The following is a 72,089-nucleotide window of genomic DNA, read 5'->3' as shown; positions in this document are numbered from 1 at the left end:
ATACATTAGAAGTTAGAGGTGGAAAAGACTTATTAGACCAGGGTTTCTCAAACGGGGGTCGCCACTTGTGTAGGGAAAACCCCTGGTGGGCCAGGCCGGTGTGTTTACCTGCCCCGTCCGCAGGTCCGTCCGATCGCAGCTCTCACTGGCCTCGGATTGCTGCTCCAGGCCAATGGGAGTTGCTGGAGGCTGCGGCCAGCACATTCCTCAGCCCGCGCCGCTTCCAGCAGCTCCCATTGGCCTGGAGCAGTGATCCATGGCCAGTGAGAGCCGCGATTGGCCTGACCTGAGGGGCAGGTAAACACACCAGCCCGGCCCGCCATGGGCTTTCCCTACGCAAGCGGCAACCCCTGGTTGAGAACCCTGTATTAGATCATCCAATCAGTTCCTTTCCAGGGCAGGACTTTTCTGTATAATGCAGCGTTTCTCATCCTTTATTCAGTACTTTCTAGTGCTTTGTGTGGCTGACATATCTTGTACCTTATTACATTTGGGGGAAATAGTGTATATTGGAACTACTCCTGCTGAACTTTTCTCTTGTCACATTTGGTTTCCAGGACCACTGTCTTTTAAACCTGGGATACAGGGCAGCTTCTGTTCCTGACTTATTAGTAGAGGACAGTATATTTTTCAAAAGGAAGAATTGAAATAAAAGCCCTAGTGAAAGGTAGCTAAGGGGGATCATAGAATTACACATTACAAGGATTAAAAGGGATTATGATAAAAATAGTCTAAGTAAATAAATTCATCACTTTTGACTTGCCGGTAGATAACTTCATTTTAAGGTCTCTAATAACATAATTCTAGTTAAATCTTACAGGACACATCTCTATCCTCATTATTCTTGTTCTACTTTTGATGCAATTCACCTTTCTCTCTCCCCTCCCATTTCTCTTCTCTTGGCTTCCATGACTACCCAGAAGGTCTCTTCCAGCCCTATAGCTTTGTGATCTCCTGGTTCTCCTGCTGCTTTGTTGACTATATCCCTTCAGTACCTCTCTCCTTTAATGCCACCTCACTCTTCCCTGAGCCCCTATTTGTTGGTGTTCCACATGATTAACTTTTGGTGAGGGAAAGCAAACAGAAACTCTATTTCCTCCCATGTTTTCATCTGCCTTTTCTATGATGATGATTCTTAAACCTATTTCTCTGTTCCCAACTATTCTACCACTCCCCTCCTTGTCTAGTCTTTTTTCTCTTTTTGTTTCTCTTAGTACAACTGCACAGCAAACAAAACCCAAACAAAACACCTACAGCAGCTAGTCTCCAAGCTCAGGATCCAAGAAGGAATGTCTTCACTGCTATTTTTAGCACTGTAGCACAAGCCTGAGTCAGCTGACTCTGAGCCTGAGCTCAGAGACTCAGAGTTCTGTGGATTTTTTTGCCAGGGTAGATGCACCCTCTCATATCACCTTTTACACCTAAATGGAGTTTCTTATTGCGCCTTACTCAGTCTCTCCTACCTTCCTGCTTCATTACCAATGACAAATCCACCGTCCTTGTTTCCAGATAAGCCCATGGCCCAGTCATCTCTCACTACTTTGACAACAGTAGTATTCTACTTTCTTTTTCCCTGGTCTTCCTGCCTCTCACCTCTTTCCCTTCCAGTCTATACACTGTGCCACTGCTAAAGGCATTTTCCTCTCCTCCCTTCCAACCACAAAGACCTCTTCCTCAAAGACATCCATTGATGTTCTGTGCCTTGTAGCTGCAAATTCAACCCCCTTGTCCTTATTCTCAAGGCTCTACATAAACTTTCTTGACCTACATCTCTGCTCTCCTTTCCCCCTCCTTTCCCCTTCCATTTGTAAGGGGACTGTTGCCCCCTTGCTAACATTCAGTGTGGATGTTTTGGTTGGCTACTTCCAACACTAAAAGATTAGGGAGAGGCCAATGCTCCAGGTCAGCCTCAGCCTCTGAGCCTGATTGACAGGGCAGGCAGGCTAATCAGGGAGTCAGGAGGCCAGGGAGGTCCTGTCCTCTGTGTGAGCTGGAATTGCCTGGGTCAGACAGAGTAGGGCTGAGCTAAGGAGAGAGCAGGGGCCCAAGATGAGCTGGGGAGCAGAGCTGTGCCAGATCCAGAGGAGCCAGGAAAGCAGCCACAGAGCCAGAGGCACAGCCCAGGGAGAGCAGATCCTTGTACTGGGAGCAGAGCTGCAGCCACAGAGCTAGGTGTGGTGAGCAACTGGGGCCAGCCAAGGGGGTGACCTTGGGCAAAGGGCCCAGTGCAGAAAGATACCCCTAGCCAAGGGTCCTTGCAAGCCAGGTCCCAGGAGGGGGATCTTAACCTGATGGTGGACTGGCACTGGGAAGAAGGGTCCCACTGCCTGAAGCCCGAGGTATGTGGCCACCACCATTGCAAGTGTCCAATCCGCAGCATCCCTGCAGCACTGCCAGGGCCTGAAAAGGAGACCTGGGACCTACAAGGAACAGACTGTGAAGTGCCCTGATATCCAGAGACGCTGTTTGTAATGTTCCCTGCCACGGAGCAGGCTGATGTTTTCCTTTAACCTTTCCCATTTTTCCTTATTCTTTTTTAAAATTAATTGTTAATTAAACAATTTGTATTTGCTTTAAATTGTATGAAATGATCAGTGGGTCAGGGAGGTGCCCAGTGCAGAGTACCCTTTGGGTCATAACTTCTTTGGCCCTTATGTGATGTGCAGAAGTGAGGAGGGCACAAGAAGCCTTCTCCTTCAGTTATACCTATGGTCTCCAACCTTTTTGTGACCAGTAGCACATTCATGTTTTCAGAAGAGTGTGGCGGGCGCCAACAATTTTTCAAGGCTTATTTTGTATTTATACATTAAATAATACAAAAAAAATCGTATTTAATATTTCATAATATATGTGTCATAAACAGATAGTTAAGGGTTAATAGAAGAGGAGTACTTCATGTCTCTTTTAACTGTAAAGGGTTAACAAGTTCAGTGAGCCTGGCTGTCACCTGACCAGAGGACCAATCAGGGGACAGGATACCTTCAAATCTTGAGGGAGGGAAGTTTTTGTGTGTGCTGTTAGTTTTTGGTTGTTGTTCACTCTGGGGGCTCAAAGGGACCAAACGTGCAACCAGGTTTCTCTCCAATCTCTCTGATACAGCCTCTTATATGTCCAGAATAGTAAGTACTAGGTAGATAAAGCGAGTTAGGCTTATGTTTGTTTTCTTTATTTGCAAATGTGTATTTGGCTGGAAGGAGTTCCAAATTTGTATTTTGCTAAAAGGATTTTAATTTGTACTTGTATACTTAGACTGGGAGGGTATTCCCAGTGTCTATAGCTGAAAGACCCTGTTACATATTCCATCTTAAATTTACAAAGATAATTTTTACTGTTTTTCCTTCTTTAATTAAAAGCTTTTCTTGTTTAAGAACCTGATTGTTTTTTTTATTCTGGTGAGACCCCAGGGGACTGGGTCTGGATCCACCAGGGAATTGGTGGGGAGAAAGGAGGGAAGGGGGAGAGAGAGGTTATTTTCTCTCTGTGTTAGGATTACTTTCTCTCTCAGGGAGAGTCTGGGAGGGGGAGGGAGAAGGAGGGAGGAAGGTGAATTTTCCTCTGTTTTAAGATTCAAGGAGTTTGAATCACAGTGATCTTCCAGGGTAACCCAGGGAGGGGAAGTCTGGGAGAGGCAACGATGAGGGAAACGGTTTACTTTTCTGGTGTTAAGATCCAGAGGGACTGGGTCTTGGGTGTCCCCGGACAAGGTTTTGGGGGTGACCGGAGTGTACCAGGCACTAGAGTTCCTGGTTGGTGGCAGCGCTACAAGTACTAAGCTGGTAATTGAGCTTAGAGGAATTCATGCTGGTACCCCATCTTTTGGACGCTAAGGTTCAGAGTGGGGAATTATACCATGACAATATGAATCCAGAGAGAAGAAAGAAGCCGGAGAGAAGCCGCGAGGACAGAGAATACCGCTGCCTGCGGCCCCAGAGTACTCTGTCCCCAACAACTGCAGGGGCCCGGATTCTCTCCCCTGCTGGGAACTAGGCGGGTCCCACGCCTGCCGGGGACTGAGAACACCAGCTCCCACAGCCTGCAGCCCTGGAGTTCTCTGTCTCTGGCAGGCGCAGGGCCTCAGCTTCTCTCCCCTGCAGGGCACTAGGCAGGCCCTGCACCTGCCGGGAACAAAGAACACTGCGCCCGCAGCCTGAGTTCTCTGTCCCCGGCAGGCGCAGGGCTGTGGCTTCTCTCTCCTGCTGGCACTAGGCGGGCACACATAAATGCCCCGGCGGGCGCCATGGTGCCAACGGGCACCACGTTGGGGACCACTGAGTTATGCACATTACCAAAAGTGTCTGTATTCAAACCATGCAAGGGAATAGTTCATCTGTGCTTCCCTCAGGGCACACCGCAAAGAGGGCAGGGAGGAGGCAGAACTGTAGCCTATCCCCTGAACATTGGCCTGCTGGGCTGACCAGGGAGCATGAGAGAACATTCCCGAGGCTCCCCAGAACATGCTATAAAAACTTCAGGGCCCAGTGGGGACTCAGGGCTCTGGGCCACGGGGAGTGAGGGGGGATTCAGGGCTCTGAGCCAGGGTGGGGGCTCAGGCATAGGTGCAGTTTGACTTCTATTTTGAGTGGGCAGGGGCCAGTGGGGCTCGAGCCAGCTCTGCATGGCAGGGCCTGGTGAGGGAGTGCCACCTCCACCCCCTGACTCACCTCAGCAGGCCACTCTCCTGTCTGGGGGCTCAACCATATATTATAACTCAAAGGTTGGGGGCTCAGCTCAAAAAGTTTGAAAACAGCTCAGGGTGCAGGGAGTGGGGTACTTAAGGGCTCTGTGTGGACAGGTGGTAGCTCAGGGTGCAGGGAGGGGGGTAGCTAGGGGCTGTGTGCAGGCAGAGGGTAGCTCAAGGTGCAGGCAGGGGTGTAGCTAGGGGCTGTGTGCAAACTGGGGTAGGTAAGGGTGTAGGGAGTGGGGTAGCTAGGGGCTGTGTGTAGACAGGGGGTTGCTAGGGGCTGTGTGCAGACGGGGTAGCTAGAGGCTGTGTGCATACAGGGGGTAGCTAAGGGTGTAGGGAGGGGGTAGTTAGGGGCTGTGTGCAAGCAGGAGATAGCTCGGGGTGTAGGCAGAGGTTAGCTAGGGGCTATATGCAGGCACGATGGTAGCTCAGGGTTCAGTGAGGGGGGTAGCTAGGAGCTGTGTACAGGCAGGGGGTAGCTCAGGGTTTAGGCAAGGTGTAGCTAGGGGCTGTGTGCAGGCAGGGGGGTAGCTCAGGGTGCAGGAAGGGGGTAGCTAGGGGCTGTGTGCAGGCAGGGGGGTAGCTCAGGGTGCAGGAAGGGGGTAGCTAGGGGCTGTGTGCAGGCAGGGGGTCGCTCAGGGTGCAGGGAGAAAGGTACTAGGGGCTGTGTGCTGGGAGGGCTCTCCTGCAGTCCCTGTTTCCAAAGGGCTCTGCCAGCATGGAGCTGGGTCCCCCTGCCCAAGCAGCTCTTACCGGCTATGTGAGCAAAGTGGGCTGGGCACTGAAGAGCGGCTTCAACACCCTGCACCAGCAGCAGCAGGAGAGGAGGGAACACTGTGTCTGCCTGCTTCATGGCACCAGCCAGAGCAGCAGCTGTCCCGCACTGCCCAGTTCTGGCTTTCAGCCTCCGACCTGGGCAAGGGGCGGGGAGAGAAGGAGGTGGATGCTGGGGGTGGAATGCCCCAGGACTGCTCCGCTCTTGCCCTGTAGTTTCGGAGGGGCGACACCTCTATGTCCTCCAGCTCTGTCCATAAGCTCAGCGCTTCTGCACTGTGGGGTGCACCAGGTCTTGGGGCTCTGGAATTCAGCCCTGCTGCTCCTGGCTTCAACAGCAGGGGACATCGGGGATCTGGGCTTCAATCTGGCAGGGGGTGCCTGGGACGGGGGCTTCAACCCCACGGTTCCTGGCTCATAGGAGGTGCTGGGATATGCATGCCATCTATTGCACCCCTGCAGTTAGGGAATCCCATTGCCAGTAATCCAGCCACTATTTCCCACACATTGCCCAGAGTCACGGTCTGTAGCAGGAGGCGATTAATGGCCCTGCACACTTGCATCACTGCAAACCCCACAGTAGAATTCCCAACTCCAAACTGATTTGCGATTGATCAGTAATAGTCTGGAGTTGCCAGCTTCCATACAGCGATCACAACTGAGTTCTCCACTGTGAGGGCGACTCTCATTTTGGTGTCTTTGCAGTGCAGGACAGGGACGAGTTCCGCACACAGTTCCAGGAAGGTGGCTTTGTGCATCTGAAAGTTCTGCTGTCACTGCTCATCATCCCACACCTGCATCATGATGTGATCTCACCACTCAGTACTTGTTTCCTGAGCCCAGTAACTGTCCATCATATGCAGCTACTCTGTGAATGCCAATATCAATCTTGAATTGTTTCTTTATACGGCACAGAGCAGGGAAGACACTAGGATGTCCTTATCAGATTCGCAGCTCATGAAATACAGTACTGCCAGATCAGCTGCATTGTGTTCGTAACACTTAGCACAAGACTGGAGAGGAGTGCAGGATCCACACTTTCAGAAAGAGATGGCAGGCTCACAGTTTACAGAAATTGTTGAAAAGCAGCATGAAATATAGTCGGAAGCCCATAGAATTATGGGATGGAGAAAACTGCATCATGGGACGGTGACCCCCTGGACTCCAAGCAGGAGCAGATGGTGAGTTGCACAGTCGGATAGCCAGCCATGGTGCATTGCTCTCTCTGCCAATGTAAGAGCACCAACTGTGGATGCACTCCACCCACACAAGGAGCATTGTGTGGATATGCACAAGTGATTTAATTTGAGTGATTTATGACCATCGACGGAACTTAAGTTGACATAACTCTGTAGTACAGACATAGCCTTAGACTGACCAGATGCTAGAAGTTACAGTACATTTCCACTCCCTATCACACTCCATTTGGGGAACTATTTATCTTGGGGCATGGCTACACTTGCAGATGTAGAGCGCTTTGAGTCAAACCAGTCTTTGTGGAGCTCAGTAGGGAAAACGATGCAGTATGTCCACACTGACAGCTGCAAGCGCACTGGTGTAGCCACATTAGCAGCTCTTGCAATGGCCACAGAGAGCAGTGCATTATGGTAGCTATCCCAGCATGTAAGTGGCTGCAATGTGCTTTTCAAATGGGAAGGGGGGGTGGAGTGTGTTGTGTGTATGTGGGGGAGAGATGGTGGGTTTTGGGGGGGCTGAGAGTATGTCAGCTTGCTGTCTTGTAAGTTCAGACAGCAGCAGAGTCCCCTCATCCCCCCACCTCTCTCTTACACACAGCATTCCACAGTAATAGCTTGCTTTGTTTTGGAGCAGATAAGCATGCTGACTGTCAGAAACGGAGCTTTCAAAGGGCATATCCACATTCCTGCAGTGATTCCAAAACAGTGACAAGAGTGGCCACTTGACTTAAGGGGATCATGGGACATTTCCGGAGGCTGATCAGATGCAGTAATGCAACATCTCATTCACATTGATGCAGAGGCATTTCAGCCGAGGTGCAGCAAGTGTTAATCTTCCCATGGAGGTAAATTACCAGGAGTGCTCCAGCTGCAGAGTCCAGAGTGCTCTAAGTGGCTTGCCAGTGTGGACGGGTGATGAGTTAGGGCACCTGGGGTTTCTTTAATGCACTATAGCTTGCAAGTGTAACCATGCCCTTAGTATGCTCAAGCAGATTGCTTCTGACAACTTCCTTTTTGAACATATAGCCTTGCTAAAGTGTTGTCACTTCTAAAGCATTATACTATTAAGTTTTAGGTCTTGTCTACATTTAAAATGCTGCAATGCTGTGCCACTGTAGCACTTCAGTGAAGACACTACCGATGCCGACGGGAATTTCTCCTGATAGCATAGGTACTTCACGTCCCCAAGCAGCCGCAGCTATGTTGAGGGAGAAGCCCTCCTGTTGACATGGTGCTGTCTACATATGGGGGGTGAGGGTGGTAGGTCACTATAACTACATCGCTCAGGGGTGTGGATTGTAGTTATATTGACATAAGTTCCTAGTTTAGACCAAGCATGAGCCCAAGTAAGACATACGGTACAAATTTTCCCTAGTGTGGCCAAAATAACAGCTAAATACAATTCCAGCTGCTGTATTCAGGGGAATTGAGGGGCTGCTTATTCTCCCGTTACTCTTACAAATGGATTTTGGGATGGTGGTATAATAACCTGCCAATTTCCTCCTTAGTTTGTTCTTCCCGAGGTAAAAGTTTCCAAGGTTGTTAGTGAAACACTAAAAGACACAGATGTAACTTTCCAATAAAGTAATTGACAGAGGCAGTATTCTTTCCAAAACAAAGTATATTTGATTAAATCCCTAATAATATATAAATCCCTAATAATCTCTAATACAATATAATCTAAAAATCCTAAGCAAGGCACAAAATCCCTGACACAATCCCTTATTGCAAGTTAAAGTGCATTCAAACTACAATAGCAAATAGGTCAGATGATTCTAAGGGAAGCGATTTGTTACAGGTGGCCAGTTTGCAACAGACCGCCGATTATACTACATTAAAAATTGTATTAAGAACTGGCAAATTTACTTGTTAAATCCGTTGGTATCCCTTTAAACCATTTCTGCTGCTCAGCTTCTCTGTGCTGGTCACAGTTGTTACAGTTGCAGATTACTCCCTGTAGCTTCTTTTTGCTCTATCCTTTCATCCTGTAGTTGTTTTGTTTCAGTGTTGCCAATGCTGTGGCCGCTGCTGATTTTTACTGCTGCTTTCAGTATTTTCTTCAGAATTCTAAACTGTCTTGTCAGCAGTTCTTTTCTTCTTTTGGTCAGTCCCCTCCGATCTCTTGCTCCCATCCTGCAGAGTCCTAGAGCCCAGGCTCCAGCCCAAGCCCAGAAGTCTGCACAGCAATGAAACAGCCCCATAGCCTGAGCCCCACGAGCCTGAGCTGGCTGGCATGGACCAGCCACAGCTTTTTCTTTGCTGTGTAAATGTGCCTTTAGTGACTCAACCCTCCAGCTAGGTCACATTTTCAGCATGACCCCTTTCAGGGTATAAAAAGAGTCCAACAATAGGGAAGTCTTCAGGAGAAAGCAAGGGATTCAGGGCTTCCCCCTTGGGTCAGGGTCTCATGGTCAAGGCCCTGGGGTTTTCAGGATCTTTCCGCATCTAGGCTCTCCATTGAGGGACAGACGTCCATTGCTGTCCCTCTTCAGGGCGTGGTAAGGGAGCTCAGGCCCACACGCTCCAGTGGGCTCCAATCCAGGGGCCTAATGGTAGGCAGTTAAGTCCTGCCCCCTCAGGTGCTATGTGGTTGCTTCCCTGGAACACTTCCTACCCATCCCCTTGCTTCCCACTGAGTAAAACAAAGAGCTGAACACACAGATAACGTGTCTAACTTTCAGAGAGTCACAGGTCCCTTCTTTGTAGGCTTGGTCAGGTCACTGTAGCTGGGCCTCAAGCAGCAAGAGTTCAGTGTTCAGGTCAGCTCATCTTTGCTTTCTGCCAGCAAGCTTGCTACTCTGCTCTCCTTCTCTCTGCCTGCATTGCAGGAGTGAAGGAGCGGATCTGCCTTGTCCCAGAGCAACTCCTCGCTGTCGCAGCCCTAAAGCCTGTGCTCAAATATGATGTCTGTTTGGCCAATTGTCAGTCAAAAGGTCACATTGGTACCGTGTGCAACACCACAGTGCCATGTGCCTAGTCCTGCTCTCTTTTCCTGGTCACCTAGGGGTCAGGCTAGTGCCGTGTGCAAAAATACCAGTGTGCGTGTTCTCGAACCTTCTATCGATCAAAAGGTCAAGTTGATGCTGTGTGCAAAAGCATAGGGCTGTGTGCAAAAGTAGTGTGACGGGTGCAGCTCCCATTGACGTAGAGGGCACCAGCTTGGAACCTGGTTGGTGAAGGAGCTAGGGACCAATCAGACGCTGACACGAGTAAGAGTGTCCAAATAAAACTAAGTCTCATGCCAAAATCTGCAGGAGTATCCACGTGTTAGCTGGAAGGCCTGATCACCTTTCCAGCCAGGGTCTCCTCCAGATTTAGCCGGCTCATGTCCTGTCGTTTTGGTTCTTTGGATTACTTCCCCTCCTCAATTCGCCATGTCCTCGGTGTCTGTACTGCTGGTCAGCTGCGCCTGGAGTGTGGTATGTGCATTTTAATTTCTGTAGATACCCTGTTTGTTTAACTTCTTCCCTTTTTCCCTTCCCTTGCTTGGTACCAAGTTGTGTATATAGTATGTGAGAGTCAAATTGTTGTATTGATTGCTATTGTGGTTGTTTGTTGTATTTTACAGCATTCAATTAATGTAAGTACAGTTTATTTGGTTTGTGTATCTGCTCTGGTTTTTAGTGAGCAGTTGATTATAGACTGCTTGGTTTCTTGTTGTTGGATGTAAATAGACTGTTTTAAATTGTGTATGGTTTTATTTTGGTAGTATTGTTAGTTGGTAAAAGTGCTCCTCCCAGCCCAAGTTGTAACTTATCTCCATCAATAAATGGCCACGTGGTTTGAAATTTCAATCTATCACGTTTTGATTTTCCTCTCTCAATCAAATCCTTACTCGAACCTGCATTGGTCTCGGACACTCGCTAGTGCATGATTTGTACATTCCTTCAAAACGTTTTCTTTGATTTTATTGGCCAATGTATTCTTGAATTGTTTGCAGCAGTGTTTCTCAAAACATGCTGCAGAACACGTTATCATGGTCCACAAAGAATTAGCTGGTCACATTGTGCTGGTTCCTCCTTGTTTCCAGCTGCTAAAGCACATTAAAAGACAGCTAAAAAGTGCACTCCTTTTTCTTCTTCTCCATGTGAGCAGCTGCTGCAGTGGAGTGTTACTAGACTGTCAAGAGCCTGTCTGACTGTACATTGAAATGTCTCAAGAGCTAGGAGCTATCTCTGCCTGATTATCTGGAAAGGCCTAACACATTGTGGGCATTTCTATACATAAATAATAATTGATAACAATAATAACAATGCTTGTGAACTTTTAGTAAAGTGATAATGAATCAATACAACATCAAATCACAATAGCCAATGATGATTCCAACCTTAGTTTAAGTGTAGCCAGAGTGCTGAAAAATTCCACTAGAAGAGGTTTTTCTTTCTTTAAAAGAAATATTTTTTTCATGTGGGCAAAGAGGGCAATATCACAACACTTCAGCCATCATCTGGCTTTTGTCAGGGGTTTCTAATGCACATGTAGGGAAGGTTGGCTAAGATGCAAGGGAAGAAACTGCTAAAGAAAGTGCTATCAACTGAAAAAGACTGTTCATTAATGTTAAGAATTGTCAAATCATGGAATTAGTAAGGAATGTAAAAATGTAGCAATATATACAGATCTGCACATCCATTAATACTCACAGATAATCATGAGACAGATTTTACCACCCTTACTTACATTTCCTTAGTCTGTGATTAGACCCAAGGAATCTAGGGCTTTGCCTGAAGGAAGGTAATATTCAACATGAGTAAAGGTAGCAGAATCTGAGTCTTATCAATCAAAATCTGTAATGATGCAGCTCACATTTTTCTCTTTTAAAGCACAACTCCCATAGGAAAATGAAAATGTCTGGGATAAGAAAAGTCCTGTACTTTTCTGATGACCAGTTCAGTTATTTGAATTTGGAAAAAAAAACCCACAAAGAATACCCTGAAGAACAAATTTGTCATTTTAAATAGTACCATGACATTTTTTTCACTTTCTTATTGGTATTTCTATACTTATAAACAAGAAAAAACACACTTTAGTGCCAGCCCCGCCTGGCTTTTATACAAATGAATGGTATGGGGATGGGACTCATACATCCTGTGTAGGGAAGACCAGGGAAAAAGGCAGACTCTGTGCTCAAATGAGTGCAGGTAAATGCTCCATCATTATTCCTCCTTGGTTCCTTCCTCCAGTGGTTTAACAGTGGATACATATTTATATTACCTTAGTACTCAAAGGTGAATCATAGAATGCTAATTCCTACTTGGTTTACAATGTACTACATGTGGCCATGTTGCATGACCATGTTTGCCCCCCTTGTTTGCTTTTCATACGCTTGTCTGCAAGCAGTTTTGATCATGTAAGTGTTCTTTGTGAGGGAATTTTGGACCCAGAATTAAAATTCATTTAATCATAAACTGGAAATCATATTGTGATGAAACAAATACCTTTTAACAGAATAAAAACAAAATAAAACAAGTGGGGTATTGCAATTTTAAGGTCAAATATTTCATGAACTGCCAAGACCAGCACTGAATATTCTATTACATTGACAAGAAAACAATTTTAAGGTCCAATGCCTCATGAACTCAAATGGAGGCGTATATATAAAAGTACCAATCGACTTTGTTAATTTGTAGCACAAACAGACTATCACAGTATGACATGGTATAAAGGTTTATTTTGGGGTGATATACATAAAATATCTTTGGTTAAACTACTCTTGATCAAATTGATTAACATGTATATATGCACACAGCCAGTATAGTTACCCTGCTGAACCATAGTGAGCCCTTATATATTTGTGTGGTCCAAATAAAATATTTTGCTTATTTGATCCTTTTTTATTTTGAAAACTTTTCATGGGACTATTGCCTTTGTGAATATAGGTGCTAGGAATAGGAGTGTCTACCTTTAAAATGAGTGCCACGTTACAGTTCCTTTATTGCACGAACTCTGAGTAAGTTGTATGAGCCAAAGAACCAATTTTCAAGAATCCAGTTAAAATATATATTTTCCACCGGCACTATACTCATAGTTTTGATTTTTTCCAATCACTTGTTTCTACTTTCTTTTTTTCTGTTACCTGCTTATGCACAGTATGGAGGATTGCATATGGTTTTCAGGTGTCTTTTTAAAATGTTGGCTATGTTTAGCTCAATGACAAAACTGTCATTGACTCCAAAGGGGGGCAGGATGTCACCTCACATATTTATATATAATCAGGTATCAATATGATAGGCCAGAGAGTATTTGATTTCTATTTCAGATATAGCCAGTCTAACTCTGATGAAGTCATTTAACTTTATGGAAATATATGGTCCTGTAAAATTTTACTGTGTAATTAATTTTGGTTGTGTCTGCATGAGCAGTAAACTATTTCTACTTTTCTGACCCAGTGTGGGTGATTTAATAATTATAAGTCTTAAAATGAATAATTAGACTGTATATTGGAAACCTAAGAAAGAGGCAGCTACTTTCTGGGAATGGTTTCAGAGTGCTAGCCATTTTAGTCTGTATCAGCAAAAACAAGAAGAAGTCCTTGTGGCACTCATAGACTCATAGACTCTAGGACTGGAAGGGACCTCGAGAGGTCATCGAGTCCAGTCCCCTGCCCTCATGGCAGGACCAAATACTGTCTAGACCATCCCTAAAAGACATTTACCTAACCTACTCTTAAATATCTCCAGAGATGGAGATTCCACAACTTCCCTAGGCAATCTATTCCAGTGTTTAACTACCCTGACAGTTAGGAACTTTTTCCTAATGTCCAACCTAAATCACCCTTGCTGCAGTTTAAGCCCATTGCTTCTTGTTCTATCATTGGAGGCTAACGTGAACAAGTTTTCTCCCTCCTCCTGATGACACCCTTTTAGATAACTGAAAACTGCTATCATGTCCCCTCTCAGTCTTCTCTTTTCGAAACTAAACAAACCCAATTCCTTCAGCCTTCCTTCATAGGTCATGTTCTCAAGACCTTTAATCATTCTTGTTGCTCTTCTCTGGACCCTCTCCAATTTCTCCACATCTTTCTTGAAATGCCGTGCCCAGAACTGGACACAATACTCCAGTTGAGGCCTAACCAGCGCAGAGTAAAGCGGAAGAATGACTTCTCGTGTCTTGTTTACAACACACCTGTTAATGCATCCCAGAATCATGTTTGCTTTTTTTGCAACAGTATCACACTGTTGACTCATATTAAGCTTGTGGTCCACTATGACCTCTAGATCTCTTTCTGCCATACTCCTTCCTAGACAGTCTCTTCCCATTCTGTATGTGTGAAACCGATTGTTCTTTCCTAAGTGGAGCACTTTGCATTTATCTTTATTGAACTTCAACCTGTTTACCTCAGACCATTTCTCCAATTTGTCCAGATCATTTTGAATTTTGACCCTGTCCTCCAAAGCAATTGCAATCCCTCCCAGTTTGGTATTGTCCGCAAACTTAATAAGCGTACTTTCTATGCCAACATCTAAATCGTTGATGAAGATATTGAACAGAGCCAGTCCCAAAACAGACCCTGCGGAACCCCACTTGTTATACCTTTCCAGCAGGATTGGGAGCCATTAATAACTACTCTCTGAGTATGGTTGTCCAGCCAGTTATGCACCCACCTTATAGTAGCCCCATCTAAATTGTACTTTCCTAGTTTATCTATAAGAATATCTTGCGAGACCGTATCAAATGCCTTACTAAAGTCTAGGTATATCACATCCACCGCTTCTCCCTTATCCACAAGGCTTGTTATCCTATCAAAGAATGCTATCAGATTAGTTTGACATGATTTGTTCTTTACAAATCCATGCTGGCTATTCCCTATCACCTTACCACCTTCCAAGTGTTTGCAGATGATTTCTTTAATTACTTGCTCCATTATCTTCCCTGGCACAGAAGTTAAACTAACTGGTCTGTAGTTTCCTGGGTTGTTTTTATTTCCCTTTTTATAGATGGGCACTATATTTGCCCTTTTCCAGTCTTCTGGAATCTCCCTCGTCTCCCATGATTTCCCAAAGATAATAGCTAGAGGCTCAGATACCTCCTCTATTAACTCCTTGAGGATTCTAGGATGCATTTCATCAGGCCCTGGTGACTTGCAGGCATCTAACTTTTCTAAGTGATTTTTTACTTGCTCTTTTTTTATTTTATCTCCTAAACCTACCCTCTTCCCGTAAGCATTCACTATATTAGACATTCCTTCAGACTTCTCAGTGAAGACCGAAACAAAGAAGTCATTAAGCATCTCTGCCATTTCCAAGTCTCTCGTTACTGTTTCCCCCTCCTCACTGAGCAGTGGGGCTACCCTGTCCTTGGTCTTCCTCTTGCTTCTAATGTATTGATAAAAAGTCTTCTTGTTTCCCTTTATTCCCATAGCTAGTTTGAGCTCATTTTGTGCCTTTGCCTTTCTAATCTTGCCTCTGCATTCCTGTGTTATTTGCCTATATTTGTCCTTTGTAATCTGACCTAGTTTCCATTTTTTATATGACGCCTTTTTATTTTGTAGGTCACGCAAGATCTCGTGGTTAAGCCATGGTGGTCTTTTGCCACATTTTCTATCTTTCCTAACCATCGGAATAGCTTGCTTTTGGGCCCTTAATAGCGTCCCTTTGAAAAACTGCCAACTCTCCTCAGTTGTTTTTCCTTTGAGACTAACAAATTTATTTGGGCATAAGCTTTTGTGGCCTAAAACCCACTTCATCAGATCATGGAATGGAAAATACAGAGGCAGGTATAGATGCACAGCACATGAAAAGATGGGAGCTGCCTTACCAAGTTGGGGATCAGTGCTAATGAGACAATTCAATTAAGGTGGAAGGGGGCTATTCTCAACAGTTGACAAGAAGGGAGGAAAATCACTTTTGTAGTGCTAATTAATTCAGTGTAATCAAGGTGGCCCATTGCAAACACTTGACAAGAAGGTGTGAACATCAGCAGGGGAAAATTAGTTTTTGTAGTGACCCATCCACTCCCAGTCTTTATTAAGGCCTACTTCGATGGTGTCCAGTTTACAAATTAATTCCAGGTTTGCAGTTTCTCGTTGGAGTCTGTTTTTGATGGTTTTTTGTTGAAGAATTGCTCGTTTTAAGTCTGTTACTGAGAGCCCAGGGAGATTAAAGTGCTCTTCTACTGGTTTTTGAATGTTATAATTTTTGATATCAGATTTGTGTCCATTTATTCTTTTGCTTATTCTTATTGTTTGGCCAATGTTACGGTGGGGGGGGGGGGGGCAGGGCATTGCTGGCACATGATGGCGTAGATCACATTGGTAGATGTGCAGGTGAACAAGCCCCTGATGGTGTGGCTGACTGTTCCTTATCACCTTATTATCTTCTAGGTGTCTGGAAATTGATTGCTTAATTATTTGCTCCATTATCTTTCCAGGTAATGAAGTTAAGCTGACTGGTCTGTAATTCCCCTGGTTGTCCTTATTTCCCTTTTTTATAGATTGGCACTGTATTTGGGGAATGGGACACTCACCAGTCTACATGTATTAATCAGCTAGGGGATTGTGAAATGGTTTCAGCATTAGGTATAGATAAACACTTCAATTATTTGGGAGAAGGTAAAATATACTTCCATGTTAGAGAACCTGCTAATTTTCAAACTGAAACTCAAAATATTACTGTTGTGGGCACTGTGGTGGCAGGTACCTGGTGCATCAATCAAAGTATCCAAGAAATTCAAATAAGAGACCAAAATTAAACTGTACCCATCATAGTATTAAAGGATCAGGACATTTCAGGAACATCTTGAAGGGGATTGTCTAACCAAGTCCTATTTCAGTTGGAAAACCAGACATACATTACACAACTTAATGCAAAGTTAGAACATCAGGTAGGGAATATTAAGGTAAAAATGAATATTGTTGATGAAAAAATTGCAAAATAAGTTGAAATGATCAAAAATGTTATTCAGCATAGTTGGTGAGAATTGGTTTTGCAATGGCCACCTACCACAAAGGGAGTTTTGAATGTAATGTTACATCTTATAGTTGTATTATGCATTATACAAATTTTTTGTGTATTAATTATTTTTAATGTGTTGTTGGACCAAAATAATGTATTTTAGACTGTGAAGCATTCAAGAGAAGTTGAAAATTGAAATGAATTTGTTAAATTAGTTAAGCACATTGTAAACAGGACCTGAAATGAAGCATAACCCTAAGTAATATCCTCCCTTGAGGGCTGGTGAACCAAGGACAGGTAAGATCCCTAAAGGATAGGGGCAACCTAAGACAGGCCCATTGGGAAAGAAAAGAAAAGGAGTGGAATGTAGGCTGTGCTAATAGTATAGTGTCAGTATAATGAATGCAGCCTAAGGGCTGTCTATCAAGGTGCCTCCTGTGTGACCTTTGTGGATTTGCACTTGTGCAGAATGGACTCCTGGCCCGAGGACTGCAGATCTCAGAGTCTTGTTATGGTTATGATTCATGTGACAGGCTCTAGTCTTGCTCTGCAGAGTAACAGTTCCTGATTTGTTAATTTGTTTACCTATCAATAACTCCCTCATGGTTGGTATTTTTTGGTCAGTTTTTAATATATATACTGTTACCAGTTCTCTAGAGAAAGTTATCTGTTGGTCAGGTCACACCACTACATCTCTGCTTGAAGCAACATTCTGGTGTCCATATTACTGGCTTCTATCCAGACAGACCATGAAGGTAGTAGGTAGAACGTGAGAAGATTACTACCACCAAGAGGAAGCATAGGAAGGTAGCTAGATGGGTAACCCCCGCATCAGTGCCACCTCAGATAGTCTTCTGTTCCACCTCTAGTTCCTCTACCACTTCCCAATGGCTGGTAAGGGAACCCAACTCTGCCTGCAACTCCAGGTTCCAGCCCTTGGACCCTATGACTAGTAATCTCAGTCCCAAGTGCTGTTTCCCTGAGCTCCTTACTACCACACATCTCTATCATCTGATCTATCTCTAGATTTACTGCCAGAGCTTCCTCTGATCTCTGTGGCTATTTCACCTCCCTTGGCCTCTTGCCAGACTTCCTAGGCTAGGGCAAATCCAGGGCTTATTCTCCTACTAGACTTCTTCCTGACCAACTCCCTTTGCCTCTAGAGAGTGACTGCAGGCCCCTGCCCTGTAAGCCTCTGTAACCAGGCATGGACTCACCCCTGCGGCACCTCTTGCTGGTTGTCCTTGGGAATTAGCTCATTTGCCAGCCAGGAACACCCTCTGCAGGCTAGTGATCTGCCTTACCTCACTCTGGCCCCTGTGTCTCTCCCAGGACCCAGGACCCCTTCACAGGGTCTCTGCCCCCACTTTCAGAATCCCCTAAATCTCAGGGTCTCTCTCACTCAGCAGAACCCCCACCCACTATACTCACTTCACCTCAGTCTTGGCTACCTCCCAGTCTCCATCTAGCCCCCACTCACTGGGGCAGACTACAGTATAAGCCATTCATCACAGGCAAAAGGGTTTGGACCTGCTGCCTCTGGCTACCCATGGACTGCACCCTGCAACCCAGTACCTAATAGGCCTTTCCAGGCTGTAGTGTGGGGCTTTCCTAGGCTGGAGCTCCCAACTCCTCTGGCCCTTCCCTAGGCCTGCTCCAATCTGGGTTCCTCACTTAGCACCTTGCAGCCAGGCCCATCTCCCTCTCCAAGCAGAGAGAAGCTGAGTGGGCTTCTGGTTCATAGCCTCTTATAGGGGCCAGCTGGGCCTGATTGGGGAATGGCCACAGCTGAGCCTACTTTCCCCAATCAGCCCAGGCTTTTTGCCCCACCCCTCTCCTGGGATGTTTCAAGCCCTGCAGGGTGGGAGCAGGTAAACACCCCACTGCAACCTCCTTCTGTTCCCACAAACCCAATAGATACAACCTCCTTCTGTTCCCACAAACCCAATAGATACAACCTCCTTCTGGTCTCACTTCCTAGGCTTCATCTGCAGTTAAGATTTATCAATCCCTGCCTTCCCTCCAGGTGCAGCATATAAGGTTCATTGGCCCTTTCTGACCCACACTAACCCACTTTGGGTTTGTGTGGAGAGAACACCCCATCACACCCATTTTTCTGTTCCTTTACTTCCACACTATCCGTCAAAGCCCCAAAGCCCTTTCTGCTCCAGTAAGCCCCTGAGAGTTTTCCCTATTCTAACTCCAAGGATGTTCGTTCTCTCTGATGGCTACACTTGAAATTTCAATGTGCTGCCGCGGCAGCGCTTTGAAGTGTGAGTGTAGTCGGAGCGCCAGCGCTGGGAGAGAGCTCTCCCAGCGCTGCACGTAAACCACATCCCTTACGGGTGTAGCTTGCAGCGCTGGGAGCCGCGCTCCCAGCGCTGCAGCACTGATTACACTGAGGCTTTACAGCGCTGTATCTTGCAGCGCTCAAGGGGGTGTTTTTTCACACCCCTGAGCGCGAAAGTTGCAGTGCTGTAAAGTGCCAGTGTAGCCATGCTGTTTCTCCTTGTCTCCAAACAAACAGTTTCCAACATGTCTGATGACAGCACATTAGTTAGATTAGATATAATACTGAAGAATATAGGTTCTTATACAATAATGAGGGCCATATAAGTCTCTGTGTACTGTAGGTAGACTGTGGTGCTGTTAAGATGTGGCTTTCTCTGATTGGCTCTGGATGGCTTCTCTGTTCAAATCTCATGTGATTAGCTTGTCCTGATCAGAAGCAGCAATAATTCAGCTCCTCACCATTAATTCATGCTAAGGCTTCAAATTCCTGACACTTGAAGATGACAGCCCTACCAGAGATGACCAGATCTGCTGAGACCCAAAGATGGATTTCAGAAAGGCCTGTTAGGGCTCTGTAAGGAAGAGGAAGTAAATATCTAAACATTTTCAAACCAAATTGCAGTTATGTCCACCCTTAGGTCCCCTAAAACTTTCTTTCCAGTTTGACTTCTTTATCCATATAGATTACATAGGGTTTTAGTTAGACAAATAAAACAGCAAAAGAAACAAACAAAAGTGCCTCAAAGGAACATCAGGTGTAAATGGGGATCATTTTAATTATTTATTTAAATGCATAGACATTACACATTAGTTCAAAATAATCTATATTTCTTTGTTTTCATAACATCAAGAATTGAAACAGGAATACTAATTGATATCTCAGTTGTAACATACGTATGTCATCATATAATATGGAAACAATATGTTCAATAATTCACTGCAACCCTGTGTCAAATGAAGTTTCTTCTATGACAAACATTTTGAAGAAAGAAAGAAAGAAACCTAAAAATGTGTGAGAAACAAGAAATTCCATTGCATAAATACTTAAAAGATTCTGGGGTTGATTTTTGATATAAAGAGCCAAATCTTCTGTTGTATGTATGAATGCCAAAACCTTCTATTTTGTTATGGTATGGTATGGAATGGTATGGTATGGTATGGCATGGTATGGAAGAAAATGAAGAGAAAAGCAAATAGACATGCATTTAGTAATTATACAGTATCTGAAATCAGTTCACTTATTTAATGAATCCCAGCACACAAGCACTTCTTCAATGAAACAATAAGATCCTGCATGAAACAAAGAGATTTACTTCTTCAGAGCAATCCCATATTGCCACTAACTCCCTGTGAGGAGGGTATTACCTTTAACTTTGTATCTAAATAGTTTCTGCCTTGTGTGATCATGTGCTGAAGATCTAGTGAGTTTGTAGGATGAACAGCATAGAAGGGTGCACTATATCATTATGAGTTAAACATGGGGAAACCCGTTTTCCACCTTGATTTTGTCATTTTCCAAAAGACAAGAAAATAATTTTGAATTCAAAATGTTTTATTCCTGTTGTCTCTGTAGTGCTTCTCAAAAGAGAGCTCTGTACAATAATGCTGTTTACAGTGGGTGGCTCCTAAACCAGGAGTTTAAGCCCATTCCATTAATCAGTTTGAATCAAATATTGCAATCCATAACAATATAACTAGGAAGTACTTCCTGTTTGCCAGACAAAAACCGTATCCTGGGCCAAACTCACTAACCAAAAATTGAGCAGAAAGAAGGCCTGGGACTTATGCTTAATAATAAACTAAAATGTCATAAATTAATCAGAAGCATTCTTTTTCTTCTAGAAGAAATGAGAACTTGAGGGGATCATGTTCATTGTATGCATAGCAATAGTGAATTCTGAGAGAAGCTCTGAAACCCAATGTATGGGTTCACATACTTTCTGGTTATCAGAACCAGTGCATAGTTAAAAGCCAGGATGCAGGAATTTATATACTTCACAGTTACAGAAAACCACCAATAAAAATGGCAAGTCATTTGTGAGCGGCCCTCAGGTTGGCTGAGATCATTCCACTTTAGTAAATGAAATCAACAGTAACTGAGGGAAACTTTACTCACAAGACTCAAGGCTTTACAAAATATCTTATTACTATGTGGATAAGGCCCCTGTCAGTAATGATTTCAAATAGCCTATGAACACATTTTAATGATCCCAAATCTCCTCCCAGGGGAATAACCTACTTCAGAAAGATTGACTTTGCTCTAATGGCTCTGTGAAGCTATACATCCTCCTTCCTAGGGATCAGTTCATTCCCCACTGAATTCCAACAGAAAGGAATTAGGCCTCAATTGAAGTCAATGGGAATTTTGCCACTGATTTCAATAGGACCAGAATCAGACACTTAGGTAGGTAAGAGAAGATAAAGACGACAACTAGATTTCAATGGAGTTGCATGGATGTAACTGAGAGTAAAATTAGACTTCATATATACATAACTCTCTTTAGCAACACTAGGAGTTAAGCACAGGAATCTGGAAGAAAGTAAGCTCCACACAGGCTGGCTCCAGGTTTTCTGCCACCCCAAGCAATGGGGAGAAAAAAAAAAAGCCGATCGGAGGCACTTTGGCGGCAGCTCAATCGTGCTCCTTCATTCTTCGGCGGCAGTTCGGCGGTGGGTCCTTCACTCCCTCTCTTCCTCTTTGGCAGCACTTCGGTGGCAGCTCAAAGAGGAAGAGAGGGACTGAGGAGACTCCTGCCAAATTCCCGCCGAAGACCCGAACGTGCCTCCCCAAACACCTGCTTCCTTAGCTGGTGCCTGGAGCTGGCCCTGGCTCCACAGCAAAACTGGTGAATACCACAGCTAGGGTCTTATACCTACGCTAAAGAAAATACAGCAATTCCTGATTCTGGACCTATTGAAATCAGTGGCAAAATTCCCATGGCTTACAAGCACTAGAGTATGTATTGTAACATCAAAAATAAAACTCGTCTTCTGCAAAAATGTCTCCAGCACCAGAATATATAGTTTAGCACCAAAAAGGCAGCCTTTACTAGCTATTTGCTCAGTAAATGACATAACAGTGAGGCAAAAATATCACAGGCAATTATTATAACATTAAAGGCTGCACGGGGTTCTTAATGGCATTGCTGCATCCTTTTAGCTTTTTACTCCTATAACTCTTATAAGTGTCTCTTATTTTAAATCACAGTTATTCTTCATCCCTATTTTATTCCTTGTATAGTTTCATAAATATGTTTTATATTTAAAGAAGAACAAAAAATATTGTATCCAAAAGGAATATTTTTCCAATGGCCAGTCTACTGTTATAAAAGCACACTGCTATTCTGCTCTGTAGGAAAAAGAGTGCAGATTAGTAAACCTGTGAAATGGGTGGAATAGTCCCATGATATTTGGGGTTTTTTGGGGTTTCTTTTTTTTCAGCATAGCCCTGTAATGGTGAGGGAATATTATATGACACCTTTGGTCTTCAGCACATTCCTGGTACTTTTATTCCAACAGCATTTTGTGTCAGGTAATCAATCAAGCAGCACTAACACGGGCTATCAAGGTAGATGTTTGCTGGCATTGTCATTATTCAATCCAAGGGAAATTGCAGGAATTCAAATAGATAATGCACATTTATAAAAAATTGAAAGGTAAACTGCATTTGGTTAGTCAAATGTCCAGTTAGCTGTAACCTTCTTTGTTAAATGAAATATGTTAAACTAAATGCTTGCTGCTGGTTTTCTCAGAAGCTGCTCTTATGAAATAGCTTATATCCAGATTATTTCCTGCTGTTGTAAATTACAGTGTGATTATGACAGATATAATTATCCGTAGCACCATTACTGTGTTTTGAAAAAAAATCTGCACCCCTGTTTGATAGTAGCAAAGTTTCCTATTACTTATATCTACAGAAAACAAAATATTCCAAATTATCAGCTTATTATTACCAAGTTAAAAAAAAGTTACAGATACAATAACATATATACCCGTTATAATACTTTCAGCTGAATTACAGAATTATAAATTAATTTACAATTTCTAGTTCTGTTTGGAAAGTGTACCACACAATGTACAAGTTACAAGTTACAAAGTGCATAGTTATTAAACATTAATCCTAATCCTTAGGTTCTGCATCTTAGAACTTTTGTTAATGTAGTCTCTGCCTGTTATTATTTATAACTTTTTTGCAAATGTAAGGAAATGCAAAAGTAAAATTTTATCTGTTCTCCCTTCATCCTCCAAAAAACATCTGTCATGTGGAACAAAAATGCATTTTGCCTCTATATTCCTTAGTCAAAAACTCCCACTGGGATACAGAACATGGCCTATGTACCACTTAAAATGGAACCTTTCAAATAGAGCCTTAAGTGCTGCACAGAGCTTGTGTTTTCCCTCTGCAAAGGGGTGAATTTCACCCAGTTGGACTATTTGACCAAGTGAGGACTGCAGGACTTCAAGACCATTGTTAACAACAAGGAAAACCTGCAACATTTAAATTGTTACTAAAACAAAAGTTACAGAAACCTCACATATGGTTTTGTTTTTAAGTTCTGATGCCTAGTGGCACTATATACTTCTCTAATTATTGTCATGTCAGACAAAGGAATGTCAGCCAGACATATGCTTGAAGAGCTACAGTACAATAAATGACTTTCTCCGAGTTAGTGTCTAATCATAGAATCAGAGGGGTAGCCATGTTAGTCTGGATCTGTAAAAAGCAATAGAGAGTCCTGTGGCATGCGTCTGACGAAGTGGGTACTCACCCACGAAAGTTTATGCTCCAATACATCTCTTGTCTAATCATAGATATCTGAAGTATGATAATTCCATTTGCCATGTACTACAGAACTCATTCAGTCCATATAATTGATCCCTTTGGCAATAGGGTTGACTACATGTAAATTATTCCCGTATTTGTAATTTCAGTAAAGCTATCATGTACTCTGGTAGCAGACTTTCTTAACCAGCCTTGGGAAGAGGACATCTTTGCTTTAAAATAAAATGCATATATATATATATATATATATATATATATATATATATATATATATATATATATATGATTCTGGTGAAACTCACGAACTTCCAAAGCTCATGAACTTCAAAGCGCCCAACATATCTGTGCCAGGCAGAGTGGAAATCTGGGAAATTGTAAACAACTAATCACTTGTATTCTATGTTCATCATGAGCAAAATTCTGCCTTGTGATATGAAGGTACAACTCTCAGTCACTTCAATGACAGTTGCACACATGCATCTGAGGGCAGAATTTGTACCCTGGTCTGTTATGGATACCATTCAGGACAAGCAATCTATACATATATACAGTGTTCTAGTTTCAACTGTAGTCCCTTTTCCATAAATTTTCTACTTAGCTCCCACAAGAAGTTTGCTTTTTGGAGAGGAGAATAAGTATAATTTTCTTTGCTGGTTTATAAAGATACTTTTCAGGAAATAGCCTCACCATAGCGTTTGAAGGACTCTGTCAACTGTTTTACAGATTCTGTTTTTTTGTTGCACACTGTTAACCCCTCCCCCCTTTTTAAATAAAAGTTCCCTTTTCACTTTGTACTTTTTATTTGAGATATCCTTTAGTCAAAATTGTGCAACACTGAGGCCTGATTGGAAGTTTTACCTGTAGCACTATTTCAGCGAGGGATGTGTTTTTTGTTTGTTTGTTTTTTACTAACATATTTATACATGTAAAAGCCCTAGTATGGATCCAGTTATACTTGTATAAAGGTGTCTTATGCCAATATAGTTATTCCCCTTCCCATATGGAATAGTTGTACTGATGAAGAGTGCCTTTATACCGTTATAACTGCATCCACACTAGTGGGGTTCTACAATGTTAACTATCCAGTATAGTTAAAGTGATACAACTTTCTAGATTAGACAAAGCTTTAGTCAGGTTGGTGAACATTTGCAGTTCCATCATATTTCTTAGTGGTACAAGGGCCAGCATGGCTCTCTGTTCTTTACTTCTCTATCTCCACACAGGCATCATTGATGATAGCAGCAGCTGTGTGTGGAACTCTTGAAATATCTTAAGTTAATCACTGTTGTGCATGGGGGAGCTAACATAAGGCTGAATGCTGGAGTTCCTCCTGCACATGTGTTTACTCTTGCTCAGAGTCCCATTGACTATGCAGGAGTAATCATAAGTGCAAATGGGAGTAGCCATTTGCAAGATGAAGACAATGTCGGTGGGGAAGGGTGGGGGGTATACTTTTTTTGTACATTTGTACATTTTTCATTTTTAAATAATTGGTGTAGTTGCCAGTGACCATTATCTATCTATAGCTATAATTTCAAAGGGAGGGGTCACATTTTAGACTTAAGTTGACAGTGCCCTTTTAAATTTTCTTTTAATATCAAACAGAACATATTCTTTAGAAAGTTACACTTTCTTAAGATGATATAAAATTATCCTTCCCTACATGACCATGGCCTGAAATGGAGAACTATAGTTATAAATTCCAAAGAGTTAAAAATGAATCTATACTGTACTCTGAAAGCTAATTATGCAAAAGGATATAAAAAGAAAACAAGAGTATTATTACTATATAAATATATGTGCAAAATTCAATATACAAGCTTTTGTTACTCAGCCATATTATTTAAAAATAATGTAAACTTGTGTTAACTTATTTAAACCAATATAAGTAGTTTGATGTTATTCCTGGAAAACAAAGATTATCAGTACAAGCCGCTCCATAACTAGGAGGACAAGCAGAACACGGGACTCCTACTTTATATGGCGCTTCTCCAATCCAGTTGCCCCTGAAAATATAAAGTAATACACATTTTTAGTAACTTAAGAAAAATCTTTTAATAAGTGCAAACTAAGTTTGAGTGATGTATTGCCTATCATGTATTTATAAAATATTTTCATATTGCATTGGTGACAGACACTATTTTTGGAATGACTTTTGCAACTTTGCTCTCTAGAAAGAGAAACCAACCAGAGGGCTCTTGTTAATAATATATTAATGTCACAGTGTTGTTGCAAAGTTTTAAAACTTTCATTGGCTGCATATTTGTAGTGTTTATTTTCAATATGGGAGTGGGTCTTTTGAGGATTTTGTTAGAGGGTTTAGCTCATCAGGGATCTGTTTTGCTGGGTATTGAGTGTGAACTCATGTTGATTTACTCAAAGAAACTGGGGAAATGAAGAAAGAATGATATGTAGAAAGAGTGCAGGAACTGTGAGATGGCAGGAAAATTTCACTGAAAGATGAAGTCAGGGGGTCTATTGGGATTTCATGAGGACCCAGGGATTTGGCTGGAGGTTATAGGTGCCCAGTTTCTGCTAGAGGATCGAGGGTACAGGTAGGTAGCAGGCTGCAGAGGCAATCATGAGGAATGGGGTAGCCTCAAATGAGGCATCTGAGTAAGCATCCAGACTTCCAGATGCTTACACAAAGCTCTAAACTTTTAGAGATTGACCCATCATTATTGACTCTGGGATTACAGGATGGTCACTGGAGAAAGAAAGCTAAAATTAGATTTCTACTTAAATGTTGCATTTCACTAAGAAAAGAACCTTCTAATACATGTGTGATGTGCTACAGCAGTGAGTAATGCAGTTATTTGTCAAGCATTTTCTCATTCCCCCTTCCCAGCCAATAAAGATGGATCAAAAAGCCTAACTTCAGGTTGTGTCTTGGAAGAAAGTAGGAGTCTCTCAAATACTTTACTCATTCTTAGTCCTATTCCAAATGGGCACAGCAGACTGCACAAGCAGGGAAATTTGCTAGCTTGATAACAGATACTGTAATCTAGAAGGAGTGCCACAATTTGAATGTTGGCTTCATTCATCGGGAGTGATTAATAGAGCTGTAGATTAAATATATCAGTTAATTAGGTCTAAACTATACACACATTTTTAAGCAACCCTTCTTAACACTGTTTCTGAAATCAGAAACTCAAGTAGACATTGTGGACTACCTGGCGTATTTTTCAACCAGTTTATAGTAGGGTATACATCAGCTAATAGGAGGCATAGCGCTGATGTCCTGGGCAATTTGAATAATGTTCTTCTGCACCTCTGAAACCCCTCTAGTTTAAAATGGTTACAGTGTTCTTCACTTCCTGCCCTCAACTATTGTATAGTGCTGTGGTATGCTGTGTAGCTGAGAGGTGCAAACGTCTTAGGGATTAGTGAAGTGATATGTAGATATTCAGGTCCTGACCTTGATGTCCTTGCCAAATTTCATTCGTTCTTTTCAGGCAAATTTCCACTGACATCAAAACATGGACATAAGAATTGCCATGCTAGACCAGAATAGTGCTCCCTGTAATACCAAATCCTTTACCTGACAGGGCCAAATACTAGGGATGAAAATACTGGTCCCACTGATTGACTTCACTGGAGCCGGGAATTCACCCAAAATACTTCAGAGGAAGATGTAAGAAACCCTTTAGCTTATGGGATAACCTGCCTATATGGGAAGTTTCTTCCTAGCTCTAGTCAATGAGTGGTTGGCTTATGCTCTGAAGGATGATAGCTCATGTCTCATTTAAAACACTCTTATCTTATCTAGTGCAACTGTTGATGCTCTCATTATCCACATAAAAGTCTAACACTTTTTTTTAATCCTTCTAAGCCTTGGCATCCATATTTAGTGGCAATGAGCTAATAACTTTGATAGAGTAAGGGCCTAGTAAAAACTGAGTTGGGACCTCAGGATTTCTGCTACTGACTGCAAAGTAAATCAGAATTTTCAGAACAAAAGAAACTAAATGTAAAATATCATTATTACAGGGTTAATAATGCATCAAATAATGCATCAAATAATTCAGTAGTTCTCAACAATGCCTCATTCATGTGCCATAATTGAATGAAATGAATAATATATCTTAATAATTTTGTAATTACTTTGTGTTTTGTAATTTTTGACACATATATGCATCCATTATAATGCCCAGGTTCCTATTAAAGACAGGCTTAAGTTATGATATTTGGAACCTGATTGAGGTATCAGTCCAAACATCCCCAAAGAGTGGAGATTGGAGTCAGATACGGTTTTACTATCTGATCCTCCTCTAGTTCCTTTGCTACTACTTTTTATATTAATTATAATAGTAAATATAAAGGACTTGCCTTCTTGCCTCCCAAAATAGAAGTGGTTTCTTCTTTGGAGGTTTTTTCATAAAAATTTACCTGTTTGGGAGTTGCAACTCTTCAGAGAGACAGTTAAAAATTCTCTTCTTATGTATATGGCAGCTGGGACAATGAAATTACTCACACTCATTCACTGCCCTATTCTTTACCACTTATGGATCTGTGACATTTAAAGTTTATCAAACCTTTACAACTCATTATTATTTGTTTGGGTTGTTTTATACAGCACCATTGGCAAGGCCCTTTATAGACGTTTAAGGCCCCAGTCTACAATGGGCCAACTCTTGTCAGTAAGTGCAAATCAACATAAGTATGGATTGCAGAACTGGATTCCCTAACATTGCAAGAGAGTGAGGAGAAAAAGCGATGGGGGGGAAAGAGTAATGCAAAGGATGAGCATTACAATAACAAAAATAAAGAGATGTGATTTTGTTAAATACACATCTTGTTATTCCTCTTTGGTTTGTACATTTTATATTTCCAATTATTATATTTGTTCAGGGAAGCGGGCCCATCACAAAAGCATGACAGGAATGCTAGCTGGAAAAAGGAAGTAAACAGTCCTATCAAATAACCAATACATGCATGAAGTATAAAAGTAAACAGAATGAAAAGAAAGCAACTCACTTTGGGGCATAGTTGCATACCAAGTAAACAGCTTGTCGCCAAACAGATCCCCAGACATTCATATTGTGGCATGTGTGGACTGCGCAGCCTATACGATTGGAAGTGGCCCAAACCATCTGAATAAATAATCGTTATTCTTTTGGTGAAGTCAACACTGAAAAGAAATATTATTGACACAGACACACACACACACACACACAGACATACACACACACGTACATATACACATCACAGAAAAGTCCAATTTTGAACTATAGATTGGTGAAAGAAGAATGGAACTCATATAACCTGTGTATAATGTGTGCACATGGGTCCATAGCATCTCAGAGGGCATCTAGGGTTGCAGTCCTGAGGATATGGAAAAGCATAGTCTTTCACTTCATCATACCACGGCTTTACCAGCTGAAGAATGGATCGATACCTAGATTAATTTAAAGATTTAGGTTGTGGGGGAGGGAAAGTTCATTTTCAAAACTTGTTATGTTAGAACATTTGGCTTGGCATCCATAGTACAGTCCATTCACAAACTGCTATTCTGTGGAGACCTGAAATCCTTGGTTACAGTAATAGTCACCAATGATTAATTATCATGTTCCTGAATGGAATGAAAATCTTTATAAGCTGTAAACAAATTGAGTTCTTGCCATCGCACTAGCTAAAAGGTTCAGATTGGTGTAGCTCCATTGAAATTGACACCAGCTGAGGATATGGCCCTCAATTTTTTTATAAAAATAAAAGGTTTTACAAAATGACATCTACCTACCTTCCAGTTCTTACAGATAGGTTTTGGCCCAAGAATCTCAGTAAGTAGGAAGGTCCATGATCCCAAATGCATGTTGCAGCCCAAGCCTCTGCGGACTTGGCAAGAGTTTCATCCCAAACCTGACAAAGTAAAAAATCCTTAGCAGTGGTACTGAAAAATGTAGACTAATGCAAGATGCAGGTATATATATGATATGATATGATATGATCAGGTCAATATAACATATCAGATCAATAGCTCAACACTTGAAGAAGATTTTTATAATACTTGATATTAAATCTGTGGTTACCATGAAAAAATATGTTGTGTGTCTTATAAAAAATAAAATACAGTCAGAGAGCTCCAGCATCCACATGAACATGGTTACATCATGTATGGGGACTTGTCAGATCTATCAGAGGGCCAGGACACATCACCAAATTCCAGCACCCCGAGTATGCAGCTGTGTCCCATCCTGTATGGAAAGGTCCTCCTATGACACTATTTTCCCTATCCACTTTCCAGGAGTCTTTGAGGGCTCTTTGTATTGGATAGAGTCCAGAGTGGGCAGTGGGGATCCCATGAATTGTTGGGGAGCAGGGCTAAGAAGACACACATTGTCCTGTGGAACATTCTAGAAAGGATAATGCAACCTCAGATGGTATAACATATTCCATGAAACCCCCTACACATAGTAGGTGGAATAGCCAGCCTGCTTTCTTTGAAGCCACGTTGTCAGGAAAGCGAAGGGCTAGAGTGGGGGTAGAGGGTCTCCTAGGGACCCCTCCTCCAGGATCCACACTGAGCATGTGCTTCCAGAGCTCATCTCACAGGGCATCAAATACTGTTCCCCAGTGGAATAATCAGCAAACAATTCTGTTAGAAGATCTTTTAGTGATTTCCTCCCCCTAAGTTTTCTTCCATGATTTTTACTGTGGGAACAAATGATCCAGCATACAGTTCTTTATTGCTAGAGATATTTGCATTAAAGGGGGATTTTTTTCCCTCAAGAGTTAAATAATGTCTCCTGCTTGTACTTCATTTGTTCACATAGATCCTTGGTTTGTGTCTAGACTCAGGGTATATCTTCACTACCGTCCGTATTGGCGGGTAGCAATCAATCCCTGAACGAGCTCCTGTCGACTCCAGAACTCCATCAACATGAACGGCAGTAGCAGAGTCGACAGAGGGAGCCGCGGATGTCTATCCCGCGCCATGAGGATGGTAGGTAACTTGATCTAAGATACTTCGACTTCAGCTACGCTATTCACGTATCTTAGATCGATTTCCCCCCCAGTGTAGACCAGCCCTCAAATGCAAACAGTTATGAAGTCATAAACAGAGGAATGTGTCAGTCAAATAATATAAATAGCAGCAATCAATAATCTCTTACAGAATGAACATATATTCAGGGTAATGCCTCTAGTAATGAGCATTTTACTAATATCATAGAACATGTGCAAATTCCAAAATATTTAAAAAATAAAGTTATTCTCAAGTAACAAAGTATAGCTCCAGACTTGGATGCATGTTTATAATGCCTCAAAGTTCAGGGTATTCCAGTTCAGGCTTTTGGTCCTCAGAGTTCAGGGTATTCCAATTCAGCCTTTTGGTCAAGGCCAGCTTTAACAAATAGCAAATAGAAATGCAAAAAATCCTGAAACAATCCAGATAAATATTTTATCCAGGCCAAAAATATATATTTAAAAACAAAAGCAAACCAAAAGCATCCAGTGAAGCTGGAAAATGGAACATACACTTTGTCACATATGATGTAAGATGGACAATTGGGAATAAACACCATAGAGGACAATTTGGCACATAATGCCTATATCTTGACAATGAGCTAATGAGCTGCTATTGATTCTGGGAATTACCGACCAGTGAGAATTATCTCAGTACTATAAAAATAGTTGAGAAAAATCATTAAAGTTAGGGTTACGGAGTGACTCAAAAGTGCCCTCTTTCACTGTAATCAAATATGAGATGCAGGAGAAGGCATTGATAGTTTAAGTTCATTTAGAATTTCAAAGTGCAACTGAGGAAAGAGCCTTTAGAGGAACTCTAGTAGCTACCAGAAGAAGTAAAGTCCCATCATGGATTGAAACTGGTTGTGTCCCCTCCTCCACCACCCCACCTGGGCTACCTTGACAGTTATCCCCTATTTCTGTGATTAGTTAATAGAGAATGCATGAATTTGAAACAACAATGACTTTATTGACTCTGCAAGCGGTGATCGAAGGAATGAGGTGTGGGTGGTTGGCTTACAGGGAAGTAGAGTGAACCAAGTGGGTGAGTTTTCATCAAGGAGAAACAAAGAGAACTTTCACACTGTAGCCTGGCCAGTCATGAAACTGGTTTTCAAAGCTTCTCTGATGCACAGCATGCCCTGCTGTGCTCTTCTAATCACCCTGCTGTTGGGCTGTGCATAATCAGCAGCCAGGCGATTTGCCTCAACCTCCCACTCAGCCATAAACGTCTCCCCCTTACTCTCACAGATATTGTGGAGCTGACAGCAAGCAGTAATAATAATGGGAATATTGGTTTTGCTGAGGTCTAACCAAGTCAGTAAACTGCACCAGCGTGCTTTTAAATGTCCAAATGCACATTCTACCGCCATCCTGCACTTGCTCAGCCTATAGCTGAACAGCTCCTGACTACTGTCCAGGGTACCTGTGTATGGCTTCATGAGCCATGGCATTAAGGGGTAAGATGGGTCCCCAAGGATAACTATAGACATTTCAACATCCCCAATGGTTATTTTCTAGTCTGGAAAGTAAATCCCTTGCTGCAGCCATTCAGACAGACCAGAGTTCCTGAAGATGCGAGCGTCATATACCTTTCCCTGCCATCCACGTTGATATTGGTGAAATGTCCCTTGTGATCCCCCAATTTGTTTGAGTGATTCCAGAGAGGCTATTGCAAACTAGCAGTTTATTCCATCACTGCTACAAACTTGGTACAAGGACTTTACTATTATTTGTATATATATGATATATTAACCATTTATAACTCTCTCCTTTTATTATTAAACCTTTAGATTTTAAGTATCAGAGGGTAGCCGTGTTAGTCTGGATCTGTAAAAGCAGCAAAGAATCCTGTGGCACCTTATAGACTAACAGACGTTTTGGAGCATGAGCTTTCGTGGGTGAATACCCACTTCCTCAGATGCATGTAATGGAAATATCCAGGGGCAGGTATATATATGTGTGCTAGCAAGCAAGCTAGAGATAACGAGGTCAGTTCAATCAGGGAGGATGAGGCCCTGTTCCAGCAGTTGAGGTGTGAAAACCAAGAGAGGAGAAACTGGTTCTGTAATTGGCAAGCCATTCACAGTCTTTGTTCAATCCTGAGCTGATGGTGTCAAATTTGCAGATGAACTGAAGCTCAGCAGTTTCTCTTTGAAGTCTGGTCCTGAAGTTTTTTTGCTGCAGGATGGCCACCTTAAGGTCTGCTATAGTGTGGCCAGGAAGGTTGAAGTGCTCTCCTACAGGTTTCTGTATATTGCCATTCCTAATGTCTGATTTGTGTCCATTTATCCTTTTCCGTAGAGACTGTCCAGTTTGGCCGATGTACATAGCAGAGGGGCATTGCTGGCATACGATGGCGTATATTACATTGGTGGATGTGCAGGTGAATGAACCAGTGATGGTGTGGCTGATCTGGTTAGGTCCTGTGATGGTGTCGCTGGTGTAGATATGTGGGCAGAGTTGGCATCGAGGTTTGTTGCATGGATTGGTTCCTGAGCTAGAGTTATTATGGTGTGGTGTGCAGTTACTGGTGAGAATATGTTTCAGGTTGGCAGGTTGTCTGTGGGCAAGGATTGGCCTGCCACCCAAGGCCTGTGAAAGTGTGGGATCATTGTCCAGGATGGGTTGTAGATCCTTGATGATGCGTTGGAGGGGTTTTAGCTGGGGGCTGTATGTGATGGCCAGTGGAGTCCTGTAGGTTTCTCTCTTGGGTTTGTACTGCAAGACAAACCCAAGAGAGAAACCTACAGGACTCCACTGGCCATCACATACAGCCCCCAGCTAAAACCCCTCCAACGCATCATCAAGGATCTACAACCCATCCTGGACAATGATCCCACACTTTCACAGGCCTTGGGTGGCAGGCCAATCCTTGCCCACAGACAACCTGCCAACCTGAAACATATTCTCACCAGTAACTGCACACCACACCATAATAACTCTAGCTCAGGAACCAATCCATGCAACAAACCTCGATGCCAACTCTGCCCACATATCTACACCAGCGACACCATCACAGGACCTAACCAGATCAGCCACACCATCACTGGTTCATTCACCTGCACATCCACCAATGTAATATACGCCATCGTATGCCAGCAATGCCCCTCTGCTATGTACATCGGCCAAACTGGACAGTCTCTACGGAAAAGGATAAATGGACACAAATCAGACATTAGGAATGGCAATATACAGAAACCTGTAGGAGAGCACTTCAACCTTCCTGGCCACACTATAGCAGACCTTAAGGTGGCCATCCTGCAGCAAAAAAACTTCAGGACCAGACTTCAAAGAGAAACTGCTGAGCTTCAGTTCATCTGCAAATTTGACACCATCAGCTCAGGATTGAACAAAGACTGTGAATGGCTTGCCAATTACAGAACCAGTTTCTCCTCTCTTGGTTTTCACACCTCAACTGCTGGAACAGGGCCTCATCCTCCCTGATTGAACTGACCTCGTTATCTCTAGCTTGCTTGCTAGCACACATATATATACCTGCCCCTGGATATTTCCATTACATGCATCTGAGGAAGTGGGTATTCACCCACGAAAGCTCATGCTCCAAAACGTCTGTTAGTCTATAAGGTGCCACAGGATTCTTTGCTGCTTCTTTAGATTTTAGTTACTGAAGGGCTGGCATCGGCATGATTATTGGGTAAGAACTGAGTTATGTATTGACCTGGCTAAGTGGCTGATCCCTTCTGATTCTGATTAAAGTGGTTTTCAGTAACCACTCATCATAAGTCCAAATGTCTGGGTGGTGAGCCAAGGGCAGGAATGCATAAGAGGGCTATGTTTTTCGCTTCTTGTTAACTAGCATGGTGATACAGAAGCTTATTTATGTTACCAATTTGGTAAACTCTAATGAAAGAATAACCACCAGTTTGGGGTGTATCTGCCCTATTTCTTAGCAGTCTTTCCTGAATTTGGTATTCTCAGTTGTGACCCACTGAGGCATGATGAGAACATGGTGTCCAAAGTTTTCTATCTAATACTAGACTTTAAATAGGATTATATATGAACACTATCAAATAGATTGTAAACTGGCAAAGGATAATGATAAATTACAATGCTTTTTCCATTTGGAGATGGAGAAATGTGTCCAGTGATATACTGCAGTGACTAGTGCTTAGGCTAGTTTTATTTGGCATATGACTTGGAATAGAGAACAAAGAGTGTAGCTGCAGTTAACACTAAATGGGGAGATGTTACAAACATGAATCAGGACAAAAAAATAAATAAATAAAGGGATTTTGGAAAGGTTGAAGATATAGGCAAGAAATCCCAAGATTATATTCTCCACTGACGAATTCATCTGATCAAATGTAATCCAAAACATATTTATTCAAAGAACCAAGATACTTAAGAAAGAAAGAAAGAAAGGTCTGATTGTATTCAGCAAACTAAGAGACTGTCTCTGGAAGCCACCCATATATGTAACTCCTGTGGACTTCAATGAACATTCGACACAGACGGGATCACAGCCTAACTTTCGGTCTGGATGGCAAAAGAGAAATGTGCATATAATTTCAGGCTGTGTATGCAGAAGTATTTTATTAGAACAGGGACGTAATAAGGCCCTCTTTTTATGGTGTTGATGAGACCACCCCTAAAATAATGTGTTTCTTTTGATTTATTAATTTATCATTATTAGTTTTCAGTCAACAGCACAAGTTGCTAGCAACTGTGAAACATAAAATAAGGCCTAATTCTTGCATTGAAGAGCTTACAATCTAAGACAATGACAAAAGGTAGGGAAAATAGCACCACCATTTAGTAGAGGGTCCAGGTGATAAATGGCCTTGTCATGATAATACATTTTTAAACAAATATTATCAGTCAGATCCTCAGATGATATAAATGAGCATAGCTGCAATGCAGTCTTGCCCGATTTTTTTGCCATTTGCCAATTATAGTTAGACAGTTTCTTGTAGGAGTCACAGTGGAAGTGATTTCTCCAGAGGGATTTGACAGTTGAGAGGTAATGGACTCATGAACCAAACCAGAGAGGTTTCTACATTTTAGTTGAAATTCATGGATGAAATCCTAACCTTGCTGAAATTAATGGGACTTTTACTACTGGCTTTAGTGAGGCCAGAATTTCATCCCTGTTTTTTTTAACTCTCTTCAAGCAAGAAGTACAGTAAATCCTATCATTCCCATCAAATACAGCAAATAGCAGAGGAAAGTGTAAAACATACTGCTCATAATGAATGAACTGTAAGAAAGTGAAACTAGTATTCTTTCACAAGGATTTTTCAATATGGTTTGGTAATAGTTACAAACAACTTCCATTCCTGAGGTGCTCGTAACTCTGAGGTTCCACTATAGCTTCCATAGTGCCTAATTTGGAGCTGTTAACAGCATCCTGTCACACTATGAAACAAAAGTCTTTGAGACAAGGAAAAACAATATATTTTCTAACTTTGCTGAGGCTGCCTGCAGTCAGAAGTCCTCCATCACCATTGCTTTCACAAAATCTAATGCAAGTTTGCTAAAGGGCTGCTGAATTATACTATACATGTGTTTCAACTTCTAGATATATTTATTTCTTGGTAATTTCCCAAGAGAAAACTGCACCTTTTAAAATGGTCTCTAAACAAAATTACTTCTCTTTTATTAGTGAACTAAAATATTTAATGTGCTTATTCTTAAATACACTATTGCACTTGGCAGCAGCTGTTCAGGACAGTTTGAACATGCAAGCTTTGCTAAGAGCATCTGTGGATGATGAATGTGCAATGTCATGATTAAATTATACTGACTAAAACAAAACAAATTTAAAAATCAACATACTCCATTTTTCTGAGCATGCTATTGGGATATATCAAACTTTAATGACTCAGATTTTATTAGCATGCTGAGACCACATACAATTTTCACTCTGTACATGCACTACAGCAGTTTTCTTTTGCATTCATTGAGTGCCTGCTGTATGAATACTCAATTGTAATAGAATTAATGCCACCTCTGTTTTTAGGTTTGCTCTTTTGGAGGAGTACTTACTGGTTTCAGTGTAGACCAGGTTCAAGTCCCACTGTAACCTGTCTTGAAATGACACATTATGCATTTATCACTGGATTAAAAATTAAGCTTTCATCTAGGACTTGTCTACGAGAATATTTATTTTTCAGCAAGCTGGGTTGTGAATCTACCTTGTGCTAACCTCCCATGCACTAATTATCCATGTGGACCCTGCTGATGCACACTAACAGTTTGGGAGTGCACTTACTATACACCCATTTCAAAGCAGGGTCTAATTCAGCACCCACTGATGTCAATGGCAATCCTCCTACTGACTTCAGTGGGGGCAAAATGAAGTCCACGATTGTATTCCCTCATTATGTTCAGTCCTCATGGAAAAGTGGGATCATGTAGAGTTAACAAGGACAGCTAAATGTTTCAGTTTAAATGCTTCAGCAATTACAGTATGCAAACCATGCTGATGTTTAAACTGCCACTGTCAGATGTCAGGATTAGCATCCCATAAAACTATATGGAGCAATTCTTTTCAGAAACTGTTGTTTCAATTTGTCTGTTTGAGGAATTCCTGGTGGCTCAGGAACCACACTACATCAGGTGACATACTGAAGGTTTTCATAACTAGGAGGGCTAGAAATACACACACACTCTATGAATACTTAATGGAAGCTTAAAATCTGTGTAGATTGAAGGGTTTACAAGAGAAGTGCCTATGTGTGAGCATTGGTTTAGTCCGAGTCACAGCTCTGGAGGAGCTGGAGTTGATATACAGACCTCAGTCCCTGGATAGCACTGGAAGAAGCATAGGGCTCTTCACATCACACCCCATCAACTTCTCTAGGCAGCTTAGAATGGTACTGACCAGTTCTGGAGGCAGCAGTCTGATAGCCTAACACAAGTCAAAAGGGAAAAATGGTAGAGAACTTTGAACCTCAGACTGGTGCATGGAGGACACCACTCTCCACCTGAAGAAAATAAACAGGCAATCCCACATCTCTTTGTGTATGTGCAAATATTACTTTTAAATGTTATACTAGAGTATATTTATTTGACTTGATTTCAACTGACACAAGCGATTGTTTCCTCCCTGTTGTGAAAAATTATCATAATTCCACCACTGGATAATCTTGTACCAGAGGAAAAATCCATAGCCACTCAATAAATGAATCACTCACTAAGGAGTAGTTTTCTATCACATCTCTTTAATGCATTTTCAGAGAAACAAAGAATAGAAGATGCATAATTTTAACCATCTATATTGCACCTATCCTCACTGAGATTTATGATCTGACTTTTAAATTCTGCAAGACATGTAATTTTTTTTTCCCCCCTAATAAAGAAATTGCTACTTTATTCCAAATGTACCAGCAAGGTCTGCCAACAATTTACTACATTTCTTATGCTTCGGAGTGTTGTTACAATCTTTTTAGTGGCTTACTCTGAAAGTGGACTAAAGTAGGTACAGTTAGAAAAACTTCTTTTAGCTTTTTACAGGAAGATAAAATAGCATTGATTCAGGCAATATTCTCTATTTTTGAGATAGTGAATAGCTCCTTAAACCAGTAATACCTATTTATAGTTGAAATGGTGTTTTTAAAGTCAGCTCTTTAACTATGTCTATTGCGTAGGAGTAATATTTTAGAAAGAATTACTGATTTTGGTGATTGAATGCAACCGAGTATTCCAGCAAATATATAAATGGGCCTCAGAATTTTAAATTTGTGAAAAGTCAGACTCAAGATCCATAAATAAAATAATTTTGGTTTTGGTTTTCTGACAAATTTTTTTTTTTTAAGGAAATCAGTCACTTTCAGTGAAATTATTTCATTTAGTTTAAAACCCATTTGTCTGTTGGAAAAAAAGTTTTGATGGAAAATTTTTGAATAGTCCCAATGTTTATATCTCAATGCTCCCTTACTATGATGTGTGAAAATGGAAGAGAGGAGGTACAGAATTCTTCTCCCCTAAGCCAGAAGGGGGAGAAGGTTGTCAGGGACAGCAGGAGGTGCTGGAAAGGTAAGAGGGCATCATGTGGAAAGGGACAAATCAGGCAAAGTATTCCATGATAGTACCGGCACTTCTCACATGCGCCCGTATATTTCTGCATAATTTGTGCTTTCATTTAAAAACATTTAAGTTTCTAGCCCTTATAATCACAAATAAAATGTTATAAACATGAATAAGTGTAATGCTGTCTTCCTGAATCTTCTAAGAGACAGGTACCTTAATTGGCCAATTCATATTAATGGGATGTTAACTTCGAAAGGTAATGACAATGATTTAAATGACATTAATATTAAACTGCTGATCATTTTAGGAGAAATGTTCAACTACTCTGGAATACTGGGAAGATCTTAGGTTTATGGGAAGAGTACAGAGTATAGCCACACTACCCCCTGTTTTGATGCTGGTCCCTCGTTGGTATGAGCTCTTAATCTTTCCTTGAACAGATAATAAACTTGCCCAAATAAAGATATATTTTAATTTGACTAAAATAAATTTTTCACTTCAATGTAAAGTTTGGAGTAGAGAGTCTTTCATGTGCAGCTATATATATACACACCTGAAACCTTACTTGCACATGCATACTTACAGCATCAGATTGCAAATAAAATGTGGAGATAAGTAATTGTGAGGCCACGTGTACTTAAGAAATTAGGCTGACCCAGCTACTTTGCACACCCCTGAGCAATGTTGTAAAGTTGACCTAACCCCCATAATAGACAGTGCTAGGTTGACAGAAGAATTCTTCCAAGAGCTTACCAACTCTTGGGGAAATAGACTAACTACAGCAACAGAAGAACCCTTCCTGTTGCTGTAATGAATGTCTGTGCTGCTACAGCAATTTAAGTGTTGACATAGCCATATTGTCATGCAAATATAAGCAACATCCTTCTGGTTATTAACATGCACATTCCTTTTATATTTGTGTCCTCATTTACATTATATTCATGGCTGCTGATGGATTTTTCTTTTCAGTTAACAAAGAAAAACCAAACCACCACGATGGCCCAAAGAGAAAATGGCAGGTAAGACCCTACTTTTACAGATGGTCCATCAAAACCATTACATTTTTACATCAAACTTCCCATTTTATTTCTTACAATACATGCATTTTTGCTTATTTATTCAACTGGCTGTGCAGATCAAAAATACTTCATAAAAAGTTAAAGCCTAGAGAAGGAGGAAATCCTTTGCAAAAAGACTTCTCTCTGTGACAAAAAAAATTGGGGAATGGGAGGGGGAAATGAGATGACTGAGGAATGAAATCCTTGGCCTCAATCATCCAGGCTGTCTGGTTTGTTCTTATACCATGCTTATCACTGTAGCATCTGAGCGCCTTCCTGTGGTGCATTAAGCAATGCGACTACATATCTGTCATGTGTTGTTGTCTGTACAGCTAGAAGACAGCTACACAAGTAATCATGGGGAGGAATAGCAAAAGTGGCCTGCTGCTGTCCCATTATGCAGGGCTTTGTCCAAGGTGATTCACTCAGTTTGCAGATCCCAACTGGCCATGCTGGCACCCTCAATGGAGACCTACCACATTGTGCAGAGAGATGCAGAATTCCCGCGCGCAGCTTCTCTGCTGGCCCCTCTGTACAGTGGACCTGTAGCTTTTAAAATGTTTTTAGCTAGTCTGTGGACATGTAGGACCCCCCAGTATTTGGCCCTAAGCTTAACAAAACAACCATCATTTCTTCTGCTTGCATGCTTTTTTAGCAGGGTGATTGAAAATGCATCCTCTCTTCTCCCTCATTCTTTCAGTACATACTGTGTGATGAAAACACATGAGCTCATTGGAATTTATATAGACAGATTTGGCAAGCTTTATATATTTATTTGGGCTGTGAGATCATTTGGATTCAAGGCTGACTCTCTCTAAGAATAAGAAGAGTTTCTTTGCTCTCAGCTGCCACCTGTTAGAAATGTTACTAGGCATACTGTAACTAATTAGTACGTAGTGTGTGTCTAAATCCTGCCTTAATATGTGCAGCACAAATTTGAAAATGTAGATAGAAATTCCTAGAGTCCACTTTGCAAAGAAAAGATCCTGATTTATTATACAAGGCCACCTGTAAGATGTAGCTCTCTTTTGGCTATTATTGCAAATAAATATGAGCAAACAGGTTCACATAAAATAACCCAAAGGGAAATTGTTCTGAGTTTCAAAGACAGTTGGTTAACATTTTAAAATATATAACACAGGTCTGAACTTCTGGTAAGCAGAAGTGCTGAAATACTACAAGGAAGACATGTTGCCAGCCCTCCAGGATTGTCCTGGAGTCTCCAGGAATAAAAGATTAATCTTTAATTATAGATTATGTCATGCGATGAAACCTCCAGAAATATGTCCAACCAAAACTGGCAACCCTACAAGAGGACCGTTCCTATGATATTCATTCCCAGCATGACCAGAATCAGATGTCTTAGAAATCTCTCAAAAAACCTGCTGTAATGAGACTTCAAGCCAGTTTGCAGATTCAAGAGGTATAGATAAGTTTTATATAAATATCTACATTTTTGGGTACCTATTCAGTCCAAAACTGTACTCCTAACTTTTTCAGGTTTGCCCATCACTAATGGCCAAATAGTTTTGTTTCAGTTCTCTGCTTTTCTTCGTATCTTTAGAACCAAGCTTTAAAACAATAAAAAGCAAAGAAAGAAAATCAGTAGGCTGACACATTTAATAGTAATACTTTCCTTTCATATGTTATTATTTCTGTATCTTTTGGAAAAGTCAAGTGAAAGAGTTACAAACCTCAAGATATTCAGTGTTTTCCTAACCTACTCCAAGATTCATTTTATTTGGCACGATCTTACTCAGGAAGAGGTACCAAGGGGATCTAACTTTATCCAACTGATGATCGTACTGATCATTTGCCAAGAGCCTGAAGGAAGAATCAGCTGAAATCTTTCATCTGAAATATTTTCAGAGAGAAATGTCTTTTATTCAAGAAAGAAAAATGTTAAAGGAAATTTTGTTTCTTTCAAAATTATCCTCTTTTATATGAGCAACCTGAAACTTTTCTAATTTTGATATACCAGAAACTGATTGTTTTTGGTTTTTCATTAAAAAAAATTCTGAGAAAAACATTTCTTCCATTTCCTTTGAAAATAATTCTACCAGAAAGACAGATGTAATATACATAAAAGACCCTATTGGAGCTGCTTTGCTCTTCAGAATTAAGATATTGTCCAAGGAGGGATAAGTCTCAACATGTGATGCTCCACCTTGATACAAGTTGACAGGCATTGAATGAAGATTAAAGAACCATTTTTCTCTGGACCACATCTTCACACTCAGAGTCAAGCTGGCTCTGGGCCACACTGGAGAACTGCAGAGGATGTATGTCATAGGCCTCACTATAGTCAGCATAACTGGACTGCACTATCTAATAGAGAGCAGGTGGTGTCTCTTGCTCTCTTTGGCATGCACATTTCCACAATTCTGGAGAACATTCTCTTTCTCAGTTTTGTCTCAGAGGTAGAAGGAGGACAAAAATGTAGAGAGGTTTGAAGCCACTACCTTCTCCATTCATGTATGAAGCTAAGTATTTTGTGTACTTTGGATCAGGATTCTTGTGAAAAATGTCCGTCTGTTTTTAAGCAAGACGTTCAAGAGGCGCTATATTTAATAATGAATGAATGTCCAATTCTGAGGGCTCAGGGTTACTGCCCTTCTATAAGAAACCTCACTTGGTTTTTCTTTTTCCCCTCTGACTCAAACTCCCAGAAGGCTTTCTGCTGATATTATATTTACATAATGTAAATATTCATCCACACTTTAGGATAGACACTCCAAAACATTTATGCCTAAAAAAAGGGAAAGGAGCTCTCATGCCAAAGCAAATTTAAACAGGACATTCCTTACCATTTTATTGTTTAAGAAGTTCTTTAAATTTTGCAGAGAAGGGATGTTTTCCAGTGGTGGTCTTTTCTGTTTATCTTTCAAACTGTTCTCCAATCATTCACCAAGAAACACTTCCTGGCTTTTGTTTTTGACATACATAGTAAGAGCTCTACTTGGTCTAGTGGGATGCTGATTCAATCCCTCAGGTAAGTGAGAGCATTCTAAAAGCTGCTCTGACTTATGCTGGCTGCCAGTGTTACCTGAGGTCAATACAGCAAAAGTGGACCATTGGGGCACAGGGAAGTCACAACTAAGGCCCCTTTACATTGCAATATCACCTGACCAGACACCAGCTCCCTGTACATTAAGTCTGCATATGCCAGAGTTAGAGCCACTTTGTTCTGCTGGCATGACAGAAAGCAGCCGTAACATAGGGGAGAATCATAACTTGTCTGGCCATTACTTTATTTCAAGCTTTACCATTTATATAGGATTTGAGAACTATGTGACTGAGAGAATTCGACATACATAACTTCTTTAACAAAGTCCACTGTGTGTTATTCCTGTGTTTGTGCTATTGAGGTAGTTAGCAATCCATCAATTCAAATGATTGAATGATTGGGCCTAATTTTCATTTACACAAATGCTGCCTTTCACTGCTCTGGTAAAGGAGCCTTAAAGTGGATGTAACTGTAATTTACATCTATTAACAATAAAAACATGGGAGGACATAACCTATGCAAAGAGATTAAAGACATTTGATATGTATCATACAACTTAGAGAAATAATGCAGGGACGACAACTTTCTGTAAATACTTGAGAGGTAATGATATGAAATGGAACAGGGAGATACATTTGATTCATTGGTTACAAACAGTATATAAAGAGTAATAATCTCAACTTCTCAAGGAAATATTTAGGTTAAACATTTGGAAATCATTTCTAATGCTAATGTAGCCTCTATTTCTTTTTCTGATTTCATAATGTTTGGCCAAAAACATTTCACAGGTTATACTAAGGTAAATTATTTGCTAAGAGATGTTATGAGACATCATCACTATGTTCAAGAGTAGACTGTATAAAAGCCATATGTGTTCAGTGGAGAAGACAGTTCTGAAAGGGGTTGGAACAGACTAAGAAATCCTGTCCAACCCATTATATATGACTCTTAAAGGAGTTTATCCTACAGTTGTTACAAGCATAGTTGATTTCAATGGGATCATGTACATGAGCAAAGGCAAACAGCTCAAGAAACAAAACATCTTCTGAAATATATGAAAGAAGAAAAGAAACTAGTACATTGACACCTGTAGCAGCACTAGTTACATAATGTTAATGTGGCAAAGTATATAAACAGCAAGACATTTTATCAGCACTGCCAGAGTGCTAGAGGACAAACCAAGTAAACTCACTTTGTTTTTTTATGATGAAAGGCTTTAAGGTGTCAAATAAGCCTCTTTAATGTGCTTGGTATAGTAAGCAAAATTGCTTCAATCTATTTGACCTATCCACCACCCAGCATGTACTTCAAAAGCATCTTCAAGAGTAACTGGATGGCTAGGAATGTTTATACAGAGACTTTCACCTTTAGCGCTCTAGTTTTAATCCAACTAATAGTATTTGGAAGTTATGACCATCTAATGGATACTTATGGCCTCTCTGAAATGAATTTGTGAGCTCAGTACTGCTCTTGGTGAACTTGAAGATGCTTTCTAAATACACACAGGGTGAAGTACAGGTTGAAAACTAATAACTTGCTGGTCAATAATATCATGGTGAAACATATGTAGCAATATTTTAGGCAAAGTTATGAATTCCCCCTGTATGATATTGTTACAAATGCACAGCCCTGAGTAGGAAAAAGTTGTTAAACAGGTCTCTCCTAAGCAAAGGAATGTATGTTTACCTATAGAATCAAAAGTAGGGCCAAATAGATTAATGGATTTTATTCATCTGTTTGCAGTGTTGCTGTAGCCATGTTGGTCCCAGGATATGAGAGAGACAAGGTAGGTGAAGAAATATATTTTATTGGACCAACTTTTGTTGATGAAAGAGACAAGCTATTGAGCTATATAGACCTGAAAATCAGCTCTGTGGAGCTTGAAAGCTTGTCTCTCTCACCAACAGAAGCTGGTCCAATAAAAAATATTACCTCACACACCTTAGCTCTCTCTTTAACGCTCTGCATCAGATATCGCTTAATACAATAAGTCTAATTCTTTTCTTGCTTTCCCTGGTGTAAAACAAGAATAACTCCTTTGAAATCAATGGAGTTACACTTGTGTAAAACATATAAGCAGAGGAAAATCAGGTCTCAAATAATAATGTCAAATAACTCAAACCTTTAGTGCAAGGAGCTCCAGTTTGCCAATGCAAAATCAAAATAAAAATGTTAAGACCAGAACATGTTTCACATTTATAATATGTCTGAGACTGATGTGTGGCAACAAAAAAAAATATATCCCATTGTTCTTATCAATTTGGCTATCAAATTAAATGTGTCATGGAATCTCAAGAAGTCTGGCAATAGGCTAAGCTGGCTACCATATACAAATCTTGTGCATTCTTGGCCTTTCCTTATATCAGTAGTATAGCCAAGAGAAGCCTTGTAAACATTGAAATTTAAAACAGGAGATGGCATAATGCCCAATGAACTCAAAATATTACTAAATGTAGAGACTGCATGGGAGGCAGAAGAGATTTGGGGTCAGAAAGAGACGTTAAAGGAGACAAGCATGAATGGAGGTACAGTCAAATAATTGGAGTATGGGGTCCAGGTTCCTGTGCTAAATCCTAAATCCTATCAATAGAAGAGACTGAGAATGTGGGAAGGAGTAGCATGTGGGGCATTTGTGAGGAAAAAAAGGATTCAATCAGGGGGAAAGAGCAGATTGTGATTTGCATGGACAGTGGGACAAAAACAAGGAGAGACAACATATTTCTTTGAGGTTTTTTCCAAACCAGTTTTCCCATCCCTATTTTAATGTACTGTATGAAAAGATCCTCTTTCAGCTTGCCTGACAAGATATCTACTCAATGCACTGAAACAGCATCCTCAGCTACTTCAAAGTTCTCCTGCATCTGACATGCTTTTTCCTAGTCATAAGGTGACTAAGATAATGATTTAGGAAGACCAGTTTCACAACTAGCTGTGCCCCATTGCAGATGCCTCAGGGTAGGATGACATAATTCTGTGAATGTTCCACATGATGCATTTGGTCTGTTGGCAATGACAATATGTCCCAAATATTGAGTGTCATAACCTCAAATGTAACAGAGACCTGATGTTCCCAGCAGCACATTACTGATGAAATTATACATACTGAAATTTCATGAAGAAATTACATGGAGGACTCCCAATGGAATCCAAGTTTTCCATAAGACTCCAATACAATGCTATTGGGTGAGGGACAGCTAGGTGAATTATTGGTAGTGCCTTGAGCTACAACTTGCAGATCTAACTGAATTGTAATATCTAGTCCTTTAGCCCAAGTTCTCTGAACTCTGAAGAGGAAACAATGGAACACATCACTGCCATTGTGACCCTTGCTGACTAATTAAAACAGGAAGCAGTGCTTCAGAGGAGGCCTAGTTCTTGTCTTGGTGGCTACTGAACTGGCTGATGCTCAAAGCAGCACAGATACACCTGCTGGATGGCTGGTTGCAAGATATTCTACAGCGAGGATGGCAAGAAAGGGAGTAAAAGGTAGCTTGTCATGAATTTCACCCCTCCTGCCAATGGCAGGATCTTGGTTCTTTGTCAAAGCTGTCAGGTCTAAAGGTCACCACTTTGGGCTGAAGCCCAGCAGAAAGCCCAACAATATGTAATGAAGCCCTAGCAGTTTCTGAGAGGTGTTAATTAACACAAATAAATTAAATGAATGGAGTCATCCTCCTCTTTCCTGCTCGTCACAATTTCTTTACTTTCGTCTTGCGAATGATTCTTTTACAAAATGCTTGAGAATATGAATTTTTTCCTGACATTGCTTTTGAAGCAAATTTCAGCTGGTTTCATTGTAGTCAATTGCACAGTACATTTCCAAAAGACACAAGGCAAAGGGAGTGGGAGGCTAGACGGCCCTTCTCCCAGACATCACAGTGAAGTTTATTTGTACAGAATCAATAGAAACCATCAATCACAGAATCCAGTAATTAAAAGTCTGATTGAGTTTGACTTTTGACCTTCTTATTTTTTTCTGCCTTTGACCTTTCCACTTAACCAAACTTCAAACTCAATCTCCATCACAGACACAAGCCCTGATGTTGCAAGATTCGGCACACACTCAGTTCTCTGAAGTGCCCTTGGGAGATACTCAGCATGTTGCATGACCAAACCCAGATTTAGGTAACATCTGTGACAGAGAGAAGTCCAAATTGTTAGTCTTTAGCTGCTAAAGGGGAGGAGTTTGTTTTTATTACCATCATCCCCTTTTCTGCATGTCATGTTAGTGGTGTTATGTTCCTTAAATCTGTTAACCAGCTGTTGTCATCTGAGATGCTCCTGTGTCTTTAAGTGAATATTATACTCCATATACAAAATTTGACTGCCCTTTTAAAACAATGTAAATTCCTTACTTGGTAGGTAAAAGGACTTCTGATTAACTAGCCTATTTTTAATGTTAGAGTACTAAAGTATGCATGCATTGAAAGCTGAAACACATATTACAAATACACTGGCTTTCAATGACAAAGCATTAAATCATAATGAGGAAATAATAACCAGTGTGTTCAGTTAGCATACTGTAGAAACAGATATTTCCCAGAAAGAACTTCAGCCAATAAAGGGAAAAAATGCCTAAGGATATCATGCACACTGATTTCTGAGTAAATCCAACATGTTTAGAGAAACATTTTAAACAAGTACTGTATCTGACAGAGAAATAAAACCATTATATGAATACAAAATATGCACGCAAAATAAAAACCATAATCATCTAACAAATCGATCTTTGCAAATAATATATGTGGAAGAGACTAGCAATGTTCATGGGATGCATTTTTTTTAAATACACCACTGTTATGACTTAGTGTTCTCTCTAGTAATTCAGAAATGGAACTATTAATAATTAGGATCTTAACCACTTGGTTTAGATGCTAATTATTTAAAAGCAGATTGTATATCCCTTACTTATCTTCATGAGCAGTGACTCACATGAGTAACTCTACTGACTCAAATCCCATTGACTTTATTGGAACTACTTGTGAGAGTAAATGTTCACCAGGGTGAGTAAAGGCTTCACAATTTGGCTCTTAACTCTTAAAATTATTCATCACAATACTTCAGTTAAAAAAAACCAAAACGTTATAGTAAAGCCATGCAGTGGTTACAAAGCATTTGTCTACTGAACTAAAAAATGTTGGTTTGGCTCTGGAAAATGAAATCACTGATTTATAGTCTCTTACATTTTCCAGAAGGTCTAATGAAACATTATTCCCCTCTCAGAAGTAAACGAAAATCCACTTACCATATACTCCATGTTTGAAGCAGGTGGAAAGACTTTGCCTCTGACTTGATTATGATAATCAAGGATGGCGATCATGTCATTCTGTGAAATGTATCGCTTCCGCCTGACTTTGGGGATTTTTGCAGAGTCCAAGTGAGCTGCCAAAGCTGCTTCAATGTCAGTGAAATTTTTGTTTGAGAGGAATAGGTCAGTGGAATTGGGTAATGCTATTGCACTTGTTTCACAGAGAATGAAAAATAAGAAGGCACAACTGATTGTAGAGATTACTGTCATTTTAGGGCCAAGGGAGCAAGATAGGCCACAGGATTGCTCAGCTTTAAGACAGGAGAGCAGAGGGCAGACCTGTGGAAGAAAAGGTGTCAAAAGATGTGATTCTATACACAAATTTATGGCTTGAGAGAAAAAGGGAACTTTTCCCCCACCCAAGATCAAAAGGTTTGGTTTTTTTCACAATTTGTTAAATCTCTGATACAAAGCAATTTAGAGCTATTCCTTCATAACACAGAGTATGAAAGTGAACCTTAATATGAACTTTTGAAAACTAAGGTCAAATAAAGTGCCATCATATCTGGACTACCATAATCACAGATACACTTTCTGCACAATGACTGTATTAATACACACCATCAGTTTGTACTACACACCATACTCCTTGTTCTAACTGGGCAGACTGCAAGGAATCTCACAGAATTTTATTTACTGGTGATGAAAAATACATTCCAGGGCATGTCTTTTACTGCTTGCACTCATGGCTCTGATAATGCCTCACATACAAACTAACAGGCAAAGAATATAAAAAAGCATGAAAATAGGACATCTTAGTAATACTATTCAAATCTTACTCCAGCAAAATATGATGAACAGTAATAAAAAATGCATGCAAAGCAAACTTATTGAGTTGAATGGCTTACCTCTGTGTAATACCAAAAATCAGTACAGTATACTGTGATCCCAATTTATACAGCTCTTTCCTATGCTGTAGTGTGAACCATTGTAATGAGGATTGTGTCTTATTACAAACCCTCAAAGAACAAAACTTTGCTAGTTTTGAAGCTGCTGGCTACAGGAGCTACTAACAGCTTTTATATATTACAGTCTGTATGATCCAGAAAGGGCAGTCTCTAAGTCTCTTCCTAGCCAAAATGAGAGGGGTGGAGTTTTGCACAGAACACACAATGATTGGGTGGCATCTTTTTAATGTAGGTGGTTAAGATATTGTGTCATACCCACAGCTGCTATACAACAAAGAGGCAAAAGACAAACCTCTTTTTTTCTCAGTACTTCCTACCTTTTCTCTTTCCCTACCCTCATTTGATTAAATTCATCTTGATTTCCTAATACTATTTTATGGTGATAACGGGAGGTATCAGTATTCAAGCAACCAGCAATACAATTTACATAGGCAATGACTGGGTATAAGGTAGTGACCTGGTAACTCAGACAACATACAAAGTGAGTGCTCAGAATAATCCATGGGAATTACATTAAAGAGTGGTTTCTCACTGAGCTATGCTAGTGGGCTTACAGGGCATGCAAGCAGCAGCATAAAAGGGAAGTGTTTAGTTCATTCATTGTGGAGTGTATCAGACACTCAAAGCCCTGCTCCTTCTTGCTCACTCTCTTGCTCTAGCTTTCTCTCTCCCTCTCTCTCTCATACACCTACAAGTTCCAAAGCAAGGATCAATAAAGCTTATAACTAACAAATAGGTCAGTTACCTGAATGTCTGCCTCTGAGAAACTACAGAAACAGAATGACTAAGAGTGAAAGAGGGCCAGGGAACCATCTGTTTCAGATTTAATAGCATATAAATTGGAATTATTTAGGCACAGAATGGTTCAGCCACTCATGCAGCAAAGCTGAGGGCACAATACTGAGGCCATGAAGAATGTAACAGCAGCAACAGCCAGTGGCTAGCAGCCAGCAGGGGGTTAGGGATTGGAGCACATTCAATGTCAGGCTGAACGAGTTGCGAAGAATAGGAAATTTGGGGCACTCTGTAAGACAAAGCCCCTCAAAGTATTTTGTGATGTCATAAACAGGATGTGTAATGTTCACAGGACAAGGGGAATGGAAACACTTTCAAAAGAGTTTATTAGTTTATACACCATACATTATCACTTACTGAGTTTGCTAGTACACTAGTTTGCAGTATTTCGCTACATGAATTTGTAGCCAGGAAGTGTGATCCAGTGGTCACTTCATGGGACTGGAAGCCAAGACTTTTAGGCTGTATCAGAGAGCTGTGTGCGTGGTCTACATGAAGTCATTTAATCTTTCTGTGCTGTACGTACAATAGTGCTTCATAGACATGTTGAAAGACTCACATATCTGGCTTTTGTTGATGCACTTTGCAATTAAAGGTATTATGTAAGGATAAGGTGTATTATTATTATAGTGTTATTATGTATGCCCAGATTGTCCAACACGAGTGTCAAAATTGTACCCACAAAATATTCATATGGATGACCAAACAAGAAATTTTGAACACAGGCATATTCTGTGTGTATAATGTTGGATTGTAAACGGGTGGACTCACTGCCGCAGCACCTCCTGCTGGTCATCCTCAGGAATTAGCTCTTCAACCCAGGAGCACCCTCTGCAGGCCACTGATCTGCCCTGTTTCCTGCTACAGGCCCTGTGTCCCTCCCTGGACCCCAGTGCCCCTTTTACATGGGGTTCTGCCCCCTAGCAGCAACCCCTTTTCCTTAGGGTTTTCCCCTCCCCAGGAACCCCCCATCCTCTATGCCCACTTTGCCTCAGTGTAGGCTACTGCCAGTCATTGTCTAGCCTCACACCCTGGGGCAGACTGCAGTATCAGCCACTCATCAGCAGCAAAGCGGTTTGGACCTGCTGCCTTGGCCTACCCCTGGGTTGCACCCTACAACCCCAGTACCTCCTGGCCTAATTCTAGGCCACAGCCTGGGGCTTTCCAGACAGGAGCTTCCCAGCTCTACTGCCTTTCCCCAGCCCTGCTTTACTCTAGGTACCTTGTCAGTTCTATACAGCCAGGCCCTTCTCCCTCTACAACGAGAGGAAGACTGTCTGAGCTCCTGGCTTCTCTGACCTTATATAAGGGCCTGTTGCTCAGTTTGGGGCGTGGCCCCAGCTGCTGCCACTTCCCCAATCAGTCCAGCCTAAAAGGCTGCTTTCTCCAGCCCCAGCCGTTATCCAGGGCTGTTTTAACCCCTTCCGGGCTGGAGCAGGGATCCACCCTGCTACATGGATATTGGATAATTTGTTCCATTTAATGTTCTCCCCTATGTAAACAAAGTGCATATTTGTGTATATACTGCTAAGTAATTGTCATCTCCTTGTTTGAATATAACAGGACAGATACTCAGATAGTGTAAATTGTCAATGATTTACACAAGTTGAGAAATTGGCCCAACCTATCAAGAAGTTCAAAGGATTAATTTTGCAAAGCAATCACATTTTAGATTGATATCATTATTACTTAACATTTATATTGTGGCTAAAGGTTAGCCCCATTGTGCTAGATGCTGTGCAAATATGATGTATTAGCAAACATTATAAAATATCAACACCTCTGATATTTGTAGAATTGGTCTGCAAATCTCTTAAGAACAGGTTTGCTTGTGAGATTTCCTTTATTTCCATTACTTTTGGTTATTGTTTAACTAGTAGTTTGCATGTCTAACGGGCATTCACACTAAATGCTCATGTAAAAGTAGACACACAACTGCATGCAATCCTAGCAGGTGTAGCCATGAAGAGCAGACTGTGAACATGAGAGTTCTTGGTGCATCAGAGTGCCTTGACACACAAGTGTACCAACAAGTACTCAAATAAGAAGCAATAGCAAATGCTGAAGCAATAACTCCTTCAAAATTCACAGAGTCTAAGGCCAGAAGGGACCATTGTGATCATCTATAAAAAGCAGCAAAGAGTCCTGTGGCACCTTATAGACTAACAGATGTATTGGAGCATAAGCTTTCATGGGTGAATACCCACTTCGTCAGATGCATGTAATGGAAATTTCCAGAGGCAGTTATAAATATGCAGGCAAGAATCACTCTAGAGATAACGAGGTTAGTTCAATCAGGGAGGATGAGGCCCTTTTCTAGCAGTTGAGCCGTGAACACCAAGGGAGGAGAACTGCTTTTGTAGTTGGCTAGCCATTCACAGTCTTTGTTTAATCCTGAGCTGATCGTGTCAAATTTGCAAATAAACTGAAACTCAGCAGTTTCTCTTTGAAGTCTGGTCCTGAAGTTTTTTTGCTGTAGGATGGCTATCTTTAAATCTGCTATTGTGTAGCCAGGGAGGTTGAAGTGTTCTCCTACAGATTTTTGTATATTGCCATTCCTAATATCTGATTTGTGTTCATTTGTCCTTTTACATCAGGACTGTCCAGTTTGGCCGATGTACATAGTAGAGGGACATTGCTGGCACATGATAGTGTATATAACATTGGTGGACGTGCAGGTGAATGAACCGGTGATCTTGTAGCTGATCTGTTTAGGTCCTTTAATGGTGTCACTGGTGTAGATTTGGGGGCAGAGTTGGCATCAAGGTTTGTTGCATGGATTGATTCCTGAGTTAGAGTTACTATGGTGCTGTGTGTGGTTGCTGGTGAGAATATGCTTAAGGTTGGTGGGTTGTCTGTGGGTGAGGACTGGCTTGCCTCCCAAGGCCTGTGAAAGTGAGGGATCATTGTCCAGGGTGGGCTGTAGATCACTAATGATGCATTGGAGAGGTTTAAGCTGAAGACTGTAGGTGATGGTGTTATAAACAAATAGCTAAGGTTAATGTCTCTTTCACCTGAAAAGAAGTAACCTGAAACACCTGACCAGAGGACCAATCAGGAAACAAGACTTTTTCAAATCTGGGTGGAGGGAAGTTTGTGTGTGAGTCCTTTGTTCTGGTCTTGAATCTGTCCCTCTCGGCTATGGGAAGGATTTTTCTGTTTCCTGCTTTCTAATCTTCTGTTTCCCAGTTGTAAGTACAAAAAAGATAAGACAGTGATTTATATGTTTTTTTATTTTGTATTTACATGTGTGTAGTTGCTAGAATGCTTTGAATTGTATTCTTTTTGAATAAGGCTGTTTATTCAATATTTCTTTTAAGCAATTGACCCTGTATTTGTCACCTTAATACAGAGAGACCATTTTTATGTATTTTTCTTTCTTTTTACATAAAGCTTTCTTTTAAGACCTGTTGGAGTTTTTCTTTGGGGGGGGGAACTCCAGGGAATTGAGTCTGTGCTCACCAGGGAATTGGTGGGAGGAAGAAGTCAGGGTGAAATCTGTGTGTGTTAGATTTACTAGCCTGACTTTGCATACCCTCTGGGTGAAGAGGGAAGTACTTCTGTTTCCAGGACTGGAAATAGAGAGGGTGGAATCCCTCTGTTTAGATTCACGGAGCTTGTTTCTGTGTATCTCTCCAGGAACACCTGGAGGGGGGAAGGGAAAAGGTTTATTTCCCTTTGTTGTGAGACTCAAGGGATTTGGGTCTTGGGGTCCCCAGGGAAAGTTTTTGGGGGGACCAGAGTGCCCCAAAACACTCTAATTTTTTGGGTGGTGGCAGCTTTACCAGGTCCAAGCTGGTAACTAAGCTTGGAGGTTTTCATTCTAACCCCCATATTTTGGACGCTAAGGTCCAAATCTGGGACTAGGTTATGACAGATGGCCAATGTAATTCTGTTGGTTTCTTTCTTGGGCTTGTCTTGCAGTAGAAGGCTTCTGGGTACATGTCTGGCTCTGTTGATTTGTTTCCTTATTTCCTTGTGTGGGTATCGTAGTTTTGAGAATGCTTGGTGAAGATCTTATAAGTGTTGGTCTGTGTTTGAGGGGTTGGAACAAATGCGGTTATAGCTCAGCGCTTGGCTGTAGATGATGGATCTTGTGGTGTGTCCAGGATGGAAACTGGAGGCATGAAAGTAGGCATAGCAGTTGGGGGGGGTTTCGGTATAGGGTGGTGTTAACATGAACACCATTTTTTTGTACCATGGTGTCTAGGAAGTGGACCTCCCATCTAGATTGGTCCAGGCTGAGGTTGATGGTGGGGTGGAAGCTGTTGAATTCGTGGTGGAATTCTTCCAGAGTCTCCTTCCCATGGGTCCAAATGATGAAGATGTCATCAGTGTAACGTAGACAGAGAAGGGGCGTGAGTGGACGAGAGCTGAGGAAGCGTTGTTCCAGGTCAGCCATAAAAATATTGGTATATTGTGGGGCCATGCGGGTGCCCATAGCGTTGCCACTGGTCTGGAGGTATATATTGTCACCAAATTTGAAATAACTGTGTGTGAGGATAAAGTCAAAGAGCTCGGCAACCAGCTGTGCTGTGTCATCATCAGGGATACCCTTCCTGACAGCTTATATTCCATCTGTGTGTGGGATGTTTGTGTAGAGAGCCTCCAACCCCATGGTGGCTAGGATGGTGTTTTCTGGAAGATCACCAATGCACTGTAGTTTTCTCAGGAAATCAGTGGTGTCACAGAGATAGCTGGGAGTGCTGGTGGCATAGGGTCTGAGTAGAGAGTCCATATATTCAGATAGTCCTTCAGTGAGAGTGCCAATTCCAGAGATAATGGAGTGTCCAGGATTTCCAGGCTTGTGGATCTTGAGTAGTAGATAGAATAACCACAGTCGGGGCTCTAAGGGTATGCTGATTTGTTCCTATGTTAGTGTGGGGAGTGTCCTGAGTAGATGGTGCAGTTTCTTAGTATATTCCTCAGTGGGATCTGAGGAAAGTGGCCTGTAGAATTTGGTATTGGAGAGTTGTCTGGCAGCCTCCTTTTGGTAGTCAGACCTGTTCATGATGACAATAGCACCTCCTTTATCAGCCTCTTTGATTATAATGTTGGGGTGGTTTCGGAGGCTGTGGATGGCATTGTGTTCTGCACGACTTAGATTATGAGGCAAGCGATGTTGTTTTTCCACTATTTCTGCCTGTGCATGTTGGCTGACGCATTCTATGTATAGGTCCAGACTGTCATTTCGACCCTCAGGAGGAGTCCATGTGGAGTTCTTCTTCTTGTGCTGTTGGTGGGAGGGAATCTGTGTACCAGTACGCTGTTCAGTGTTATCTTGAAAGTATTCTTTGAGTCGGAGTGATCATCTACTTTTAACTCCTGTATTGCACAGGCCATAGAACTTCCCCAAAATAATTCCTGGAGAAGATCTTTTAGTTAAAACATCTAATTTTGATTTATAGATCATCAATGATGGATAATCCACCACGACACTTGGTAAGTTGTTCTAATGATTAATTACTCTCACCATTTAAAATGTATGCCTTATTTCCAATCTCCCTTTGTCTAGCTTCAACTTCCAGCATTGGATCGTGTTATACCTAATTTTAACTGAAGGATCCTAGGCAATCGCATGCATGATGTCTAAATTAGGTTTTGTTCTGAAGTAAAAGAGTCAAGAATTTGAACTGCAGTTGAAATTACTCAAAGACAAATGAAGGCAAATCAGCTAAATTCCAATAGGTGTGATTGCCAGGAGTCACCAGGGGTGTTTATGCCAGTGACAGAGGTAGAGAGTGTAAGGAAGAATGAAGGAAGACAGAACAGTGTAGCATCAAGGATGACTAAAATCTGTAAGAAGAGAAGTGAAAATTGAATGGAACTATTTACCTTGATACCCAAAGAAGTTATTATGCACTTCACAAGACAAGGGAGCATCAGACTAAGGAGCCCAAGTGGGGGTGTGAGAAGTAACAATCTGACCACTGTTAAAGGGAGATTATCAGAAGTAAAAAGAGGCAAGTAATCCTGGTTAATGAGTCCGTAGTTAGAAATATGGCCCAAGATATCTGTGAGCCTGATTAATGATAGAGTGTGCCAGGACAGGATTCCACCAAAGGATTCCTGGGTAGCTTGAAGAATGATGGCAAAGGTCTCATGATTTTAATCCACATGACAGCAAATGTCACCAATAAAGGAAAATTAATGAAGATTATCTTCTGAGAGATAGGGAGACGCACTGCAGGACTGGATGGTCTTGTCTATCATTTCACAAGGTAGAATGTCCACTCAGATCAAAATAGCAGAAATGACAGGATGCCGTAAGAGCCAGAGATACAGATTTTAATTGGGAGACAGCCTGTAGGTTTATTTCAAACAGAATAGGAAACAGGAGTATGAAACTCACTAGTTCCTGGAAATGTCACGTTAAATAAAGTGGTGAGACTAAGGACCCTTGGTTCTTCTGTGGTGGCCTATTGGGCTGATGAGGCTGAGGGCTGTGATGCCTGTTGTATCTCTGAATTGTCAACATTCGGCTTGCATCCAAGCCTTGCATCCTTTTACTGAAGTAGCAGCCTTCTGCGGTTTCAGAACTGAAGAACCAGATTTCCCTGTGTGCATGTATGGGTGAAAGTGAAAGAGAGAGATTTGTTTAGTATTGTTTATGTCATCAGCAGGCACATCAATTTGTCACACAAGGACCTTCACTTCAGTAATACCTGCTGTTATAACCCCCCATGCCTATGCAAGAAGACCAGGTGGCCCCATTTGCTAATAAACATATCTGTGGAAGAAGTGTAGTAAATTTACTCCTACCCATCACTGGTTTACAAGAGACAGGGTAGACAGGAAAAGAGAGGGGATATAAAGTTTAGAAGAAAGTATTGAAATAACCAGGGTTGGCTCCAGGGTTTTCACCGCCCCAACCCACCTCACTCCTTTCTTCTTCGGTGGCAGGTCCTTCCCTCCGAGGTACCCGTCGCCGAATTGCCGCCGAAGAGCCTTATGTGCTGCCCCTTCCCCTTGGCTGCCCCAAGCACATGCTTGTTCAGCTAGTGCCTGCAGCCGGTCCTGGAAATAACAGATTGGAGAGTGAAAGTGAGGGAGAAAAGCATGCAGACACTTCTCAATTTCTGGCTTAGCTAAAAGCCTTGATGGATCCCTTCCTTAAATGGAATGTGCTCATAGATCCCAAGGCCAGAAGAGACCACTGTGATTATCCAGTCTGACCTCCTGTATATCACAGGCCATAGACTGTCAACCCCATTCATTCAGACCAACAACCTCTTCAACAAGAATGCACTATGCTGAGAGTTTGTAAAAAGACTGAAAAATAATGGATTATTTAAAATTTTAGGTACACTATAACATATTAGCAGACTAGATTGTTTGGAGTTTGGTTATGAAATATGAAGTCTTTTAACTCTAAATTACCAGTCTGAATCCAGGTTTGAATATTAAATATCAGCCATTCAATGGGTGAACTCCATTGATTTCTCAGTGAAGAAGTATGCACATTACAAATGCTACCATTCTAGCTGGCACTTTTATTGGTTTTCTCTACAGATGGGTGGGTTATGGATTGAACCAGTATGGAAGGCACACTATCATCTGACCCCAAGAGGTGACCCCTTCAAATCAAATCAATTTTACCTAGGTGCATAAGGCTCGGTTTGGGGATCAACGTAAGACACTCAGGATTGAAATATTTGGGCTAATTTATTTACTTTGATGTATATTTGTTTTTAAAATGTCTGTCTCAGGTTCCAAATACTTTTGCCATAACATTTAAAACCCTACAAAATGTTTAAAAATAAAATCTATTTCACCAGCCTATTCTTATCCTGAAGTCCCAGTAAAAAATAAATCAGTAGAACACAGAAGAGTGAAAAATATCACATCTTCAAATTCCCAGCCATTAACCCACTGCACCAAAGCCTAAAGAAAACAGATGTTTCACACCGGACCTTCAGGTCAACAGATTAGGACTATGTCAGACCAAAGTAGGGAATGAATTCCAAAGTCAAAAGCCCTCTGCCACCAACACTTTCTCCGTTGCGCCAAAAGGATCCAGCCACAGTGCTGAACTCATCTTCAGCAGTATCACATGGGGGGATGGATACAAGCACAGAAGTCCCAAGCCAGATACAACTGTATAGGTAGAATCCTAATAGCCTTTAAACTCCATTTGGAAACCAATTGCTAGGCAATGAAGATGGAACACAGGAAGCACTGGTGTTATGTGCTCAGAATGAAACACACTTCTGACTAAGCAGGCTTCTACTTTGAGCACCAGCTTCAGTTTCCCAATTGATTTAATATGTAGAGCAAGCTGTAGTTTAGTTTGGTGGCTATGATTGAGGATTTAGATGTCAGCAGTAGCAAAGTTGGCATCTGAAAGACACTTAGAATAATTTCTTTAAACTGGTCATCGCAATACCAGAAATATGTCAACAAGCTGGGACTCCTGGGTGCTACTACTATTACCACTATTACTAATAGTCCTACTACTATTGCTACTATTACTACCAATAATAATAATAATTAATAATAATAAATGGAGGAAATGTTAACGACTCCTGGCAAAAACCCTACTTCACCAAAAATTGCTGCTGAGCATATCAGATGCAGATATGTTTACTAGAATGGCCCTTCTATATTGCCAGAAGTTCCCTTACTAGGTGTATTATGATGTTCCATTGATTTGAAGCAACTATTATACTTTTGGACATAGATAAAAAAATCATTTCATTGGAACGTCAGCAGCACAGAGGAGAGTAGCAAGAGTATTTACTAAACAGAGTGTACTTGTCATATTAAAAGTACATTTTCCAGATGTTTTGTTGGCTGCTGTCATATTACGCCATTCTGTGCAGTGCTATGATGTTCCTTTAGGGTTCTTATCGTAACCAGCAAAATGAAAACAAATGAATGTATTAGAGTTGAGCGTCTTCATGTAGATAAATTACAAAACAAAGTCTCCCAATCCATTACCGTAGTGTCTGCAATGCTCATCATTTTGACTCCTGGTGAGCGAGCCTAAGCATTTTTGTCATGCTGTCTCATAGCCCTGCAGTAATGTTTCCCCTTTATATGGTCCTTTGGAGATATGTAAGCATCTTTATAACTAAAGATGTCACTGAAAAAAATCTAGTGTATTGCAGTACTAAAAAAGGTAAGATTTCTCATACTGAGCACAGAGATTTATATGTTTAATTTCTGTTGGACTTAGCAGCCATTTCAGCAAAGGATAGTATACAGAAGGGAAAGGAAGTCTATTGGAATAGATATCCTTCTGTCTGTCAGATAGCAAGGATATAACTCCAGGAAAGAACAATTTGGTCTGAGTGCTGTTTCTTTATTCAACACTATTAATACTTCTTTTCTTAGGAAGATGTAGATAGAGACCCAGCATCAGCATTGCAAAATGCAAGGCTATTCATCGTCACTATTTCTCACTGACGTAGAGGACTCTACTTTCTGAATATGCTTCCTTTGTGAACAACAGATAAAGTTAACTCAAAAATGGCCAAAATGATTTCTGTGTGTGGAAAGTTAATTCTGAAAAAATCCTTGCTAAATTATTATGTGGGAGGCAGTGTAGTCTAGCTGGGTCCAGAGTCAGAAGAACTGAGTTCTATGCCTGTCTCTTCTACTAACAGCTGGATGACCTTGGGTAAGTCGTTTCCCCTCCAAGCCTTTGTTTATTAGGAGTATAAGCTCTTGATGGCAGGGACTGTCTCAATATAGGTGTTCATGCAGTGCCTAGCACAATGTAGCCTCCAATCTTGCTTTGTACATCTTAGTGCTACTGTAATACAAATAATTGACTTCAGAGGGAACAGAGCTAGGCTAATTCTTTGAACATCTATCTATTTAAGAAACGTATATGTTCCCCATTCCCACAGCATCTCAGTGCCACACAGTCTTTAATATTCTTATCTTACAACACCATTGTGAGGTAGGGAGGTACTGTTCTACCCATTTTACGGGTGGGGAACTTATGCACAGAGAGACACAGGTTTTTAAAGGTACTTCAGAGCCTCATTCCCGTTGATTTTAATGTGAGTTAGATCCCTAAATACCATTAAAAATCTGTCCCTTGATCTCTCTGTGCCTCAGTTCCCCACTTGTAAAATGAGTATAACCTATGGGATCTCATAGGAAGTCTCTGGTAGAGCAAGGAATAGAAACCAAATCTGCAAGTCCCAAGTTAATGCCCTAGCTGCTGGGCCATCCATCCACCCCTCACTAAATGTGGATTTGGTGCCCAGCTTTTGGCACTTAATTTGAAAATGCTAGCCAATATGCAGATTAAAATTTAATTGAGATAAAATAAAATTAGATCGGAGTCTAGGAATCAAAGCAGTCAATTAAAAATTACAAGTCTATTATTGCAGGATAAATTATTAATAGGTCCAGAAGATTGAGAATCTGTGCATGGAGGGACATGTTATAGGTAGATTTTCTCTTCACTCTCAGGTGTGTGTGTGTGTGTGTGTGTGTGTGTGTGTGTGTGTGTATATGTATGTATACATATATTTCTGTTGAGCTATTATTGTTCAACCAATGCGGACGGTGCCAAACCATTGAAAAGTCTGCTCTAAAGTCATGCTTTAGACCAGGTAAAACTCTTGATTCCCAAGATGACACAATTTGACTTTGTCTGCACAAGGTAGACAAATTGTGAGACCATTCTAGCTTAATTGAAAAGCTCAATCCCAAGGGTTGGAGCTAACCGCAATGTCTTTTCTTCCTAAAGGTACATATCTTTTCCCTAGCATAGATTGTATTGTATAATTTTGGCATCCAAAAGATTTAACAATTTAGTGGGTAAAGTAATTCTATTGGCTTCAGCTGAATTCAGTGAAGTTAATTTAGTCAACTTCATGTGGAACATAGATACGGCAAAATTCTCCATCACAAATGGCCTTTCACTGCAACAAGAGCATTTACGATTACAAAAATTCGCACTTTTGACTTTGTAAAGCCACTGATTTTACATCCTAATGTAGAATTCACTAATTTAAACAATGGTTTTTTTCCACCATTAAGGCAAGGACAGTCAGTAATTAGAAAGATTTTGTCTCCCTCCACAAGGGTGCAATCACTTAATGGTTGGGACGTTCTCTTCCTCAAGACTGGATTCAGTCAACCTCATGTTGGGATTTTTGCCACTGAACTATAGGCCTGAATTTCCCTCTTTGAAGGTGAATTATTCCTCTACACCTAGAGCTACAAGCTGTGATAAGGGCGTATCCAAAGAGCTACAGGCTGATTTGATTCACATAAAGCTATAGACCACTGTTCCTGCATTCCTATCCACTCCATGCTCTCCCCCAGCACTTGCTTCCCAGCAGACTGTCTGCTCTCTCACAGTGCAGCAGCCTTTATGAAGCATAAAATACAACAATGCAACAAGATCAAGGATTCATGTTAGGAAAAAAACCACTGGTCTAGCCTTTTCCTCCTCTTGTTTGGAGGGGTCACAGCTGGTCTTCTCTTCCTGTCCTTACTGAAATGGAAGTGTGGCAACAGAGACAGGAACAGGAGTCCAGCCTTAACTATAAGCAAAGCTAGAGCGGGCCAGGTACATTGGGTTTACGTGCAATGTTGACTACCATTTTTTACTTTACATGAGTTTACTCCAAATGCTGTCATTTTTAACTTTAGTTGGGCTCTCTAATGCTTTTGATGCATGCAAAACATAAATTTGATTTTAGCTCAAATTTTCCACACTAGTGAATGGTGTAGCCCACTGGACAAATATGACACACCATGTTCTATAATGTGGTACATAGAATTCCTTAGTTTTAACAATGAGGTTCAGGCCACAGACAGTATAAATGGTGCTCTTTGAGTAAAGAGGCCATGCAAGATGCATAGTGAAACATCTTGGATCAAGATAAGTCATCACTGGAACTAGGATGCTCATGCCATTCTCATGGGTCCTAGCATTAAAGATGAGGCTGAGATTTTCAAATCAGTACAGCTTCTTGTAAGTGTGTAACTCTAGCTGTGAATAATCTGTGGGGCACAGGAAGTAAATGACGTTTTTCAAATGTCAGTGGTTCATTAAATGGAAAAGCTGCAGGGAAACTATTAAGAGATTAACAGGATGGGTTAAAGGACCTTCACCCAAATGAGATTAAAATAGTGAGAATGGCCGTAAGAAACTCAATTTCTGAAGCTGAAACGCTTTGGACAGAGGTATTTTTTTTTCTGTTCATATAGTTGTAAGTAATTTTGTACTACTTGTTCCTTGGAGGCTGAAAGATTTGAAGATAGATGCATTTCAACTATTGATATCACCTGAATCAAAAATATTATCACTGAAAGTGTAATGTTTTTTCTGATTCCTTTTGATATCTCTCCTGTCATCATTAGCTTTCCTCTACACACATCTGCATTCAATTTGGGAAAAATTTTTAAAGACTGACGTAGACACCTTCCAATTTTGTCAATCTTCTATGTCTTGTTAGATTATTTACTCTTTTTTATGACTAGAGCAATACAACGGCCTCTTTGACCTTAAGCAAAGATCTCAAACAAAGATCTCTGGTAATACAACTAGATAAAATATTTTCTAAAATGGGAATCCTAGTGTCAAGTTTGTTTTTATAGTGAGTTTGCTAAATGATGCAAATTCTGGAATTCTACATTCTGTATTAATGTGAGACTGTACAATATTATTTTTGATGTAGTTCAAAATGGTTTTCTTTCCCAGCTGTATACAGCAATGCTGATATTTTAGCAAGTAAAGGCATTTTTCAATCAAAGTTCAAGAAATGAAATCTAAATAATTCAGATTTTAAAATCCTTTTGTTTTTCACAAATGATTTCGCAGAATTATTTTAAGCATAGGCATAAATGTCCAAATTCAGCTGTAGGCAAGGGGTCACTTAAGTTGCTCTGATTACACCTGGGTTTAATAAAGCCCCAAGTTTTTATGTGGTTACTGTGTGTACTCTTGTAATTACAGATAACAATATCTTATATTACATAAGAATCTTGATCCAAAAGGATAATAAAATGTTTTGCAAGTTATACACAGGAATAAGTTCATTCACCATTGAAATGCTTCCAATCTTTAGGGTCCATTTTTCAAGGGAAGAAACTTTTGTAATTCTTAGTACAGGGAATTGGTAGTTCCAGATGCAAGAGAAACATCTTTTTCTTGCAAAAGTGGCAATCCCATAGTTGTATCAGAAGCTCCTGAGAGGTCCAGCATGGTCTGATAGTCCAACTGACCACAACCTAAAGCCAGCAGAAGATCATTCATAACCCTGACAACTCCAAAGGAAGCTGAATTCAGACCAGAACCTACCATATGTCATTAGTGTTCCTGGAAATTAAGTCATTGCCTTCTCAATTACCTTTCCCTCATAACAGATGTTTAAGACTGGGAAGGAACTGTTCAGTTAGGAAGTCAAGATCTATCCCAATGTAAAGTCCCCAAGGACCCCAATCTATGAGGACTCCAAGAGCAAGGTCAGTACCAGCTCAGAGAACCTTGACATTTATTATAGAACCTGGTCATCTGTACACTAGCAGAACCATAATTTACACAATTTCTTCAAACTCCATAAAGTTGAGGGATCACTGAATACCTAGCTGTCCCAAAATAAGGCCACAGATATTATTCAAGAAGGTTTTAATATTAAATGCAGGGTTACAGTGACATTCAATAACAGAACATCAAAAGTGCTGGATTTATTCAGAAATGACCTGCCATTATCCTACCACAGTTATGCAGTAAGACTCTGTTACACTCAGTCAATGTAGGTAATTCTCAGTAGGGGCCAAGGGAAGATTTCAAAGGACCCTAAAATGAAGCAACTTTTCCAATCCCCCCTACTAAGAGTCATCCTAATGAGTATGTTCAAAACTACTTTGCTCCTTCATTTACCCTTCCCATAAATTCCCTATATGGGGACATCATCCAGCCATACCAATGAAATAGTAAAAACAAAACAATCACAGAAACACTTTGGCCAAAATGTCAAAATTGGAAAGAGGCCCAAATGTCTACCATTCAAAGGTAAATGGCCAGATTCATATTTATACACTTAAATAAGAATCCTGTGTGACAAAGTCAGGCTGGACAACTGTAAGAAAGTGGTGGAAGGCAGTATGAATAAAGCTTTCCCTTTAATCTCAGGTCACGTAGGGACACCTGAGCCCAATTAAGGGCTGCCCGAGACCCTTACAAACCCCACTTCTGGTGAGAGAGGAGGAGGAGAGACAAGCTGCTGCAAGGCTAGTATGGCCTCAGGGAGAAAGGCTTCTCCAGGGTGAGAGGCTGCTCTCCTCCTTGCAGGGGAAGCTGCCTAACTGACTGCCTGTTTAGGAGAACGACTGGCACCCTGGGGCCAATAACAAGGTTACATGTATCCAAAGAAGAGAGCTGTAGATCACGAAAGCTCATGCTGAAATAAATTTGTTAGTCTCTAAGGTGCCACAAGTACTCCTGTTCTCTTTGCACATACAGAGAGGAGGTAGGAAAAGGTATTCCCCTGTATTTTGTGTTTTGAATTTGTTTTTTTTTTTGGAGGAGGAGCAGGAGTGCTGGAACAGGGGGGCCATGGTGCCATGACCCCATCACTTTTTTACTGCAAGCAATGGGGGAGAGGGTGAGGAGAGAAGTGAGTGGTGGGTCTTGTGGGGAAGAGGCTGCATTAGGGTTGCCAAGTTTGGTGAGACGTATTCGTGGAGGTTTCATCACATGACATAATTTTAAATTAAATATTAATCTTTAATTCCTGGAGATTCCAGGCTAATCCTGGAAGGTTGGTAATGTTAGGCAGTGTGGGAGTGGGGCTTGGGGAAGGCAGGACCTCAGGGGAAGAGGTGGCCAGAGTGCAGGGTTTCAGGGAGAAGGGGCGGCATGAGGCTGGGCCTCAGGAAGAAGGGGCTGTGCATGTGCAGGGCCTCGGGGAGAAGAGGCAGTGTGGGGTGGGGCCTTAGGGATAGAATTGCCAACTTTCTAATTGCACAAAACCAAGCACCCTAGCCCTGCCCTTTCCCCAAGGCCCTGCTCCCGCTCACTACAATCCCCCTGCCTTGGTGGCTTGCTCTCCCTCACCGTCACTCACTTTCACTGGGCTGTGGTGTGGGAGGAGGTGAGGGCTCTAACTGGGGGTGTGGGATTTGGGGTAGGGCCAGAGATGAGGGGTTCAGGGTGCGGGAGGGGGCTCTGGGCTGGGGCAGGGAGTTGGGGTTTGGGAGTGGGCTGTGAGTTGAAGAAGGGGTTTGGGGTACAGGAAGGGGTATAAGGCTCTGGGCTTGGGGTGTGGGCTCTGGCATCGGGCTGGGGATGAAGGGTTTGGCTTGCAGGAAGGGGCTTCAGGCTGGGGGGTTGGACCAATGGATTCAGACTGCAGGATGGGCCTTTGGGTTGAGGCAAGGGGTTGGGGTGCAGGCTCTGGAGTGGGGCCAGGGATGAGGGATTTGGGGTGCAGGAAGGGGCTCTGGGTTTGGGGGGAGCTCAGGGCTGGGACAAGGGCTTGGGGTGAGGGGCTGGGGCATGAGCTTACCTCACGTGGCTCCCGGTCAGCAGCATAGCAGGGCTAAGGCTGGCTCCCTGCCTGTCCTGACTCCATGCTGTGCCCCAGAAGTGACCAGCAGGTCCGGGGGGAGCGGGAAGGAGGCTCTGCATGCTGCTCTTGCCTGCAGCCACCGCCCCTCCAACTCCCATTGGCCATGATTCCCAGTCAATGGGAGTATGGAGCTGGTGCTCATTGCCGGGGCAGTGCATGGAGCCCCATGGCTCTCCTCTTTCCGCCACCCACCCACCCCCCGCCTAAGAGCTGGACTTGCTGGCTGCTTCTGGGGCACAATGCTGTGCTGTGACAGGTAGGGACTAGCCTGCCTAAGACCTGCAGCACTGCTGACTGGACTTCTAACGGCCCGGTCAGTGGTGCTGACTGGAGCTGCCAGGGTCTCTTTTCAACCAGGCATTCTGGTTGAAAACTGGACACCTGACAACCCTACTTGAGAAGAAGGGGTGGCACAGCACAAGGCCTCAGGGGGAAGAGGCAGGGCTGGGGCCACAGTTCAGGCATCCATGGCCTCCACTTTTAGAGAGCTTGAGGTAGTTAGGCAGTCATTTACCATCATTTGGACCAGCAATTGTCTGAAAAGCAAAACTGCAGGCAAAATGAAAGGATGATGTGGGGCTGTTTAATTTGATACAGTATACGGTAGTGCACAGAATGGTGTACTTGTTCATAAAGTGAATGCACATAACTGTCCAGAAATCCTTGCCAGGTTTATGTTGTGCCAAGTGAGATTCACTTCAGCAGATTGTCCAGCTGCCAGCATAAATTACAAATGAAAGCAGTATGACGCATGAACCAGTTCAAAGACAATCACTAATCTTTTAGGGACTTTGACTGGAAAAGTTGCTTGTCATGTTATCCTGAAATGTTTCTAAATAGGTCATTAAAAATAATAAAGGGTCCATAGTGTGCTAAAAGAGAGATAAATGTCACACACAAATTTATGTCACATTAAATTCCCATTGTAAAAGCTTCTCCTTCAGTTCTTTTATTTTCTCATCTTTTACTGGGGAAAGAAAGCTGATTCTCCTATCAGTTACACCCATATAACTCCACTGGCTTCAACAGAGTTACTGAAATATTTGAAATGACAATTCACATACATAGGATGGCTTCAGACTGGAATGACCTAAGCATATGTATTCACAACAATCTGAAAAAGCAACTGTCTGTAACGTATACAAATACTTAGGGCCTCATTTGAATCTCAGTTACATCAATGTAAACTCCTTTGCAAACAATGGTGTTATAGTAACATAAAAAAGTTATAACTAAGAGAAGAGTAATGCCCCCAAGGAGTCCGCCATCCATTTACTCCCTCTCCAAGTAGAAAATAAGAAGTACAAAAAAGATGGAACTAAAGATCTTCAGGTGGAACTGAGAGTGGCAGAAATGACATTTAGCTCACTAAGAGCTTGTCTATATGAACATTCAGTAAGTGGCAAGCTGGGAATTAACTCTACCCCACTCTAGTCTGCTGTCCACTAGGTGTCCATTTGGACTCTGCTGCCATACACTAACAATTCCTTAGTGTACTTTGATCTCCTCCTATTTCAAAGCAGGGTAGATGAAAGCCTGGGAACCCTTAGTGCACAGCAACAGAGTCCACATGGACATTTGATGCACATCAGGCTTCTGTGTGGTAGAGTTATACCCCAGCTTGCCCCGAACTAAATATTTGTGTAGACAAACCCTATGGTCCCTTTATCTGAAATGACCTATTTAGAAACATTTCAGAGTAATAATGACAAGCAGTATTTCCAGTCAAAGTCGGTAAGGAGTGGCAAGTTTCTTTAGCTGGTTCTTGATTTTCTTTAGTTACTTTTGTTTGCTTGATAGAATTGCTCCTGATTGATATGTGTAAACCTGACCCTGAATAAAGACAAAAACATCAGCTTTGTGCAAATAATATTGGGTTATATTCATCCCTACTACAGTGTATTCATCCCATTGAAGTCAGTGAGGTACACCACTGAATTTAGCCAATTGTTCTCAATTATTAGAGTGATAAGCGGTTGTTAATCAGAGATGTGCAAAACTTTAATGACAAAACCTACAACCCATGTGAAACATGTCTGGTTTTATATATCATTACACACTCAAAACTGAGCCCATATTCATCAAAAGGTTCATAAATCTTTTGAGTGAACCTGGGCCCAGTCTCTAAAAAAATCTCATCTGATTTGTGGTTTTGTATCAAAACCATGTCTTTCACTGCATTTTGCATTTCTTTGAATTTATTCAGTACTGAAACTCAAAGGGAAATTCAAATCTTGTGAGTCCACCTGAAAGTGAAGATAACATTTGCTTTACATGAGACTATATGAACTGAAATCAATAAGTTTTGCAAAGTTCCTTTGTTAACCTTTCACTTCAGAGGAAAATTCACATCTAGTGAATTAGGTCTTTAACTCATGAAAGAAACATAACCAGCCCTAATAGAAAATATATCATTTCTGTATTCAGTTACTTGTGGCTGGCAGAAATATCCTGTTTATAAAGCTTAGCAAAAAGTATTGTAGTGAAAATGTGACACCACAGGAGAGGGGGCTTCACAAACATCTGCGTGCCCCTTAAAGTACAGTTTTGTTCAGAATGGTGCCTCTAAACATGGCATCATGGTGCTCCATATGTATTATGTCTTTATGACTTATGGATCAAATATGCTCTGTTTACAAGCAAAAATATATATATTTTCTAACTGCCAGCCTTGCACACTCAGCCTGGGTTCTTCAAGTTGTGCTGGTTTTCTTCCATCTTGTGCATCATGAACAGACATGAAACTGTGCTGGTCAAATTAGGTAATCAGAAAATTTGTGCAGCCCCAGTGCCTTCAACATGGTGGAAAAATGGTTAGAGCTTGATGCTATATTCATTAAGTCAATGCCTTAAATGGTTCAGGAGCTGGGCCTAAATGATTGGAACTCAGCAAACAATTGTGTTGATGGGACAGAATTTGTAGCTCTCTCTCTGTTAGCTGTTATGGCTCCGTAGGGGTAGAAGGAGTAAAATGCAGTAAAACCTTATTTTTGTTACTAAAGCAAGTAGAAATGTTTCAGAATACACACAAGGAGCAGATCTGTTGAGTAAGAAGGTACCATTTTTACAAAAAAGGTTTTATGGGTATTTTAAGTGTCACTTATTTATTGTTCCTTTACTGTTTGCCATCTGTGCAGGAAACAGACTTTTGTTGGAGGCTGGTCCAAGAACAGGGGAAAAACACAGGAACTTAGGATCATCACAAACCTTACCAACTTCTATTCCAAGTGAAAGACACACTTTGTGACCATGCCTTCTGTAATATAAACACAGCACAATCTGTTCATATAATAATAAAATAAATAATTAATAAAAACACCAGAAGAAAACAGAACTTTTCACACACAATTTTTCCCTAGGGGGAAGATAAGAGAGAAAACAAACCTAATGTGACAAATGATACTCATGTAGCTTAGTGCACTACTAGAAGACACTCAGATACTACAGTGATGAGCACAGTATAAGAACCTGAATAGCATAGTATAGAGTTGTGGTAAATGAGGTGGGGAGGGAGTAGCTCCCTTTTATGGACTCCCAGCCAACCAGTTAGCTACAAAATCCCTGTTAGTAGCTGTTCTCTACTTGCTTTACCTGTAAAGGGTTTAGAAGTCCACAGGTAAAAGGAAGGGAGTGGGCACCTGACCAAAAAAAGCCAATGGGAGAGCTAGAACTTTTTTAAATTGGGAACAAAACTTTCCCATAGTCTGTCTGTGGTTGTTCTCCAGAGAGAGGAGAGACATAGCAGCAATGCTATAAGAAGCTTTAAACCAGGTATGAAAAATCATTAGATCATACCTAGAACTGCTTATCTGAAACCCCAGATATGTACGTAGATCAGGAAATATTTATGAAAATGCGATTAGGTTTATTTCTTTTATTTTGTAAGGCTTGTGGGCTCCTCTGTGCTAACCCCAGGTGCTTTTATTTTGCTTGTAACCTTTAAGCTGGACCTCAAGAAAGTTATTTTGATGCTTAATCCTTATAAGTGGCTCTTTTTAAACCTAGCAAAAAGCCTAGGTTCCAAATGTATTTTCTTCTTTTTTTGTTTTTAATAAAATTTACCTTTTTTAAGAACAGAATTGAATTTGTGTGTCCTAAGACGTGTGCATAGGTAGTTTAATTAGCTGGTGGCAACAGCTGAATTCCTTTGTTTTCTTTCTCAGCTCTTCCCCAGAGGGAGGGAGGAAGGGCTTGAGGGAACCCCACAGGAAAGAATTCCCAAGTGCACCTTCTTGGATCCCAAGGGTTTTTTTGCACCTGAGTGGTGGCAGCATTTACCCATCCAAGGTCAAAAAGAAACTGTAACCTTGGGAGCTTAATACAAGCCTGGTGTGGCCAGTATTAATTTTTAAATCCTTGCGGGCCCCCACCTTCTGCACTCGAAGTGCCAGAGTGGGAAATCAGCCTTGACAAGAGTGCATACAGAGAATGTCCAGTGGCTATTGCCAGCTCGGGGGTATTCGGTGAGGGGGTTCAATGTTTGAGCAGAGCGAAAGTTGTTCAGATAGCATCTATCCACTACAACGAAAAGGCAGAGTGGGAGCATGTGAGATATGGACATATTGGAGCATTGCTTTAAAAAGGGCAGAGTTACAGCTGGGTGGATGTTTACCTTCACTCTGTATTTCCTGACTTTTCAGAAGTTTGAGTTTAGCACTCTGGAAAGGTCTGAGCTATCACCAGGAAACTGTAACTTTGTGTTAAAGATTTTTGCCATTTAATTTCCTAGTTTTTAAACAAAAACTAAATATTCACTGGTAGGAGTTAACGGTCTTTTAGACAGTTGTAGTTCTCGCCTAGGTCTTCAGCTGATATGCTACTGTGGCTAGGTAATAATCAAAAGACCTCGCTTTTATAAAAGCATTTTTCATCAGCTGATCTCAAAGAACTTTAGATCATTATTCCCAATTTAAAGATGGGAAACTGAGGCTTACAGAGGTGAACTGATTTGCCCAAGATCACCCAGCAGGCCAGTGCCAGAGCTAAGAATAGTCCCAGTCCAGTGGCCTTTCCACTAGGCTACACGATTGCTATGTACAACCCATACAAAATGTTCCTCCTGTACATTTCATTATAGTGGAATGGAAATAATGGTCATGCTTTGAAATGTTTGCAATGTCTGGATGCTTAACAAGGCCAGTGAGAGAAATCTCATCCTTGGTCTATGTTCCATAAACTTGAGATTTTTTTATCACATGGTGGTTACAATAACTTTAGGCATCGGAGAGAAGACTTATGTATCTTTCTCCTTCTTCACCCTGCCCTACCATACCCCACACCATGTGGTCCCCCACCACCATTTCCAGCTCCCCACATTTCCTAGCCCATTAAGTGGTTAGTTGGCAATGAAGAAGAAGAAGAAGAAGCCAGTAACATGTAAGAAGTTGCTTCTTGCTGTCTCCCACCCTGTGCTGCTGCATACACATATCACAGGCAGCAGCTTACTTGAGGGCTGCATACTACCTTGGGCATGTAGCTTGAGCAGCATGCTGAGCAAGGCTCCTCACTGTGACCACTCATCCTCTGCTTCAGCTAGATTTCCCCAGCCATGCAAAGCACCTCCTTGAAACTCTACCACTCCCCCACACAGGCAATGTGTATCTTAATTATTTATTTTCTGGATTTCAGATGTTTAAATTTGCATTACCTTCAGTCTGACAATCCCAACTCACATGGAGGGGCAAGGAGAAGGGCTCGAACCCCTGCGGAGAGGTAGGACTCTCCTAGATCCCAGTACACACATGGAAGGGGAGAATTCTGGCCTGATGGAGCCCATCCTACCCCTAAGCCACCAGTTTCTTCTGATACTTCTCATATTCTCCAACCCCTCTTGTCTTGTACCACTCCCCCTAAACCCTACCCCAAGCCTTCATTGCAGACCCAAGCTCCTCTTCTCCTGTTACCACCTAATCTTCCACTTCTAATCACCCCTCGCCACCAGTGAGCATTCACATGTGTAATTTATTTTCTTTTTAATGGTACTTTCAGACCCTTGGAAATGTTCTGATGTACTCAAATGACATTTCTCCAAGAAAAAACAAAAAGCAAATTGACAGGCAGACTTTTTCCCAGGATTTAAAGTTCATTCTCAGATTTCTGCCCAGACTGGATTTCCAGCTCCAGAGCTGCAGAATCAAAGAGCTGGTAAGTGGCCCATTCATCTCAATTAGATGTTCTCAGTTGAAAGAGACCATCCCATGGATAGGACTACAGCCTAAAACAATAGCTCTGAGGTGTGTGAACTGCTCCATTCATCTCAGTGGTCATTCCCTTCCTCTCTCCCCAGTGCTGGAGAGTGTCAGATATATGTCAAGCATATCCATTCTCAGATCCTCGTTCCAGTCTCATCAATGTGTTCATGGAGCATGAATGTCTAAACTCAACATGCAGAGGGGCAGGACTTCCCTAAATCTGGCTCACAGGATGGGTAGGGAAAGAGGATCAGATATCTCCAAAAGGCAAGCTGCCCCAGAACCTGGTTTACCTGAGAGGGCAGAAAATGAGGCTCTGGGGATCCCCTGAGGGCAGGGGATCCCCAGATCCCAGCTCACATGAGAGAGGTAAGGGACAAGGCTCAGATCCCTATATCCTTGCACACATACAGAAGATGAGAATGAGAGGCAGAGAGGTGCCCCTGTCCCTATTCTTCCCCAGTTCCCCTTCCTAGTGTCCCTCTTCCTCACCTGAGCTCCCAACTCCTCTCACCTCCCCTACCACTCATCCCCATTTATCACCCACCTCTCAATGCAACCCCAAATTCGCTTTGCCCCTACTCCCCACATTCCTCCACTTGCTAATATACTCCTCCCCACTCTGTTATTTACATAAATTAGACTCATGGATAAAGGAGATAGAAGAACAGCTTATCCAGTCCAAAGTTTGTCCCAA

General features: G+C 41.4%; 1 protein-coding gene across 1 annotated transcript; it reads right to left on the bottom strand.

The window, feature by feature from the left end:
* Positions 1-23,934: 23,934 nt before the first annotated feature.
* PI15 (peptidase inhibitor 15) lies at positions 23,935-48,926 on the bottom strand. The gene is made up of 6 exons (XM_050941310.1): positions 48,802-48,926; positions 47,891-48,232; positions 29,360-29,478; positions 28,885-29,017; positions 28,597-28,712; positions 23,935-25,625 (listed from the first exon to the last, which is right to left on the bottom strand). The coding sequence occupies exons 2-6, from the start codon at positions 48,161-48,163 to the stop codon at positions 25,490-25,492; spliced, it is 777 nt and encodes a 258-aa protein (XP_050797267.1). The 5' UTR covers positions 48,164-48,232; positions 48,802-48,926; the 3' UTR covers positions 23,935-25,489.
* Between the last annotated feature and the right edge of the window lie 23,163 nt (positions 48,927-72,089).

The sequence above is a fragment of the Gopherus flavomarginatus genome, chromosome 2 (assembly GCF_025201925.1).
Source record: "Gopherus flavomarginatus isolate rGopFla2 chromosome 2, rGopFla2.mat.asm, whole genome shotgun sequence".
Taxonomy (NCBI): Eukaryota; Metazoa; Chordata; order Testudines; family Testudinidae; genus Gopherus; species Gopherus flavomarginatus.
Note: the sequence above shows the minus strand (reverse complement) of the source record. Positions and strands in the feature narration are given on the sequence as shown.

What these genes read in the sequence shown, in the direction of transcription:
- PI15 (XM_050941310.1), bottom strand. Translation starts at nt 48,163, where the DNA reads ATGACAGTAATCTCTACAATCAGTTGTGCCTTCTTATTTTTCATTCTC. An exon ending in CTTCAAACATGGAGTATATG is followed by an intron (nt 29,479 to 47,890) that starts GTAAGTGGATTT and finishes TTACTTTGTCAG; the next exon opens with GTTTGGGATGAAACTCTTGC. An exon ending in TGTGCACACATTATACACAG is followed by an intron (nt 28,713 to 28,884) that starts GTTATATGAGTT and finishes TTATTTATTCAG; the next exon opens with ATGGTTTGGGCCACTTCCAA.